General features: G+C 50.0%; 2 protein-coding genes across 2 annotated transcripts; both read right to left on the reverse strand.

Annotated features, from left to right (window-relative positions):
• Positions 1-3,521: 3,521 nt before the first annotated feature.
• On the reverse strand, positions 3,522-50,014 carry NUDT3 (nudix hydrolase 3; the record flags this gene model as incomplete). The annotated part of the gene is made up of 5 exons (XM_080710164.1): positions 49,906-50,014; positions 26,858-26,968; positions 8,750-8,794; positions 5,919-6,003; positions 3,522-3,700 (listed from the first exon to the last, which is right to left on the reverse strand). Exons 1-5 carry the CDS (start codon positions 50,002-50,004, stop codon positions 3,522-3,524), a joined length of 519 nt encoding a protein of 172 aa, XP_080566290.1. The 5' UTR covers positions 50,005-50,014.
• Positions 50,015-56,738: 6,724 nt separating this feature from the next.
• On the reverse strand, positions 56,739-64,502 carry LOC308273055 (small ribosomal subunit protein eS10). The gene is made up of 6 exons (XM_080710165.1): positions 64,482-64,502; positions 63,591-63,740; positions 63,211-63,382; positions 60,023-60,100; positions 57,060-57,115; positions 56,739-56,821 (listed from the first exon to the last, which is right to left on the reverse strand). The coding sequence occupies exons 2-6, from the start codon at positions 63,738-63,740 to the stop codon at positions 56,780-56,782; spliced, it is 498 nt and encodes a 165-aa protein (XP_080566291.1). The 5' UTR covers positions 64,482-64,502; the 3' UTR covers positions 56,739-56,779.
• Positions 64,503-70,654: the final 6,152 nt, after the last annotated feature.

The raw sequence follows: 70,654 nt of genomic DNA on the forward strand, positions 1-70,654 counted from the left end.
TGGGAGGCTGAGACAGGATCGCGCAGGTTCGAAGCCAGCCTCAGCTACTTAGGCTCTCAGCAACTTAGTGAGACCTTGTTTCCAAATAAAATACAAAACAGGTCTGGGAGTGTCGCCCAAAGGTAGAAAGCCTCTGGGTTCCATCCCCAGCACCACACACGAAAATAATAATAATAAAATTATATAGTTGTGGCAAAAATCAAGTTGTGGTTACTAAATGTTTTTTGTGAATCAAGGGAGTGGATATGGCTGAAGCTAACCTCTGATAGCTTTTTAAGATGAAGACGGGGATACCAACAAAGGTATAGAGCACTGGAGCACGCTGTCATCTCAGTATTGGGGAGGCTGAGACAGGAGGGTTGCAGGTTCAAGGCCAGCCTCAGCAACTTTGTGAGACTCTGCTTCAAAATAAAAAATAAAATCTGGCTGGGGGTGTAGCTCAGAGGCAGAACACCCCTGGGCTCAACCTCCAGTAACAATAACAACAAAACACAGAGTCCTGGATGCAGCGGAGAACCGCGAGCAGCAGCGTAAAGGCAGCCCGTGGGGACAGGAGCCCACGCAGTGCCTGTTGAGGACACAGAGCAGGAGCCTCCAGTGAGACTGTGCAGAGATGCAAGAAGGGGGCGCGGCTCTGTGCACGACCTTCGGGGGCCAGCCTGTCGGCTTCCCACGGCGGACTCCTGACATTTCCTCGCCACCGCGCAACGCAACCTGTGGACCTTGCTGTCCCACCCATAGGACAGACGTCCCGCAGGACCGCCACCCTCCGTGGCCTCCAGATCTTCCGATCCCACCAGACAGCTGAGCCCTGGCTCAGCAGCCAGGCCAGCTGGGTGCTGGGCACTTGTGAAAACAAGACATGGCCAGTCACCAACTGATCCATCGGGCTGCCGGCTCAAGGAGAGCCAAGTCTCCCGTGCCAGGGGCTGCAGTGTTTCTTTCTCTTTCTTTTTTGGTGGTGCTGGGGACTGAACCCAGGGGCATTCTACCTCTGAGCCACATATACTTCCAATTATTATTTTGAAACTGGGTCTTGCTAAATTGCTGAGGCTGGCCTTGAACCTGCGACCCTCCTGTCTCAGCCTCCCAAGTGCTAGGATTACAGGCGTGTGCCACCACGCTTGGCCTTGAACTTGTGGTTCCTCCGCTTCAACCTCCTGCGTAGTAAGGATTACAGGCACACCCTGACGCCCAGTATGGGTTGTGCTATGGCTGGCTCCTCTTCCTGCTCCCTCTCAAACACACAGAATTAAGTCTTGGTTAAAAAAGACCATGTTCTCAATGGCTGCAACTTATTTTAATTAAAAAGCCCAGTCTCTTTTTCTGTCCCGAGCGTGGTGGGCCCTGCTGGATGCTGCAGCAGCAGATTCTGGGACATGCGAATTGTCCAGGAGCCAGCTCCATGCTGGCCTGTTCTCATCAGGCCCAAGCGAGCCAGCAGGAGAATTCATGCCAACCAATGTCAACAAAATATTCCGACGCAGGACAGTTCTGTACTTTGTATTTTGGGTTTCTTTGGCGAGCTAAAGGTTGGTGCAAGCATGGGTCTAATGCCATCTTTGGCAGGTCTCCAGCTCCATCAGGAGGACCGGCCGCAGTGCTGCCGGCGCATGGAGGGCGGGTGCAGCCTGGCTCAGTGGCACAGGTCGGCAGGGCTTGGAAGGCGCCGGCTGGTCAGCGCAGCTGCTCCAGCCCCCACACCGCGGGGCCCGGGCATCTCCTGAGGACGACTTCTTGGCCCAGCCGGCTTTCTTGACCCAGAGGCGCCAACAGCAATGAAACCTAGATTCTGGAGTGGGATGTGGTTACACAGCCCAGTCAAACGCCTCAGATCACTGAGATATGCAGAGCACTCGTTCCGGGGGCACCGACTCCGTCCTGCCCAGCACTTTGAGTCCACACTGTAGAGGTGTGATTTATCTGAAGGATGTCCTGATCGACTCAGTGCTTACTTCAGTCTCCTCTACTAATGTGGACAGAACTCGAGACTGTGCAGGCCAGGTGACAAGCAGTGGCGTGTCTACGCAGGGTGGGACAGCTAAGGGGCGGGCACTGGCCTCACTCCTGACGGACGCCCCTTCCCAGGGCGCCGACGGTCTCCAGGGAAACCGCAGGCACCACTACTTTTTGGCTGTGTTTCAAGATCAGTAGAGAGAACGCTGGGTAGAGAGCAGAACTGCAGAGTCCACCAGGTGGTCTGTGAAAACAACGAGCGCTAGGGACGCGGTCTCCGGACGCGTCTCCTTCAGTGGGAGAGAAGAGCAGAAGCTTCTCAAAACTCGACTGCTTATTAGCATCTAAACAAAGGGACTACGGCTTGCATTTCACATCTCGGCATCATCTGATGAGGAGAGTAGCGCTCCCCTGTCCCGAGCCAGGGACCAACCGGTGCCCCCATCCCATACCCTCCCAACTGACGACACAGCTGGCAGCAAAGCCAGCAAGAAGCCTGCGCCTGCAGCCTCCAGTGCCGACCTGACTTCGGCTGGGAGCGCTGCTCACCGCAGGGCCACGGGGCCCAGCGGGCGGGCTCCACGTTACAGATGGCTCCGCACCAACTGCCCAGTGCACTTCTCAGGACCTTAACCCCTGCCCGGCGTGGCCACGACTATGGGACGAGGCCCGCCAGCTCAGGCAGGGGGGGCGTGGAGAGGGCTCCACAGCAGTAGGACAGAAACGGTGCTCCATGCGCCCGTCTTCGAGACAGCAATCCCGAGAACCTAGTTCAAACTCTGCTGTGAACAGTAGAGCAGACTTCAGTTTCTGTCCACGTGTCTCTGGGTTTGGGCCGAGGCCATTTGCTCCTGGTTTGGTAGTAAGAGAGAGAAGAGCTTCCTTTCCACTTCTTTCCTCAGTGGAAACACACCTTAAAGAGAAGGTCAGGAGTCCTGGCGCACTGGGAAGGCCGCACACCCCTCCTGCACCCTCGGCGCGCGGCGGTCCGCGACTGCGAACGGAGACGGGGCAATCTTGCCTAGCCTCAGCCTCAAACAGCAAAGTGTAAGTTAGTCGCGAGTGCCACCACAGCAGATTCAAAAAGAAAACAAAGAACCTAGAAAAGCGGGCCGCTGATTCTCCTGTCTGAGTCGTTTATTTCCATACTGTGTGTCCAGTATGCAACGTGGATACACGTCCCTGCAGTGAAAGTGACCGACCACTGGACTCGAGAGCGCTACAGGACAAATGCTTGAAAAGTTTCATCTCACATTGGTACATTTTAATAAAAAATTAAAAATCAAAGAAAATGCCTGGCGGGGCAGAAGAGAAACAGGAACACTTCAGAAGCCGAGGCGGCAAGAGTGTGTGCCTCCCTCCCAGGGCTGCAGGTGTGAGGAGGAAGAGACACCATGCACAGAGTACTGCCGTGACACAGCCAGCCCCCCGAGAGCGCGCCCAGCACTCACAGCGACAGCAACACCACGCACCTCGCTCCGGGCCCAGCGCGCCTCACTGGAAAGCGAGGCCCAGGAGGGAGGCCCGCGCCGCAGCCTGGTGCGACCCACCGCTTCCGGGCGCCGTCATCTGATGCCCGGCGTGGAGCTCTGAGCAGCAACCGAGTACGTGGTGGCCACGAGCGGGGTGCCGTTGTTGGCGGAGTAGCCTTGCCGCAGTGTTTCAAAGTACGATGCCTGCACGGGCTTGTGGCGCTGCAGCGCTTCCACGGCGTCTTCTATCTTAAACCACTCCCTCTTCCTTCCTGGGGGCAGAGAGGGGGGCAGCAGGACGGGGTGAGGGCGCGGGAAGCTTGAGCTGTTTTTGCTTTTGGTACTGCGGATGGAACCCAGGTGTTCTACCTCAAGGGATACCCCCACCGGTTGGCTTTGTTTCTTATTTGGAAACAGGGGCGCACTAAGTTGTGGAGGGCCTCACTAATTGGCTGTGGCTGACTTCAAACCTATGATCCTCCTGTTTCAGCCTTTCAAGTACTGGAGTTACAAGCGTGTGCCACCATGCCCGGCTGACACCAGAACTCTGAGGAAAAGTAGAAGACAGTCAAGTAATGATTCTCTGCTGGATGTGGTGGCACAAGCCTGTCATGCCAGTACTCAGGAGGCTGAGACAGGAGGATCGCAGGGTGGGGGCCAGCTTCAGCAGCTTGGTGAGACTGTTTCAAAACAAAACCAAAAAAGGGCTGGGGTGTAGCTTGGTGGGTTCAATCCTCAGTATTACTGCAAGAAAAAAAAAGAAGTAATGATTCTCACTGCTCATGAAATGCACATTTTATACATTTTCCCTTATTTTCTTAGAAAAGTAAATGCAAGCACATTTTATATGCTCCAAATGTCATTCAAATGCTTAATGTAGAAAAAGAAACAGGTGGGGAGCGGGAACCTGAGACAGAGTGCCTGCTGCATGTCGCCCTGCAGAGGACTGCTGCTCCCCCGCCCCCACACTCCTGGCCATGCCCTCCAGCTGAAACGGACTCAAGCATCACTGCCAAAAAGCCAGGACACCTGTGGTTTACAGCCAGCCTCAGCTACTTAGGCCTCCACAACATAGTAAGAACCCAGGTTCAAAATAAAGAATAAACTGGGTGTGGTGGCGCACGCTTGTAATCCCAGCATTTGGGAGGCCGAGACCTGGAGGATCGCGGTTCACAGACAGCCTCAGCTACTTAGTGAGGTCCTCTGCAACTCAGTGAGACCCGGTTTCAAAATAAAGAATAAAACATAGGGCAGGGAGTGTAGCTCGGAGGTAGAATGCCCCTGGGTTCCACCCCCAGACCCGCAAAAAATAAAAAAAATTAAAAAAAAAGAATAAAAAATAAGGCTGGATATAGCTCAAAGGTAGAATGCCCCTGGATTCCATCTCCAGTGCCCGGGGGTGGGGGGAACCCAGCATAAGAAAGAAGCCAGATGTGGCCGCACAGGCTACAATTCAAGCTACTTGGGGCACTGGGGAACCTAGCAAGACCCATTTCACAGTAAAAAAAAACCAAGAATCTCAACACACGACTAACTTTGCAGGGCTGCTTCTTTTTGTTTCCCCCCAAATAAAAATAAAATAGGGCTAGGGGTGTAGCTCAGAGGTAGAATGCCTCTGGGTTCCACCCTCAGCATCAAAACAAACAAACATTACTTTCTCAAGTTCAAAATGCATCCATGCGCTGTGATTTGCCAGGGTCAAACCCAGAGGAGCTCCACCACTGAGCTACATCCAAGCCCTTTTGACTTGAGACAAGGTCGTGTTAAACTGCTATCTGCGCCGGGCGTGGTGGCGCACGCCTGTAATCCCCGCGCTTGGGAGGCGGAGACAGGAGGATCGCGCAGGTTCGAAGCCAGCCGCGCGCGCTGGCTTAGGAGACCCTGTTTCCAAATAAAAATGTAAAAATAGGTCTGGGAGTGTAGCCCAGAGGTAGAAGGGCTTCCAGGAACCCCAGTACCACCCCAAAAGTAAATTGCTATCTGCTGGCCTCCAGCTTGTGATTCTTCTGCCTCGGCCTCCAAGTCACTGGGCCTATAGGCACGCACCATGAGCTTTTTAAAAAACATTCCCTTCGCCGGGTGTGGTGGCGCACGCTTGTAATCCCAGCGCTTGGGAGGCTGAGACAGGAGGATCGCGGTTGGAGGACAGCCTCATCTACTTATACTGCACAGCACTTCTAAATAAGCCAGGAGCTGGGTGTGGTGGCACACACTTGTAATCCCAGCATTTGGGAGGCTGAGATGGAAGGGCTGCAGGTTCATGCCCGTAAATGAAGCCCTTTGCAGCTCAGTGAGACCCTGTTTCAAAATAAAGAATAAAAAAATAGGGCAGGGATGTAGCCTGGAGGTAGAATGCCCTGGGTTCCACCCCCAGGACACGCCCACCCACCCACACACGCGCGCACGCGTGCTCTGCGTTCCTGTTCTGTGCAGCTCCCCGTGCAGGGCGGGCCCGTGTGGCGGCTACGTGGAGACGGTGGCAGGACTCACCAATGCTAACGGAGTCTTCCCAGTCCTCCAGCACTTCTGTGACAATGAGCACGTAGACGTACGTCCTGTGCTTCCTCTCCTGGTTCTGCAGGGCGAAAGAGGACACAGAGAGAGGTTCTCCTTGGACTGCAGATTAAAGAAACACGTTCTTTTTTCGGTACTGGACAGTAAATCCAGAGGCAGTCTGCCTCTGACCCAGACTTATTTGTATTCTGAAACAGGGTCTTGCTAGGTTGATGAGACTCGCTAGTTGCTGAGGCTGTTCTGGAACCTGTGACCCTCCTGTCTCAGCCTCCCAAGTCCTGGGATGACAGGTGTGGGCCACCACGCCTGGCAAGACCCCTTCTTGTGCACGTGTCCAGAGAACTCAGACATAGTTTCCCTTTACCTCTTCCTGTACTACAATCATGGCCTATTTAAAATAAGCGACACCTGAATTTGAGGGTGAGCCCTGCCCAGGCTTTTAGAGCTACAATTGTCCTGCCAGCCTCCCCAGTACCGCGATTACAGGGCAGGACCATGAAATGTAAGGAGATACAGCAGACAGAGAAGAGGCTGCAACGGCGGGGCACCAGAGAGCTCCGTGCTTCCTGGCCCATCAAATCCGCAGGCTGAGCGCGGCCGCCCCAGCTGCCCTCCCCTCCCCTCCAGCTCCTTCAGTCTCCCCTTGGCCTGTCTTTGTGTCCCCCTCCTTTGGTATCATTAGGGACTGAAGCCAGGGGCCTTCTACTCCAAGCTACACCTCCAGCCCTTTGTATTGTTTATTTTACTTACTTATTTTGCAGTGCTACAGATTGAACCCAGGGGCATTCTACCTCTGAGCTACATTCTCAACCCTATTATAGGGTCTTATTTAGTGAGGAGGGCCTCACTAAATAGCCAAGGCTGGCCACAAATATTCAATCCTCCGGTCTCAACCTCCCAAGTACTGGGCTTACAAGTGTAAGCCACCATATCCAAAATGATTTTTTTTTTTTTAATAGTACTGGGGATAGAACCCAAGGGCATCTACACTCCCAGCCCTATTTTTTATTCTTTATTTTTTTTGGAAACAGGGTCTCATTGATTTGAAGATGGTCTCACTAAGTAGCTGAGGCTGCCCTCAAACTGCAATCCTCCTATCTCAGCTTCAAAAAAGCTGGGATTACAAGCAATGCGCCTCTATGCCAGGCTCCCAATTTGATTTTTTATTTTGAAATATGGTCTTGCTAGATTGGCGGGGGCCATGCTAAATTGCTGAGGCTGGTCTCAAACCTGTAATCTTCCCATCTCAGCCTTCCCAGTAGTGAGATTACAAGGCCTGGACCACTATACCTGTCTTTTTGTGTCTGTGTGAGGGTCTGGGGATGGAACCCAGGGGCATTCAACCTCGAAGCTATACTCCCTAGTCCTGTTTTTTTATTCTTTATTTTGACACAGGGTCTCACTGAGTTGCAGAGGGCTTCACTAAGTAGTAGCTGAGGCTGTCCTCGAACTGCAATCCTCCTGTCTCAGCCTCCTGAATGCTAAAATTATAAGTGTACACCACCACACCTGGCCTAAACCTGTCTTCTTTACGTTTATCTAGCCTTTCTCTCACCTTGGGAGAAAAGAAAGAAAAAAAAGGCATGGGCCAGACATGGCGGCACACGCCTGTAATATGAGGACTTGGAAGGCGGAGACAGGAGGATCTCAGGTTCGAGGACAGCCCCAGCAAGTAGTGAGATTCTCAGCAACCTAGTAAAAAACCTGTTTCCAAATAAAAATAAAATAAGGCTGGGTGTGTAGCTTCAAGACAGAATGCCTCCTGTGTATTCAAAGGTCTGGGGATCAGCTCAGAGGTAGAATGTCCCTAGCTTCAATTCCCAGTGCAAAAGAAGAGAGAAAGAAAGGGAGCGAGGGTGGCAGGCACAGGATACTTACAAATAATCCTAGTTTTTGGAAGAAGAGACTATATGCCACACACCCCTAGCTCTATTTTATTTTTATTTTCAAATAGGTTCTAAGTTGTGGAGGACCTAAGTAGCTGAGGCTGGCCGCCAGCCTATGATTCTCCAGTCTCAGCCTCCCAGGTACTGGGATTAGAAATGCGCGTGGAGACTAAGGTAGGGGTGTGTGTGTGTGTGTGTGTGTGTGTGTGTGTGTGTGTAATTCTACCTCCAAGCTAAACCTCCAGCCTTATTTTATTTGAAGCAAGGTCTTGCTAAATTACCAAAAGTGTCACTAAGTTGCTTTGAATCTGTGATCCTCCTGTCTCGGCTTCCCAAGAAGTTGGATTTTAAGTATGAGCCACCACAGGAAAGATTAGAAGCATTCAAAAGAAAATGGCATTCCCTCCCTCCTTTTGGTACTTAAGAATGAGCCCAGGGACAGTCGACCTCTGAGTTAAACCCCCAAGTTCTTTTGTATTTTTTGTTTTGTCTCACAGCTGGGCATGGTGGCACATGCTTGTAATCCCAGCATTTGGGAGGACTGTGGTTCGAAGACAGCCTCGGCTACTTAGTGAGGCCCTCTGCAACTCAATGAGACCCTGTTTGAAAATAAAGAATAAAAAATAGGGCTGGGGGTGTAGCTTGGAGGTAGAATGCCCTGGGTCCCATCCCCAGTACCTCAAAACAACAACAAAGAAGGGTGTCCCTAGGCTGCTGCAAGTCTCACTACACGGGGTGGCTGTCCTTGAACCTGCGATCTCCTGTCTCAGCCTCAAACACTGGGATAAAAGGCATGTGACAGCAGGTCCGGCTTGCTGTGCGTTCTTTTAACAATTCAATGAAACACAGATGGCATTCTTCATAGATTAGGGATGTGTGTTTCATATACACCATCTGTATCAAAGATGTTAACAGACTCACCTCAAAAATTCCAACCAATCTTCCCAATGTACCTTTCACTCCAGCCTGAAAAGGGAAGGAGAGAAATTAGCACAGTGACACTGCTGGCCTTGTGGTCTCATCCTGAGCCTTTCTGAGCAGTCCTCAGGACACAGCTCGGGCAGACTCCAGGTCTGTGCCGTCACATCTAGACTGGTCACAGGAGGGCACTCTGGGGTCAGGAGAGTCCCTCTCCCTACTGGAAAGCTGGCCGACAGCCTCTCAACCTAGCGAGACTCTGTTTTGAAGTAACAAATATAAAGGGCTCAGAAGTAAAATGTCCCTGGGTTTAGTTGCCGGCACCACACACAAGAACAAACAAAAAACCCGGAAAAGCCAGCCAGAGTGAGATGACTGACCAAGGCCTGGGAAACTGCATGCCAAACAGATTTTGAGTTAAGGATGCTTCGTTCATTAATTCACTCAATGTGCATGTGATGCCCAATCAGAGCCAGAAACAGCGCAGTGCCAAAGGCACAGTGGCCAGCAGGCAAAGAGGCAAGGCTGCGGGGCAGCTTCAGCCGCCCTGCGAGCATGTGTGTGCATGTGCACGTGCACGCGCAAGCACACACACACACACACACACATGCACACACACGGCAGCCTCAGCTGCCCTCTCTTGCTGCATGTGCACCATGTGCAAGAAGAACGTGACATACATGCACACGGGCACAGTAATCCTCCAAGTGTGAGCATTAGGAGAGAAAGGCCAAGAGGTGTGATGGGCAGAGAGGGCCAGGAGCATGGCAACTTCAGTGGCTGTGTATTTATTGCTTATTTAACTTATATTTTTGCTACTGGGAATGGAACCCAATTCTATTTTCAAATAGGGTCTAGGTCGCAAAAGGCCTCACTAAGTAGCTGAGGCTGTCCGCGAACCATGATCCTCCTGTCTCAGCCTCCCAAGTACAAGCGTGTGCCACCACACCCAACTCTTTTTTTTTTTTTTTTTTTTACAGAAAACAAAAGTTTAGAAAAGAAAACAATCTGAGTTGGGCATGGTAATCCCAGTACTTGAGAGGCTGAGACAGGAGACTCAGTTTCAAGATCAGCCTCAGCAATTTGGCAAGATTCTCATCAAAGCTGGGCGTGGTGGTATGCACTTGTCATCCCAGCTTTTGGGAGTCTGGAGGATCACGGTTTGTGGACAGCCTCAGCTACTAAGTGAGGCCTCCGCAACTCAGTGAGACCCTGTTTCAATTTAAAGAAAAAAAATGGGCAGGGGGTATAGCTTGGAGGTCAAATGCCTCTGGGTTCCATCCCCAGACCCGCAAAAAATAAAAAATAAAAAATAAAAAGAAAGAGCCGGGTGCAGTGGCGCACGCTTGCAATCCCCGCACTTGGGAGACAGAGACAGGAGGATCGCGCAGGTTCGAAACCAGCCGCGCGCGCTGGCTTAGGAAACCCTGTTTCCAAATTTTAAAAAAATGTAAAAACAGGTCTGGGAGTGTAGCCCGGAGGAGGTCCAGGAACCCCAGTACACCAAAATAAATAAATAAATAAATATAATAATAATAATAATAATAATAATAATAATAGGGCTGGAAGCCAGATGTGGTGGCACATGCTTGTAATCCCAGCATTCAGGAGGTATAAACTGGAGGACTGTGGTTCACGGACAGCCTCATCTACTTAGTGAGACCCTTTGCAACTCACTGAGACCCTGTTTCAAACAATAAAAACAATAAAAAATAGGACTGGGGGGGTGTATAAAACAGGATGTAGCTGGAGTGAAGCTTAGAGGAAGAATGCCTCTTGGTTCAATCCCCAGTACTATACACACACAAAGAAAACAATAAAAACAAGTTTAAAAAATTAAAAAAGCCGGGCGTGGTGGCGCACGCTTGTAATCCCAGCATTCAGGAGGCTGAGACCGGAGGATCGCGGTTCGCGGACAACCTCAGCTACTTAGTGAGGCTCTCTGCAACTCAGTGAGACCCGATTTCAAAATAAAGAATAAAAAATAGGGTAGGGGGTGTAGCTTGGAGGTCGAATGCCCCTGGGTTCCACCCCCAGACCCACAAAAAATAAAAAAAATAAAAAAATAAAAAATAAATAAAAAAATTAGAAGGGCTAGGGGCATAGCTTGGATGTAGAATGCCCTTGGGTTCAATCCCCAGTATAAGAAGGGGGGCCGGGCCTGGTGGGCACGCTTGTAATCTCAGCATGTGGGAGGCAGAGACGGATCGTGGTTCGTGGACAGCCTCAGCTAACTTTGTGAGGCCCTCTGTAACTTAGTGAGACCCTATTTCCAAATAAAGAATAGAAAATAGGGCAGGAGGTGTAGCTTGAAGGTCAAATGCCCCTGGGTTCCACCCCCAAACCCACAAAAAAAAAAAAAAAAAAAAAAGAAAGAAAGAAAGAGAGAGAAAGGGGGCACAGGTAGGCAGGTTGGTTTGTTGATTTCAGGGCTGTGTAGTTCAGTGGCAGGGTGCTTGTCCAGCACGCCTGAGGCCCAGGGTTCCATCCCCAGCACTGTAAAATTAACAAGAGTGATAGCAACAATCAGATCTGCATGCTGAGGCGGCGGTGCAGACGCTGACCTGGCCCACCCTCCTGCCCACCACTGCCCGCACCAGGGCCCTCACCTCCCCTCTCAGCCACCTGAGAGTGGGCTATCATCTCCCCTGGCTCCTGCATGCGGGCCAGGACAGGGGTCAGGGTCACATCTGACAGATGTGTGCCTCAGACCTCCAGGTAAGACTGGATTCAAGGTGTGCGCATCTTTGCTCCAGTGAGGGTATCTTATAGACCTATTTTCCTCAGATCTCGTGAAAAGGTAAGATTCCAATCTTCATGTCAAAAGCCCCCAATCCGGAGGTGTCTTTATTTAAAAACAGCAGTGAAGTCGGCGTGGTGGTGCACATTTGTAATCCCAGTACTTGGGAGGCTAGGACAGAGAGACAAGGAAGATCACAGGCTCACAGCCAGCCTCAGCTACTTAGTGAGGCTCTCTGCAAATTGATGAGACTCTGTTTCAAAGTAAAGAATCAAAAACAGGGCTGGGGTGAAGCTCAGAGGTAGAATGCACCTGGGTTCAATACTCAGTACTGCAAAAACTAATAAATAAATAATTGGGCTGGGGTTGTAGTTTGGAGGTAGAAAAGTCTTTGGGTTTAATCCCTAGTGTGTGTGTGTGTGTGTGTGTGTGTGTGTGTGTACACTAATAATCAGAGTCCTTAAATTTACTTGTAGCAGCAGCAAGTCCTGCCAGGCAGCCTGTTTGTGAATTCACTTAGGATGAACATGTGCGGCGCCGCAGCTGGCTGGAGGGCTGCGCTTAGGACGAGGTGCTGTCTAGCGTGCCGGGGTCATGCCTCCTCCCGACTGCAACCCTTCTGTGGGATGTGGGCCGGAGGGAAGCAAACACAACTCTCCTGAAAGGCTCTTCTGGACTCCACTCCTCGGCAGAAGGCAACTGGCGCCTACCCAGTAACCACCGCTCTTCAGGGCTCCAACAAAAGCGGCTTCAAATACGGCGCTGGGCTCACTAACAGAGCAGATGCTCATCTCCACGCTTCGCCCCTGAACCAACTATTCATCAGTGGTGGCCTTCAGCTGTTTGTGATAACACAGATAAACTGCTAAAAAAAATCCTATTTTCCTTTAATCATTTAAAAAAATGATTGAAAGATAATTTAGGGGTAGTTATTGACACTAAAAGTGTGCTAACAGTATGGTACCTTCAAATCAGACTCTCTTAGTTAAGTGTAAAACATTAATTCTCTGACTAAAGTGTGATTCTTTGTTAAAAGTCACTCCTGACCATGGCACACACTTGTAATCCCAATATGTGGGAGGCTGGGACAGGAGGATTGCAGGTTTGTAGCCAGCCTGGGCAACTTAGCGAGACCCTGTTTCAAAATAAAAAAGGACAGGGGTGTAGCTCAGAGGTAGGATACCCCCGAGTTTAATTCTCAGAAACATACAAATAGGGATTGGGGGTATAGCTCAGTAGGTAGAATATCCTGGGCTCAAACCCCAGTACAAAAAAAAAAAAAAAAAAAAAAAGACAGTCCCTAAACACACACCCTCCGTGACCCAGCAGAACCATGGGAGTAGCCAAGAGCAGAGAGCTAGAATCATGGGAGTAGCCAGAAGCAGAGAGCTAGAATCATGGGAGTAGCCAGGAGCAGAGAGCTGCCACTCCTAGTCACCTGGGCAGCCAGGACTTCCTGGGAGCACAACGGCCGGCCGCACAAGCCCGGGGCCTGGTCCTCCCCCAGGCCAGGCTGGGCCAAGGTCCCTCTTAACCCTGAGCTATAATGGAGAAGGCCTGTCCCTTCCAGAGACGACTCCCGCAGGCTGGGCAGAGTTTCTCCTGGCCACTCACGGGAATGACCCCCACGTATCCGCACTAACACACATGCATTTTCTCTGCTCATCTTCTTTTTGCAGTAATGGGGCTGGAACAGGGGCATTCCACCTCCGAGCTACACCTCCAGCCCTAGTGTTGATTACTTTGAAACGGAGTCTCACTGAGTTGCGGAGGGCCTCACTGAGTAGCTGAGGCTGTCCACAAACCGTGACCCCCCGTCTCAGCCTCCCGAATGCTGGGATTACAAGCGTGCCCACCACGGCCGGCTTCTCTGCGCATCTTGAACAGAATTGTTTCTTCTAACAATGAGCTTCTGACTTCTTTTGTCATATTTTTGTGTAACTGATTTCCAAGGAGGGTATAATACAGAAGATTCCTCATACAAAAATGTCCATGTAAGAAAAACAGGCTTTCTTGAACATTTTACGACAGAGCCACAGATCCCATTCAACTCTTTAAAACCCAAGTGTGTACACACACACACACACACACACACACACACACACACACGGGAATTTAGTGCATGTCCTGTCTCGGCCTCCCGAATGCTGGGATTACAAGTGTGTGCCACCATGCCTGAAAGATTCACAGCAATTTATATCTAGACTATTTCTCACTTGAATATTTCTGTTAAACATATTCCAAAAGTTAAAATCCTTCATTTGCTCTTTTTTTATTTTTTATTTTTATTTTTTGGTGGCACTGGGATTCCTGAAAGCCCTTGTACCTCCGGGCTACACTCCCAGACCTATTTTATTTTGGGAAACAGGTCTCTTAAGCTAGCCCGGCTGGCTTCGAACCTGCGCGATCCTCCTGCCTCCGCCTCCCAAGCCCGGGGATTACAAGCATGCGCCACCACACCTGGCTTCATTTGCTCTTAATTACTTCGATCTTCTAAGTGGTTGGAATATATCAGTTTATAGTTCAAAGTAAACATCTGAACATGGCCCCTTCACCTAGTCAGTGCGCATCTTACTTGTTTTCATTATTAGCCTTCCAGTACTACGGTTATGACTGCCTGTCTTTGCTTTTTTATTTGAGGTACTGGGGATGGAACCCAGGGGCATTCTACCTCTGATCCCCACCCCCGGCCCTATTTTTTATCCTTTATTTTTAAACAGGGCCTCACTAAATTGTGGACAGCCTCACTAAGTAGTGGAGGCTGTCCGTGAACCAGATCCTCTGTCTCAGCCTCCCATATGCTGGGATCACTGGCCTACACCACCATGCCTGGCTTGTTGGTGCCTTTTTAATTCTCATGAATATTGCTTTAACATTTAAAAAAAATTTAAATCTTCGCTTTTAAAAAGAAAGTTTGCTGCCGGGCGTGGTGGCACAGGCTTGTAATCCCAGCACTTAGGAGGCTGAGACAGGCGGATTGCACAAGTTCAAAGCCAGCCTCAGGTACTTAGTGAGGCTCTCAGCAACTTAGTGAGACCCTGTTTCCAAATAAAGTATAAGACAGGTCTGGGAGTGTAGCTTGGAGGTAGAAAAGCCCTTGGGTTCCACCCCAGTACCACCAAAAAATATAAATGCATACATATAAAAAAAGAAAGTTTGCAAATCCCTTGCCTATATTGAAGGATGGGGAGGGCTGACAGGCGCTCCAGCTGCGTACTCCCCAGCAGCCCAAGCTCCCACCTCCAGCGCTATGACGGTTAAACTGGTATAGACAACTGCATGCAGTTAGGGTGTGGTGCGTGGACGTGTGCGCGTACCCTGGCTCTCCCTGCGTGGCCAACTGCCATGCCCTTCCCTGCAGCCTGGTCTGCACCATTACCCCTCTTCTAGTCCCTCAAACTGGGTCTGCTAAGGTTGAAATGAGTGAAAACATTAATATATAATGTATATAATATATAAATATATACATTCATATTTAGCCAGGCGTGGCAGGTCACACCTGTAATCCTAGTACCTAAGAGGCTGAGACAGGAGGATCACAGGCTCAAGGTTCAAGGCCAGCTGCAACAATTCAGAGACAACACAACTTAGTGTTTCAAAATTAAAAATAGACAAGGGCTGGCACACTTGTAATCCCAGCATTCAGGAGGCAGAGACTGGAGAATCTGCGGACAGCCTCAGATACTTAGGCCCTTCGCAACTTAGTGAGACCCTGTTTCAAACATAAAAAGGACTAAAAAAATAGGGCTGGGGCTGTAGCTCGGAGGTACAGTGCCCCTGGGTTCCATCCACAGTACCACAAAAATAAACAAATAAATAAATAAACAAGGGTTAGGAGTATAGCTCAGAGGCAGGATTCCCCTGGTTTTAATCCCTAGTAATACACAAAAATACTATTCATATTCAAAAGTTTTGCTACTACACGATGTATATTTTGTGATTAAAGTTCTAGATTAAAAAAAAAAAAGCTGGGTGTCGTGGCGCACGCTTGTAATCCCTGCGCTTGGGAGGCTTGTTACGGTTTGAGAGAATGTGGTGGTGGGGAAACTGTTCCCGGGGACCCCGGCTAGGGTCCCGGACACACTTTCCCTCAAGCCACAACAAAACCCAAAACAACCCAAAACAGAAAACTACCGCGGGTTCTTGTCCTCAGCTAAGAACATGCATAGCTTGGACAATTGCTGAAGATTTAAAGAAGTTTATTAAAAGATAGAAATACAGAGGATAGGTACAGCGCCATACCAGACTGGCATGATGAGGTGACTCGAATGAACACACCAAAGGGATCGCACGTGGACTCGACCTTTTATACCCATGACCTCCATCTTGTTTATGTAATTCTGACGTAGCGTAGTGGATGTCCCTGTAAGGTACCTCCCCCAACAAGGTGTAGCAAGGTGTCTCCTTTCACGAAGGTCGACCCCTCCTACCATCGCAGCTAGCTTATCTAGTCATGTAGATCTGTCTTCAGATAAAGGCCTAGTTCTCTGCTTCATAGGAGAGGAGAATCACCTTTAGCTAGGTTAATTTACATTGGAATAGTTGCCTGCTTTTAGGCAGAAACCAAGTCCTTGCACAGATTTGCCCCTCACCCAAATTTTTTAAAGATATTAATAATCATAGCTTTCTCAAATCTTCCTAGGCCATTCCCAATACTGGTACAAGGCTGAGACAGGAGGATCGCGCAGGTTCGAAGCCAGCCTCAGCTACTTACTGAGGCTCTCAGCAACTTAGTGAGACCCTGTTTCCAAATAAAATAGAAAATAGGTCTGGGAGTGTAGCCTGGAGGTAGAAAAGCCCCCGGGTTCCACCTCTAGTACCACCAAACAAACAAACAAAAAACCTTCCTTCATCTTTTGCTGTTGTTATTGTGGTACTGGAGACTGAACCCAGAGACTTCTACCTCTGACCGTACCCCGTCCTAATTCATTCATTTATTTTTATTCCTATTTTTTGCAGGATTGGGTATGGAACCCAGGGGCATTCTACCTCCGAGCCACACTTCTAACCCTATTTATTATTCTTTATTTTGAAACAGGGTCTAAGTTGCAGAGGGCCGAAGTAGCTGAGGCTGGCCATGAACCAAGATCTTCCTGTCTCAGCCTCCAGAATGCGGGGATTACAAGCGTGCGCCACCACAGCCGGCTCCTGTTTCTGGTTTCGAAACACCTCCAGGTGGCCGAGTCTCCAGATTACAAGAGAGCAGCCCCGTGCCCTGCCTGCTGCCCTCCTTCCATTTAAAGCTTCTTGAGGAGGTAAGCAAAGGTGAAGATTCAACGCAGCCAAACAGGCTTTGCTTTTCCCCACTCCAAAGACAACTTTTCATGAGCTGAAATAATAAAAAGATCGTGAAAAAAGAGTTTCATATCTGGTCCCCAAGGAATCACAGACTTTAAATGTCTGCCCTTGTATAGAGACACGGAGTGCTGCCCTGCTGGAGGTAGTTCTGAGATGCCTCCTGCAGGCTTCTGGTGGCGACTCTACACCTCGGTGCATCGCCCTTCAGCAGGGACAGGGAACGCACGGTCGAGGGACGAGGGACGGGGTAAAATACAGATTTTATTTATTTATTTATTTATTTATTTATTTTGGTGGTACTGGGGGTGGAACCTGGAGGCTTTCTACCTCCGGGCTATACTCCGAGACCCATTTTTATATTTTATTTGGAAACAGGGTCTCACTAAGTTGCTGAGAGCCTCACTCAGTAGCTAAGGCTGGCTTCGAACCTGCGCGATCCTCCTGTCTCAGCCTCCCAAGCGCGGGGATTACAAGCGTGCGCCACCACGCCTGGCTTTTAAGATACAGATTTTAAAATAAACTTTCCTGATGGCATTTTTCTGTTCTTGTCTGAAAATACACATGGACTCAAGAAGGGCTATAATAAGCTTTGACAGATTGCTGCGAGGCGATCAGGAGAACGGGGGAGAGTCAAAGCTGCTCTGAGCTTCCTCTCCCTTCTTGCAGCACTGGGGTTGAACGTGGGCCGGTGGCGAGAGTACTGAGGAGATAGAAAGGAAATAGACAGATAGGGAAGAGGCCTTGGGAGAAAAAAACTAATTTCCTGAGGAGCAGGGGCCAAGGTTCAGAGATAAGAAGGACCAAAGCTTCACAAAGCCATCCTGGGTTTGTTTACTAATCAACAAACCCAGGAGCGATCACCAAGCAAGTCTGACACTTCACTGAAAGGAGATTCTTCAAAGGACTTGCAAATACCCTACGCAAATTCCGAGAGCTGCTTCCCAGAATTCCTGGGATCCCAAACTCACCACAACCCAAAGAGGACATGCAGACATCTGGCAAAGCCCTAGCACAGCCACCAAATGGGTTTTTCCCCTCTCAGGGACCCCTTCCCCTTTTGGGGAGCTTCTCTTTCGCTCCCTCCCTCTCTCTCTCCCTCTCTCCCTCTCCCTCTCCTCTCCCTCTCTCTCTCGCTCTCTCTCGCTCTCTCGCTCTCTCTCTCTCTCTCTCTCTCTCTCTCTCTCTCTCTCGCTCTCTCGCTCTCTCGCTCTCTCGCTCGCAGGTCGTGCTAGCCTTGAGAGAAGGTGGGGCCACCACCAGGCTGCACACACAGCCCAGGATGCTGGTTTTCTCTTGTCCTGTCCTCAGATATTCTGTCCTGTGCTAATGCTCTTGGTCTAGCTGAGGCTCCTCGAAGGAACACTACACACGAGGTATCCCTCGATTGGCTGGCCCATGTCTTTCTACACTGCCTGGACTATAAATGTTTGGCCTAATTCTGGGAGGGGTCACTCTAATAGGATTTTTATTACAAGCAGCTAAAAACGAAGACCAAATAACAAAGGAGAATATCTTAGCCCTTTCTAAAAATATTACTGAAGAGCTGGCCTGGGCCTGGAGGCACACGCTTGTAACCCCAGCATTCAGGAGGCTGAGACCAAGGATCGCGGTTCGTGGACAGCCTTAGCTACTTAGCAAGACCCTCTGCAACTTAGTGAGACCCAATTTCAAAATAAAGAATAAAAAATAGGGCAGGGGGTGTAGCTCAGAGGTAGAATGCCCCTGGGTCCTATCCTCAGACCCACAAAAGAACAAAAAAAAAAAAAAATTAAATATTAGTGAGCAGGGCGTGGTGGTGCACACTTGTAATCCCAATACTTGAGAGGCTGAGACAGGAGGATCACAGTTTTGTGGCCAGCCTCAGCTACTTAGCGATGCCCTCCACAACTTAGTGAGACCTTGTTTCAAAATAAAGAATAAGAGCCGGGCGTGGTGGCGCACGCTTGTAATCCCAGCACTTGGGAGGCTGAGACAGGAGGATCACACAAGTTTGAAGCCAGCCTCAGCTACTGAGTTAGGCTCTCAGCAAATTAGTGAGACCCTGTTTCCAAATAAAGTATAAAATAAGTCTGGGAGTATAGCCCAGAAATAGAAAAGTCTCTGTATTCCACCCCAGAACCAAAAAATAAAAAATAAATAAGCCAGGCATGGTGGCACACAAGGGTAATGAGGATCACAATTCGCGGCCAGCCTCGGCTACTTAGTGAGGCCTTCTGCAACTTAATGAAACCCTGTTTCAAAATAAAGAATAAAAACTGGGAAGGAGGTATAGCTCGAATACCCCTGGGTTCCATCCCCAGATCCACAAAAGGAAAAAAAAAAAAAGAGGCTGGGCATGGAGGCACATGCTTGTAATCCCCGTGCTTGGGAGGCCGAGACAGGAGGATCGCGCAGGTTCGAAGCCAGCCTCAGCTACTTAATGAGGCTCTCAGCAACTTAGTGAGACCCTTTCCAAATAAAGCATAAAATAGGTCTGGGAATATAGCCTGGAGGTAGAAAGCCTCTGGGTTCCACCCCCAGTACCACCAAAAAATAAAAAAATAAATAATAAATAATAAAAATGGTGTGAGGGTGTAGCTTAAAGGTAGAATGCCCCCTGGTTCAATCCTCAGTAACACACACACACACACACACACACACACACACACACACACACACACACACAGAGATATATATATATAGGGTCCCTGGATTCAATCCCCAATACCACAAAAATAAATAAATAAATAAATAAATAAGAGCAACCCAATCTGGAAACACATAAAAGAACTAGTTTTTGTTTTTGTGCTGGGGATGGGACCCAGGGGCATTCTACCTCAGAGCTCACTCCCAGCCCTATTGTTTATTCTTTATTTTGAAACAAGGTCTCACTAAGTAGAGGAGGCTGGCCATGACCCTCAGGATCCTCCTGTCTCAGCCTCCCGAGTACTGAAATACAAGTGTGCGCCACCACTCCTGGCTTAAGAACTAGGTTTTGTTTATTTGTTGAATGACTGATTGATTGTGTGTGTGTGTGTATGTGTTACTGCGGGTGGAACCCAGGGGTCTTCTACCTCCGGGCTATACTCCCAGACCTATTTTATATTTTATTTGGAAACAGGGTCTCACTAAGTTGCCGAAAGCCTAAGTAGCTGAGGTTGGCCTCGAACCTGTGTGATCCTCTAGTCTCAGCCTCCCAAACACGGGGATTACAAGTGTGCACCACCATAACTGGCGGTCTTGATTATTTTAAAGAAATCACAACATTTTGAAAGTAAATAAATTTTTCAGTAGTGATGTTTGTGTTTCTCTTCAAGGATAACAACATCCCTATGACCACGCTGATTTGACGTCTGAATCTCTGATGGATACAATGATCTCCAATCTATGTTGATGAAGCCACTGAACCGTTTCTGTCTTTATGATATACTTCTCTAGTTTCTGTTTGCCCACCATTTATCTGAAACTTTATTCTAACAGGTCATAAACATTCTCTACCCTCTCGATAATTCTGGGACAAAGTATGGGGTTAACAGTATAATGCGCCTTTGTGTGCAGGAGACAAGACACATCCTGTTTAGGCAGGGTTCTTTAGGGCTGAGAACGGCGCTCCCGATTCAGGGCACTAACAGCAGGAAAGACACTGACACAAAAGCAGCAGTTAGCCACCTAGCTGCAACTGCCCCTGGTCTGCGTCCTTCCCTCAGGATGCCGCAGGAGAGCGGCGGCACTCCCAGGGGCCCAGACGGCAGCCATCTGCTTTTCCACATCCCAGCTACTGTGCAACCCCGGGACGGTTCAGCCACAACACTGAAAGCTGAACAGCAACAGCGGCAGCAGGGGAGGTCAGCTCCTGGGACAGACTCCACAGCCGAATGTGCTCCGGAAGAGCAGGACCAGACGATACCAGCCACAGCTCCGACCTCGGCAGCAGGTCTCTGGGAAAGGTCTCCCAACTTCTTCCTTCCTCTTTACTCTTTTAGAAACATAGCTGAAGCCGGGCGTGGTGGCGCACGCTTGTAATTCCCGCGCTTGGGAGGCGGAGACAGGAGGATTGCGCAGGTTCGAAGCCAGCCGCGCACGTTGGCTTAGGAGACCCTGTTTCCAAATAAAAAAATGTAAAAATAGGTCTGGGAGTGTAGCCCAGAGGTAGAAGGGCTTCCAGGAACCCCAGTACCACCAATAAAGAAAGAAAGAAAGAAAGAAAGAAAGAAAGGAAGAAAGAAAGAAAGAAAGAAAGAAAGAAAGAAAGAGCTGAACTGCAGACCTTGCTTGCAGCAGCCTGCCAGAATCTACAACCGCATGGCAACGCTGCGAGCCTCACTTCCGTCTCAGCACCTTGGAAACTACAGAAGCCACCTGGATTCAAATCAAAATGAGGCCGCACAGGTCCCCTGGCCGGCTCCACTGGCTTATGTGAGTAGCAGAAGGGCCTGGGGAGGTAGTGTGGACCCACACCCGCTCGTCTTGTGAGGTTCCAACCCTGTGTCAGAGTAAAGAAAAGCTCAGCACGACTTCACCCCTCCACTCCCCTAGCATGCTGTACTAGCTGCTCCCGCAATCAAAACTAGCTTCAAATTTTAATTTCCTATTTGTTTGTATTCTCTGTGAGATGTTAAACTCACTGACAGCAAAACCTCAGTGTGGGTATGTGTTTGTTGATGATACTGAGGATTAAACTTAAGGATACTCTACCACTGAATTCCACCCCCCAGACCTTTTTATTTTTGAGACAGGGTCTCCCGAGGTTGTCCAGGTTGAGTCTGACCCTCCTCCACCAGCCGTCTAGGCCCAGGACTGCAGGTGTGCCCGCTCCAGCAGGGAGCTGGTATTGACCTCTGTACTCCCAGCATGTGGCCTGGCTTTGCACTGAGCACAAGGTGCCCAGTCATCAGGAAGCAGGTGAGAGGGAGAGGCTGGTTCTACACTGGACTCGGTCAGCGCCCCTCTCCATAGGTTCAGGTCTGATGATTACGCCACACTGACTGGTTACAGCAGACAACTCCCTCATGGCCACCAAGCACGTTCCCTGGAGGGGAGACCGGGCAAGTGCACCTCAGTTTCTGCAGGTCAGCAGAGCTGAGCTCACTACAGCAGTTATTACTCTGGCTCAGTCAAGACTCTTAACTGCAAGCTGTAGAATCCAACCTGCTTGGCTTAAAGGAGGGATCCATTAAGTGACAAGATACAGCTTACAGGATGGCTGGGAGAGCTGCAGGAAGACAGCAGGCCGAGGCGACAACTCCCCAAGCACACGGCAGGCCTGTGCTGCCAAGGGAGCTGCTGCCCTGGGGCAGATCAGGAAGTTGCCAAATAAAAGCCACCAGCCAAATTAGGAAGTTGACGCTATAGCTGCCAATTCCAGAACCCTGTCTCCTCTGTCGAAATGTGTGCCACCAAGATGGACGGGCCTGCTGCCCTGAGCCTGCCTTGCCGGTCTCTTTGCTGTAAAGTGCTCCTGTGCAAGGACCGCATACTGAGCAAACCCGAGTCTCATCAGAGAGGCTTCATTGCAATGTGTTACAAGAGTCTAGGAAAAGCAACTTTTAGCCTTCTAGTGTCCACATGTCCATAGGGACTGCAAAGGATGTGGAGCTAGCCGATGGGACTCAGCCTTAAAGAGCAGTCCTCACCACAACCCCAGCTCGAGGAGAGCTCAGAGTACTTGCTGTACAAATCCAATACCTGGATGCAGTGGGCTCTCAAAACCACCTGGGAACCCTACTCAAGATCAGATTCTGCCGAGCATGGTGGCACACACCTGTCACCCCAGCACTTGAGAGGCTGAGACAGAAGTACAGGTTCGAAGACAGCATCAGCAAATAGTGGGACTCAACAACCTACTGAGACCCTTTTTCTTTTCTCTCTCTCGCTCTCTCTCTCTCCTCTTCTCTTCCCTTCCCTTCTCTTTTCTTTTCTCTTTCTTTGCAGTACTGGGAATGGAACCCAGGGGCATTCTACCTCTGAGCTACACGCCCAGCCCTATTTTTTATTCTTTATTTTGAAACAGGGTCTGAGTTGCAAAGGCCCTCACTAAGTAGCTGAGACTGGCCATGAACTGGGATCCTCCTGTCTCAGCCCAAATGCAGGGATTACAAGTGTGCGCCACCATGCCTGGCTTTTAACTCTTTGAAACAAGGTCTCACTAAATTTCGAAGGGCCTAAGTAGCTGAGGCTGGCTGTGAACTGGGATCCTCTTGTCTCAGCCTCCCAAGTACTAGGATTACAAGCTGGCTCTGATTTTATTTCTTATTTGGAAGCAGGGTCTCAGTAGGTCGACACAAGTCTCACTACTTGCTGAGGCTGTCCTCGAACCTGCATTCTTTTGATCTCAGCCTCCCTCGATTACAAGCCTGTACCACCATGCCTGGCAAGGAACTAGTTTAAGCATGGACATGTGAAACAACTTTGGAACACCAAACATTAAGAGCCTGCTAGGGGCACTTCTAGGGAAGGTCCCCATTTTCCTCCCAAATAAAAAGAGATTTATGAGCCGGGCGTGGTGGCACACGCCTGTAATCCCAGCATTCAGGAGGCTGAGACCAGCTACTTATGAGGCCCTCCACAACTTAATGAGACCCGGTTTCAAAACAAAGAATAAAAAATAGGGCATGGAGTGTAGCTCAGAGATAGAATGCCCCTGGGTTCCATCTCCAGACCTGCAAAAAAAAAAGCCGGGCGTGGTGGTACACGCTTGTAATCCCAGCATTCAGGAGGCTGAGACCAAAGGATCATGGTTCATAGATAGCCTCAGCTACTTAGTGAGGCCCTCTGCAACTCAGTGAGACCCAGTTTCAAAATAATGAATAAAAAATAGGGCGGAGGGTATAGCTCGGAGGTCGAATGCCCCTAGGTTCCATCACCAGACCCACAAAAAAAAAAAAAAAAAAAAGAGAAAGCCGGGCGTGGTGGCGCACGCTTGTAATCCCCGCACTTGGGAGGCGGAGACAGGAGGATCGCGCAGGTTCGAAGCCAGCCGCGCTGGCGTAAGAGACCCTGTTTCAAAAATATAAAATAGGTCTGGGAGTGTAGCCCGGAGGTAGAAGGGCTTCCAGGAACCCCAGTACCACAAAAAAAAAAAAAAAAAAAAAGAGAGAGAGAGAGAGAGAGAGAGAGAGAGACTGACTTATGAGGCAAAACTCTATGTCCTGTGTGTTTGCAGCGTGTGAGCACAAAATGCCGGAGCCATGCTGTAACACAAGGAGACAAGCCCAAGAACAAATGGCGCACCATGGACAGCCCGGTGGGAAGACAACAAACGCCTGGACTCTCACACTGCTGAGCCGAGACTTCTTGTTATGTGACATAATAAACTTGTAACTGAGTAGTAAGCACGGCATATTACTTTCAGCCGCATACAACTTGTGTGTGTGTGTGTGTGTGTGTGTGTGTGTGTGTGTGTGTGTGTGAGAGAGAGAGAGAGACAGAGAGACAGAGATAGATAGATAGATAGATATACTGGGAATGGAACCCAGAGGCATTCTAACTCCAAGCTACCCCTCCAGCCCTATTTTTTATTCTTAATTTTGAAATAGGGTCTCACTGAGTTGCAAAGAGCCTCACTAAGGAGTAGCTGAGGCTGTGCTTGAACCACGATCCTCCTGTCTCAGCCTCCAAATGCTGGAATTTCAAGCATGCGTCACCATGCCCGGCTTGTATACATCTTAACTGAGCGATATATAATTTATAAAGGATATACATTAGCCAGGTATAGTGGTGAAGGCCTGTAATCCCAGTACTTGGAAGGCTGAGAAAGGAGGATTGTAGGTTCAAGGCCAGGCTCAGAAACTTCCACAATTTACCAAGATCCTGTTTCAAAATAAACACACACACACACACACACACACACACACACACACACGATATTCATGAAGCTGGGTGTGGGTGTGGTGTGCATGCTGGTGGTAATCCCAGTACTTGGGAGGCTAAGGCAGGAGGATTATAGGTTTGAGAGCAGAGAAATAGCAAACCTCAGCAACCCAGTGAGACCCTGTTTCAAAATAAAAGTGACTGGGGAGGTAGCTCAGAGTTACAATGCCCGTGGGTTCCCTCCCTAGCATGGCACAGCCAGTCGATGGCCATGAACACTCATGCTCTCATGGGGACCTCACACTCCAGCTACTCCTCCTCCCAGGATGGCGTGAACAGAAAGGTATTCAATGAGGGGCCACGGTCAGGGAGGCCCTTTCTGAAGCCAGAAGCCAAGACTCCCTCCAAACTCTCCCCGTGCCCCTGAGTGAGTTCGGTTCCAGCAGGCCAGCCCCTGGCGTCCACCATGAGGGCGCCCTCTCACATGCGGCCTGTACCCTGGTTACTTCCTTGCCAGGAGCTTCTTCACCATCCACCTTGCTCCAGCCACTGCCTCATCCATCCCAGAAGCGTGTGTTAGTTATTTTCTGTTCACCTTAGAGTGTGTGAGGCCCAGGAGGGAGGGTTTTGTAGGAAAACACGATCTTTGCTTGTGGGGATTACAGTCTATATTGAGCAGACGCGTAATAAACGAGAGGCGTAGCCGAGGAGTCCATGGCAAGGAAAGCACCCCGGGATATTCCAAGGGCAAGACGGGTCTGAGAGGACTGCACCAAGAGCCACAGCCAGATACCCAGGGGTGTGTGTGTGCGTGTGTGTGTGTGTGAGAGAGAGAGAGAGAGAGAGAGAGAGAGACACACACACACACACACACACACACACACACACACACAGACTGGGGATTGAACCCAGACCGAGAGATATACCCCCAGCCTTAGTTTTTGTTCTTTATTTTGAAACAGGGTCTCATTAAGTTGCAGAGGGCCTAAGTAGGTGAAGCTGGCTGCAAACCTGTGATCCTCCTGCTCAGCCTCCCAAGTAATGAAATTACAAGCATGCCTAGCAAAATGTAGAATTTAGACTTGTTCTAAGTTTTATTTTTCTACCTCTGAGCTACACCCTGAGCCCTATTTTTTACTATTTATTTATTTATTTATTGGTGGTACTGGGGTTCCTGGAAGCCGTTCTACCTCCAGGCTACACTCACAGACCTTTTTTTTTTTTTTTTTAAATATTTGGAGCCGGGCGTGGTGGCGCACGCTTGTAATCCCAGCATTCGGGAGGCTGAGACCTGGAGGATCGCGGTTCGCGGACAGCCTCAGCTACTTAGTGAGGCCCTCTGCAACTCAGTGAGACCCGGTTTCAAAATAAAGAATAAAAAAAAATAGGGCAGGGGGTGTAGCCCGGAGGTCAAATGCCCCTGGGTTCCATCCCCAGACCCGCAAAAAAAAAAAAAAAAAAATTGGAAACAGGGTCTCTTAAGCCAGCACAGCTGGCTTCGAACCTGCACGATCCTCCTGTCTCCACCTCCCAAGTGTGGGGATTACAAGCGTGCGCCACCACGCCCAGCCATTTTACTCTTTATTTTGAAAGGGTCTCATGAAATTGTAGAGGGCCTCACTAAATAGTTGAGACTGGCCGCGAACCTGCAGTCCTCCTGTCTCAGCCCCCCAAATGCTGGGATTACAAGCATGCGCCACCAGGCCTGGCTTCTAAGTGGTATTTTATAGGTCCCAAGAATCAGTCTTAAATTCCCCTCTGGAACAAGGAAACGAATCTAAAACACTCCCTGCACGTGTGTGCCAGGGCGAGTGCATGGGCACTAAGGCTTCCTGGTCAAGTTCTGCGTCCTGGAGGCGGGAGCAGGGAGGGTAGGGCTGGGCAGCGGAGTGCTTCCTCGCGGGTCTGAACAGCAGCTTCCCTGCTGTAGCTCTTGAAACACGGCACCAAGGGCCACAACTGTGCTTCTGTCTATTCTGAGGTGTCTCAGGCAGACACGGACAGGGCCCAGGGACACATACGTGTGCTGACATCACAAGGCTAAGCACAACAGGCAGCGAGCGCATGGGCATCACCAAGGACACCTGGACCCCACCAGGGCTCACACAAGGCACCTGGCGCGTCCCCACGTCCTGCCAACACTCCTGAATCAAGGGGGCCCCGGCTGCGCTGCGCGCTCTCTGTGGTTGAGGGCGCTTACTGGATGAGCGCTGACACATCAGAGAACCATCCAGACAGGACGGTCGCAGTGGAGAGGACAGCCGCGCCCTTATCCTCCTGCATACCTCCTCGCAGACTTCGCGGACTGCCGCCATGCTCGGCTCCTCCTCCGGCTCCATGCCTCCCCCGGGGACAATCCATCGGTCCGGGTGGCGACTACTGCTCACCAGCAGCACCTGAAGTCACAGAGGTCACACAGGGGTGGTTAGAAATGTGAAAGGACATGGTGCAGATTCAGAACCTAATCATGTCGCTAAGACCCATCCGCTGTTCACCCCTCTCCAAATCAAGGGGGTCTCCATTCCGTTTCAAAGAGGATGCTCTGCCTAGTGGAAGGGCATCTGCTTCTCCTCCTTAGCCCCTTCTCTGGAGCCCAGGCCTGGACCAGAAGGCAGAGCCCACCTGTAAACCTGGGCTGAAGCCTGAGGCAGGCAGCAGGAAGTCATGGAAGCCGAGATGCAACACAACCCAGCTGGGGTTTCAGAAAGGGCCTAGACACAGTTTCTGTAGTTACTCAAGGCGAGAAATGACAAGGCAGGGAGTTGTAAGGGAGTGGTTGGTGTGCAGACCTCCAGGACGAAGCGACGGCCAGGCCAGGCTATGGGAGTGGGCCTCCCTGGACGTGCCTGCTCAGTGGAGGAACAGCCCTCCCAGGAGACCTGGAAAGGGTCTGGAGCGGGAAGCCATTCTCTGAACGCACGAGTCTGAGGGCTGAGAGATGTCTACTGAGTATTTCTAGGGGGAGATCATACGCATGCGGGAGCAACGCAAAGAAGGAAGAAAGGGCCGCATCTGCTCCACGGGGCTTTAGAATCTTGGACAGGGCGAGCTGACGGCAGAGGGGTGTGTGCCTCTACAAAGCCTGTCCAGTTAGCAGAGCTGCCCCATTCCCTCGATGTATTCAGGATACCGTGGGTTAAAGTTCGGTAACATTTTCCCAAAAGAAATTAGATCATCAGGTAGTCTTGGTAGCGCATACCTATAATCCCAGTACTTGGGGGGCTGGGACAGTAGGATTGTGGTTTAAAGCCAGGCTCAGCAATTTAGCAAAGCCCTCAGCAAAACCATGTTTCAAGATCAAAAACTAAAACATGGCCGGAGGTTTAGCTGGAAGGTAGAATGCCCTTGGATTCAATCCCCAGTACCACAAGACAAACAAGCTCTACAACCTAGATGCATTACTAATTCCCAGAGACGGTCACACAGGGATACACCTAACACGACCTCCTGTCCAGCCACAGAACGCGCGAGCACTCAGCAGTGGCTCAGCACAGCCATTACTGTCAGAGCGCTGCTGGTGCCAGGTGGCACAAGGACCCTACTGATCTGTGATACGCCCTGCAAAGCGCTCCTACAGATGCTCTTTTTGTCACGATGTGTCCCTTCCTACAATAAGACCAACATAAGAGTCAATAATTATCCGCACTTGCTTGGATTCCAAATAAACAGAAGTCTATTTTTTCAGATTTTTTGGAGGGCAGTACTGGGGGTTGACCCCAGGGACATTCCACCTTTGTGCTACACACTCAGCCCCTCACCCCTATAATTTTTTTAATTCTGAGTCGGGCGTGGTGGCGCATGCTTATAATCCCAGCATTTGGGAGGCTGAGACAGGAAGGAGGATCACGATTTGCGGATAGCCTCAGCTAAGTAGCTGAGTCCTTTGCAACTCAGCCAGACTCTGTTTCAAAACAAAGAATAAAAAATGGGGCAGGAGGTATAGCTCAGAGGTAGAATGCCCCTGGGTTCCATCCCCAGTACCACACACACAAAAATTTATTCTGAAACAGGGTTTTGCTAAATGGCTGAGGATGGCTTCAAACCTCTGATCCCTGTCCCTGCCTCCCAAGTACTAGGATTACAGGCATGTGACCAGCTCTGACATAGGGTTTTATTTTTTTACTTTTGTTCCTGGGGATTGGACCCAGAGGCATTCTTCTACCTCCAAGCTATATCCCAGTATCCCAGTCCAATTTTCTTTCTTTCTTCCTTCCTTTTTTTTTTTTTTTTTTTTTGGTGGTACTGAGGGTGGAACCCAGGGGCTTTTCTACCTCCGGGCTATACTCCCAGACCTATTTTATATTTTATTTGGTAACAGGGTCTCGCTAAGTTGCTGAGAGCCTCACTAAGGAGCTGAGGCTGGCTTCGAACCTGTGCGCCTTCCAGGCGCGGGGATGACAAGCGTGCGCCACCACGCCCGGCTGACAGTGTTCTAAAGACAGCTGCCATAGCTGCCTCTCCTGTGGGATGACCCTACAGTGTTTAACAGATGAGTGAACTGGATATGAGGTGAGGCACTGTGATGACGATAAATCAACAAATCACCACAGGGCCAAGCAGGAGGAGTTTAAGTTCCTAGAGTTTTAAAAGCTATATTAAACATTTAAAACTATTTTTTAACTATACAGAGGCTAAAAAACAAAAACCAACTAACAGGCAGCACCACTGGATGTAAGCGATCAGTTTGCCAGCGCCTCGTAAATACTGCTGGCCTCCCCGGATGTTTCGGGCTGTTTATTTAAGAGGGAAGCTCTCTGCCCAGAGAAGAGAAGTGCCATACTGTGCAGTGCAGAGACGCCCTGCAGCTCCCACCTTGGAGCGGCGGGGCTTTTTTTATTTTTTGGTGGTACTGGGGGTGGAATCCAGAGACTTTCTACCTCTGGGCTACACTCCCAGACCTATTTTATATTTTATTTGGAAACAGGGTCTCACTAAGTTGCTGAGAGCCTCACTAAGGAGCTGAGGCTGGCTTTGAACCTGCGCAATCCTCCTGTCTCAGCCTCCCAAGCGCGGGGATTAAAAGCGTACGCCACTGCGACAGGCACGACAGGGCTTTTTTTTTTGTGTGTGTGTGTGGTACTGGGGTTCCTGGAAGCCCTTCTACCTCCGGGCTACACTCCCAGACCTATTTTTTAATTATTATTTTTATTTGGAAACAGGGTCTCCTAAGCCAGCGCGCGCGATCCTCCTGTCTCCGCCTCCCAAGTGTGGGGATGACAAGCGTGCCCACCGCGCCTGGCTCGGCAGGGCATTTTAAGGCAGTCGCAGATGCAGATCACTCCCAGGTTCCACGGTTGAGGCTGAGCCCAGGGCGTGGCCACGCAGTGGGAAGGGCCTGCCTGACCCAAGTGGCGCACAGTGGCCGGCTCTGCACAGTACAACTGGGCACAGAGGAGGTGTGTTGCTCTAAAACCATTTATGGCTTAGATATTTTAGGACAAGCATTTGAGACCTTTATAACTGGCCAAGAAGAATGCCAAGAATTATTTCCTAGGAAATTTCTGAAAGCCAAATGGAGTGAGCGAAATACTTCGAATACTCGTTTCCTAAGGTTATTAAAACAAACGAAGCAATAGATTCCTGACCTCCACAAACTGCATTACTTCCCCCGCACTGGCTGAGCTACAGGAACGCGCTGTGAAGTCCCTGCTTGTTCTGCCAAGCCCTGTTCTCAACATCCTCCAAAATAAAGGCTCAGGCAGCAGACATTCACTATAAGCCGGGCATGGTGGCGCACGCTTGTAATCCCCACGCTTGGGAGGCTGAGACAAGAGGATCGCACGGGTTCGAAGCCAGCCTCAGCTACTTAGTGAGGCTCTCAGCAACTTAGTGAGACCCTCTTTCAAAATAAAATATAAAAAAGGTCTGGGAGTATAGCCCGGAGGTAGAAAGCCTCTGGGTTCCACCCCCAGTACCACCAAAAAAAAGAAGAAGAAGAAGAAGAAGAAGAAGAAGAAGAAGAAGAAGACGACGACGACGACGACGACGACATTCACTATAAACCCAAAGGCAGATGGAGGTCCCCAAGCAGCATCTATGCACTGATCACATTTCAACCTCATTTAAGATGTCAAACTTGAAACCAAGGGTGTATATTGTCGGCTTTTCAGAACAGTCAAAGATGTGCTGTTACCGTCTGCACCTGACCCCCATCACCCAAAGAGATCCAAAGAAAACGTGTCTTCTAGACTTGCGCTTTCTCAGGTTCAGAGTGAGGTGGTCCACAGAATCTCTCAAACCTTCCGGCACTAACATTCTGCCCTGCTGAATGCACACGGCGCACTGAGGGCAACTGCAGCTCCCATTTGCTTCACACTTATGCAGCACTGGCCGGCGGCTGCTCGGCACTGCGCAGCCCCAGCCCTTGCATCTTTACCTGTGGGCACCGGGTGAGCCCAGGGGCTCCCAACTCTAAACACACACAGTCCCTTTCCTTAACTGAACAGGGTCTTGCTACGTTGCTGGGGTGGTCTTGAACATGCAGCCCTTTCTCCGTCTCTCAAGCACTGGGATTACAGGTGTGCTCCACCACGCCCAGAAGCCCCACCACTATTTATAAAATTTTATTTTTTCAGAGGCTGTGTTGGCAACACCCTTATAATTCCTGTAATTGGGAGGCTGAGATAAGAAGATCACAAGTTCCCAGCCAGCCTCAGCGACTTAGTGAAGCCCTCTGCAACACAGTGAGATCCTGTTTCAAAACAAAGAATAAAAAATAGGGCTGAGGGTGTAGCTCAGAGGCAGAATGCCCTGGGTTTATTCTCAAGTGCCACACACAAAAAAACCTTTTTTTCCCAGTGGGGTATGGTGGCACTTAATTTAGGAAGAATCTATTTCAAAGTAAAAAATAAAAAGGGCTGGAGTGTGTGGTACAGAGGCAGAACATCCCCTGGGTTCCATCCCCATAACACACACATACCCCCACATATTCAAAAGGTCCAAAAAGATACAGCAAACTAAGACGTGGTGCTGTGTACCTGTAACCGCAGTACTGGGGAGGCTGAGACAAGAGAATCATGGGCTCAAGGCCAGCCTCAGCAAGTAGTACAACTCTCATCTCTGTTTCAAAATAAAAACAAAAGACAGGGCTCGAGGTGTAACTCAGAGGCAGAACCCCCGGGGTTCAGTACCTAGCACCCCACTACACACACACAGTGAAAAGCCAGTCTCCTTCCTGCCTCTGCCCTCAGAGCACTTCTTTTGACAACTTCTTGGGATAGTATAGCACATAAATATAAATAAATATTAGCCAGGCGTGATGGCGCACGCTTGTCATCCCAGCATTTGGGAGGCTGAGACCGGAGGATTGCAGTTTGTGGACAGCCTCAGCTACTCAGTGAGGCCCTCTGCAACTCAGTGAGAGCCTGTTTCAAAATTAAGAATAGCCGGGCACACACTTGTAATCCCTACGCTTGGGAGGTGGAGACAGGAGGATCGTGGAGGTTTGAAGCCAGCCGCGCTGGCTTAAGAGACCCTGTTTCCAAATAAAAAAATATAAAAAAATAGGTCTGGGAGTGAATAGAAGGGCTTCCAGGAACCCCAGTACCACAAAAAAAAAAAAAAAAAAACCACACAAAAAAAACACACAAAAAAAAAAAAAACAATAAAAAAATTGGGCAGAGGGTATAGCTCAAATGCCCCTGGGTTCTGTCCCCAGTGCCCCTCAAAATAAATAAATATTTTCTTTCTTATTTTTATTTTATATGTGTGTGTGTGTGTGTGTGTGTGTGTTTTTTTGGGGGGGGAGGTACTAGAGGTGAAATCCAGAGGCTTTCTACCTCTGGGCTATACTCCCAGCCCTATTTTATATTTTATTTGGAAAAAGGGTCTCACTAAGTTGCTGAGAGCCTCATTAAATAGCTGAGGCCGGCTTCGAACCTGCGTGATCCTCTTGTCTCAACCTCCCAAAGTCAGGGAGCTGGGCATGGTAGCACACACTTGTAATCCCACACTTGGGAGGCCTAGACAGGAGATCACACAGGTTCAAGCCAGCCTCAGCTGGTTTAAGAGACCCTGTTTCCAAATAAAATATTTTAAAAAATTGGTCTGAGAGTATAGCCCGGAGGTAGAAGGCCCCTGGGTTCCATCCCCCCCAAAAAAGAAGAAGGAGCCTCACTATGTTGCCTAGGCTTGTCTCAACTCCGGGCTCGGGCGAACCTCCAGCATCAGCTTCTCCAGCAGTTGGAACACAGGCGTGAGCCCGAGCCATGGCATCCAGCTTTCTATAAATTGTACTAGTATTGGGAAGAGGTTTTAAAACTTATTAATGTATCAGTATTGGGAAAGAAGTCCAATTTTAAAAATATATCTTTTATACTAAAGAAAGCCAGGGCTAGCTAGCAGAGACTTGTAATTTCCATTTGTAAAAGAGGAAGGCTGAGGCCAGGAAAGAAGGTTTCTTTACAATTCTAAAACAATTTCACACATCTTGGGGGATAAGACAAAAGGTAGAAGCCTGTGTTTGGAGACAGGACTGCTCCCCCCTCCTGCCCCAAATCCGGCTGCAGAGAGAGCAGAAGCAGAGCCGGGGCTGGAGATGAGGGGTAGCATTATCTCCAGATCAAAGGACGTGCTGCGGCCTTGGTCAACATAAGACACTTAGTAAACTGGAGTTCTATGGCATTTTCATTTGAATTGCCCCCCTGTGCCCCGCTCCAGCACAGGGCTGTAACTATATATTTCTCTATATGTAACTCTATATTTCTATCTTTTTAACAAACTTCTTTAAATCTTCAGCAGCTGTCCAAGCGATGAATATTTATTCTTAGCTTAGGACAAGAATCCACAGTTTTTCTGTTTGTCTGATTGTGTGGTGGGGGGGGGGAATAACTTCTCCCCACACACACACCACGCACATTTCACCCGCAACATATTTAGACTGTTTTTTTTTTTTTTTTTTTTGTACCCAGAACTGAACCCGGGGAGAAGGGCATTCTACCTCTGAACTATACTCCCAGCAATTTGTATTTTTTATTTTTAAACAGTCTTGCTAGGTGACTGAGGATGTCCTCAAACCTGCAATCCTCCTATCTCTGCCTCACAAGTACTGGGATTACAAGTGTGGGTGGTGCTCAGCTTGTTTTTTATTTTTAGGAAGCACATTTTGTTGCAACTGAAGTGTAATTCATATGCTCTGAAAAGAACAGATTGTGGGCAAAATTCCACGAGTGTGACTAATGTACCCAACTAAACCCACACACCTATAAAAATACACACTTCCACCTCCCTGACCGTTCCTTGTGCTTCTTTCCTGCCAACGTCCTCAGCCCAGAGGTAATCTCTACTGGATTGACACCACTACAGATTACTTTAAGCTGTTTTGAACCTTCATATAAATGAAATCATACGGTAACTATTGGGGATTTTATTAAATGGCTGTACCAAATTTTATTTAACTAATCCTTTCAATGGACATTCTGGACATTTCTGATCTTCTGCTATTAAAACAAAGTTGCCGGGCGTGGTGGTGCACACTTGTAATCCCAGTACTTGGGAAGCCGAGACAGGAGGATTGCACAGGTTTGAAGCCAGCCTCAGCTTCTTAGTGAGGTTCTCAGCAACTTAGTAAGACTCTGTTTCAAAATAAAATATAAAATAGGTGGTGTGTGTGTGGGGGGGTAGCCTGGAGGTAGAGGCCCCTGGGTTCCATCCCCAGGACCACACACACACAAAAACAAAAACCCCAAAAAACCAAAGTTATGCCAGGCATGGTGGCACAGGCCTGTACTTCCTGTACTTGAGAGATTGAAACAGGTAGATCAAGGTTCTAGACCAGTCTGAGCAACTTAGTGAGACCTTGTTTTAAAATTAAAAATAATAGGACTGGGGGTATAGTTCAGAGGTAGAACACCCTTGGGTTCAATCCCCAATACCTAGTAAAGGAAAACAAAGCCAAAGTTACCATAGGCAGGCTTCCTCCTAAGTTTCCAGGCTCCCTGGCTTGGAGGTAGAACCCCCCAGGGCAGCTCAGGCCTTGGCCACACAGCCATGTTCAGACCTGAGATGGCCGAATGCTACGGAGTCCACTCACGCAACTCCAATTCTCACAATGACCCTGGGACTGGATGACGTCACTGGACACGTGTCTCCTTCACCCTGGAAGACGCCACTGTGCCCTTCCCACCGTGCCACGCGATGGCACTGGACACTACCGCACTCTTCCCGCGGACCGTTGCATCACAGCAGGCCTAAGAGCACTCATCTGCACGAGGAGCAGACATGTTTGTAGCTTCCATTCGACAGAGCATGGATTCTAATAGTTTAAACTGGCATAGCATGCTCAGAATACTCAAACGATCAAGTACCACACTCAAACCAGCAAGGACCAAGCCTCCTCGCCACTGTTCTGGGTGGCCACACGCTGGCAGGCGCGCAGTGAGCCCGAAGCCCGTGTTAATGCTAGCAGCCGTACCCAGGTTCACTGTGCCAGGCCTCCTGAGCCACAGCTGGACTCCGGAAAGACCAGAATTACTTGGGTCCTTGTGCAAATTAACTTTGTAATTACTTCAACAGTTACTGTCATTTAGTAATGTCCACCAGAAGAAGGTAGCAATGCAAAAGAGATCCCCCAAGGCAGCAAACAAGGAAAGAAAACGAAAGAAAAAGGGCAGGCTGCGCACCCGTCCGCAGCACTGGAAAATAAGGGCATTTGTGCGCCAGCCTGTGAAGGGGCCGAGGAAGCAGGCCTGTCGCTGCCCGGGAAGCAGCAAACTCAGCAGTTGTGGGAGATTAGGGAGTCTTGGCAGTGGGAGAAGAGGGCCCAGAATAGATGCATTAAACACACTAGGTGACAGTTCTGATCAGCACGTATTTTTAGAAATCATACACTTAATAACTTTCACATGCCCTGTTCAAAGTTAACCCAGTAATCAGTCTTTACAAATGCCAGAAGAGTTCAGCCTACCCCTGCAATCACAACAGAAACTAGCATGATCAAAAAACTCAGCACTAGCCAGGGGTGGTGGCGCACACTTGTAATCCCAGCATGCGGGAGGCTGAGACCGCAGTTCGCGGACAGCCTCAGCTACTTAGTGAGGCCCTCTGCAACTCAGTGAGACCCAGCTTCAAAATAAATAAAAATAGGGCAGGGGCTGTAGCTCGGAGGTCAAATGCCCCGGGTTCCCGTCCCCAGACCCGTATATAAATAAATTAATTAATTTAAAATAAAAGCAGTTGTAGAAGGGAAGCAATAGACTGAACTGCTCTTGGGAATACTAAAAGTGATACAGGAAACTGGATGAGGTGGCGCAAGCATGTCATCCCAGTACTTGGTAGGCTGAGATCGGAGGATCGCAGGTTCAAGGACAGCCTCAGCAATCTCAGTGAGACCCTGTTTCAAAATAAAGAACAAAAAATAGGCCCACCATTCAGGAGGCTGAGGCTGGAGGATCGCGGTTCGCGGACAGCCTCACCTACTTAGTGAGGCCCTTGGCAACTCAGTGAGACCCGGTTTCAAAATAAAGAATAGCTGGTCGTGGTGGGGCACGCTTGTAATCCCCGCGCTTGGAAGGCGGAGACAGGAGGATCGCGCTAGTTCAGAGCCAGCCTTGCTGGCTTAAGAGACCCTGTTTCCAAATAAAAAATATAAAATAGGTCTGAGTGTAGCCCAGAGGTAGAAGGGCTTCCAGGAACCCCAGTACCACCAAAAATAAATAAATTAATTAATTAATTAATATAAAATAATAAAAAATAGGGCAGAAGGTGTAGCTCGGATATCGAATGCCCCTGGGTTCCATCCTCAGACCCGCAAAAAAATAATAAAAAAAATTTAAAAAAAGAATAAAAATAGGGCTGGGAGTGTATCTCATTAGGTTGCTGAGTCTCAGAGATTGCTGAGGCTGACCAGGCGTGGTGGCTCATGCTTGTCATCCCAGCATTTGGGAGGCTGAGACAGGAGGATTGGGGTTAACAGACAGCCTCAGCTACTTAGTAAGGCCCTTTGCAACTCAGTGGTACCCTGTTTCAAAATAGGGCCTGGGGTGTAGTTTGGAGAGGTAGAATGCCCCTGGGTTCCATTCCCAGTAACACACACACACACACACACACACACAAAAAAAAAAAAAAAAAAAAAAAAGATTGCTGAGGCTGTCCTTGAAACTGCGATCCTCCGATCTCAGCCTACCAAGTACTGGGATGACAGGCTTGTGCCACCTCATCCAGTTTCCTGTATCACTTTTAGTATTCCCAAGAGCAGTTCAGTCTATTGCTTCCCTTCTACAACTGCTTTTATTTTCATTTATTTTTTATATATTTTTATTTATTTTTTTGCGGGTCTGGGGATGGAACCCAGGGGCATTCAAACTCCAAGCTATACTCCCTGCCCTATTATTTATTCATTTATTTATTTATTTTTGCAGGTTTGGGGATGGAACCCAGGGGCATTTGACCTCCAAGCTACACCCCCAGCCCTATTTTTTATTCTTTATTTTGAAACAGGGTCTAAATTGCAGAGGGCCTCACTAAGTAGCTAAGGCTGTCTGAGAACCCGATCCTTCAATTTTAGCCTCCCGAATCCGAATGCTGGGATTACAAGCGTGCCCACCACGCCCAGCTTGCTTTTATTCTTTTTTTTTTTTTTTTTTTTTTTTTTTGTGGTACTGGGGTTCCTGGAAGCCCTTTTACCTCCGGGCTACACTCCCAGACCTATTTTTACATTTTTACTTGGAAACAGGGTCTCCTAAGCCAGCGCGCGCGGCTGGCTTCGAACCTGCACGATCCTCCTGTCTCTGCCTCCCAAGCGCGGGGATGACAAGCGTGCGCCACCACGCCCGGCTGCTTTTATTCTTAGTAAGTAGATTTTTAAGATATTAAGTGCTAAGCCAGGCGTGGTGGTGCACGCTTGCAACTGCAGCATTTGGAAGGCTGAGACCAGAGGATCGCGGTTCATGGAGAGCGCCTCAGCTGCTACTTAGTGAAGTGCTTTGCAACTCAGTGAGACTTTCTTTCTTTCTTCCTTTCCTTCTTTCTCCTCTTTTTTGTGGGTCTGGGGATGGAACCCAGGGGCATTTGACCTCCGAGCTACATCCCCTGCCGTTTTTTATTCTTTATTTTGAAACAGGGTCTCACTAAATTGTGGAGGGCCTCACTAAGTAGCTGAGGCTGTCTGCGAACCATGATTGTCCGGTCTCATCCGCCCAAATGCTGGGATTACGTGCGTGCGCCACCACGCCCGGCTGAAACCCTGCTTCAAAATAAAGAATAAATCGGGTGTGGTGGCGCACGCATGCAATTCCAGCATTCGGGTGGCTGAGACAGGAGGATCATGGTTTGAGAACAGCCTCAGCTACTTAGGCCCTATGCAACTTAGTGAGACCCTGTTTCAAAATAAAGAATAAAAAATAGGACGGGGGTGTAGCTGGGAGGTTAAATGACTCTGGGTTCCATCCTCAGACCTGCAAAAAAATAAACAGGGCTGGGGGTGTTGTTTGGAGGTAGAATACCCCTGAATTACATCCCAAGTAAAAAACAAAAACACCAAAAAATAAAATATTAATTCCTAATGATAGGTCTAATTCTAAGCCATGGAAAACTAATACAACAAATCTTGCCCAGCCTTTAAAGCTCAAGGTATCTGCGTGTCTTCTGCCCAACCTTTACTTGGAAGTAAAGCTTTTCCCTCCCCTGTGAGTCAGGAGCCCTTCAGCCAGGCCTAAGTCTTGATCATTTTTGTAGTACTGTATTCTATAGTGTATAGTAAGTACAACAATGGATACTCATTAAGAGAAATCAGTGAAATACTAGTCCATTCAGGGCACAGTGTTGTCAATGAGTTCCAGACTTAAAATTCTCCAGGTCAAGTTTTTTCTTTTTTAATAAATAAGGTACTGGAATGTCTTGAAACTCTGACACATGCTATAACATGGATAAACTTACCGACATTCTGCTAAGTGAAATAAGCCAGTGACAGAAAGACAGAACCATCTCCGCTTATCTAGAGTGGTCCAATCAGAGCAACAGAAGGAGCAGCAGCTGGAGGCTGGGACGGTGAAGGATGAGGACGCACTGGCTAATAGAGTCTCAGTGTGGGAAGATGAAAAGCTCTGCAGATGGAAGGGGAAGGGTTACGGAGCAATATGAGTGTACTTAATGCCCCAGAACTATACGCTTAAAGAGACTTAAAATGGCAAATTTTGTTATGTGCATTTTACCAAAATCTTAAAAAATAGCTGGAATGCTGGCACATACCCAAATCCCATGACTTGGGAGACTGAGGCAGGAGAATCCCAGGTTTGAGTTCAGCCTGGGCAACTTAGAAAGACCCTGTGTCTCAAAATAAAATACAAAGGGTCAGGATGTAGCTTGCTAGCAGAGTGCCCCTGGGTTCCATCCCCAGTACCCCCCCACACACAAAACCCCACACCTTCCATAGGGAAGGTCTGTTTTGAGTGCTGCTTTCTCTGGAGGTTTTCCAAACTGCTTTTCTCTCCCCCACTTCTCCCTTCCATGTGGCTAGGGATGGCCAGGGCTCCTGACAAGTTGAAAAGGGACCCAAATCCTGGAGGGATGACTAACCTGGCAAGGAAAGGGGCCAGGAGACCTCACAGGCAAATCGGCTCAGTAGCTTACAGCTCCCTGGCTCCAGGGCTTGTTTATCTGGCCCTCATCAAGTCTCTTCACCCAAGCAAGGAATGAAAAAAGAAAAACCAAACCACAGCCTGAATCCTGGACAGCAATTTCCAACTGGAGGCTCAAGTACTCCCAGGCCTGACAGCTGGGGAGCGTGTGGAAGGCCTGCCCAGCACTCAAGTACGCTTGGGTTTGTGCCACAGCAAAACAACAGAAACGCCTAGGCTTAAGCAGCAATGGAGAAAAAGAGTAGCTTAATCTGCTGTTCCTATTCAACAGAGAGTTCCTTTTCTTAAAGTGGACATGTAGCTTCCTCAAATCTCAACTCCCCTGGCAGCCTAGGGGATTTTGATTGTTTATTTATTATTATTATTATTATTATTATTATTATTATTATTATTATTATTATGGTGGTACTGGGGTTCCTGGAAACCCTTCTACCTCTGGGCTACACTCCCAGCCCTATTTTTATATTTTTTATTTGGAAACAGGGTCTCTTAAGCCAGCACGGCTGGCTTCAAAACTGCGCGATCCTCCTGTCTCTGCCTCCGAAGTGCGGGGGATTACAAGCGTGCGCGCCCAGCGTGATTTTGATTGTTTTAAAAGTTCTTTATTGCCGGGCGTGGTGGCGCACGCTTGTAATCCCAGCATTCTTGTAATCCCAGCATTCGGGAGGCTGAGACCTGGAGGATCGTGGTTCGAGGACAGCCTCAGCTACTTAGTGCGGCCCTCTGCAACTCAGTGAGACCCGGTTTCAAAATAAATAATAAAATATAGGGCAGGGGGTGTAGCTCGGAGGTCAAATGCCCCTGGGTTCCATCCCCAGACCTGCAAAAAAAAAAAAGTTCTTTATTATTTATTGTGTACTTAAAATAAGACTATCGGATGAACACAAGGTATAGATGAAATGCTAGTAATAGAAATATGTCAAGAACATAAATTTCTTTCAAAATGTTCTGCAAGTTGTATTCAACTAATCAAAATAAAAAGCTGGGTATAGTGGCACTCGCTTGTGATCCCAGCATTTGGGAAGCTGAGCCAGAAGGATCACGGTTCGAAGACATCCTCAGCTACTTAGGCCCTTTGCAACTCAGGAAGACCCTGTTTCAAAATGAATAATAAAAAATAGGGCTAGGGATGTCACTTGGGGGCAGAATGCCCCTGGGTTCCATCCCCAGTAGAGCAAAAAATAAATAAAAAGTATCTGCACCTTAAGGTGTGTGTGTGTGTGTGTGTGTGTGTGTTACTGAGGATGGGAACCCAAGGGCTTTTCTACCTCCAGGCTTATACTCCCAGACCTTTTTTTTTTTTTTTTTTTTTTTTTGGTGGTACTGGGGTTCCTGGCAACCCTGGAAACTCTTCTCCGGGCTACACTCCCAGACCTATTTTTTATATTTTTATATTTTTATTTGGAAACAGGGTCTCTTAAGCCAGCACGGCTGGCTTCAAACCTGCGCGATCCTCCTGTCTTTGCCTCCCAAGCGCTGGGATTACAAGCGTGCGCCATCACACCCGGCCCAGACCTATTTTTTATATTTTATTTGGAAACAGGGTCTCACTAAGTTGCTGAGAGCCTAAGTAGCTGAGGCTGGCTTTAAACCTGTGCAATCCTCCTGTCTCAGCCTCCCAAGCGCTGGGATTACAAATGTCCGCCACCACGCCCGGCTTCCACCTTAAATTTTTATATATGGGAATTAACTTACTCATACTTTCAATATCATTTACTACAGGACACCTACTAAAAAAAAAATCCTGAAATTTTTATCATTAAGAAACAAATTTTTAGCTGGACGTGGTGTCTCATGCTTGTAATCCCAGCATTTGGGAGGCTGAGACCAGAGGATCGCGGTTCGTGGCCAGCCTCAGCTACTTAGTGAGGCCCTCTGCAACTCAGTGAGACCCTGTTTCAAAATAAAGAATAAAGCCAGGCGTGGTGGTGCACGCTTGTAATCCCCGCGCTCCTAATCCCCGGGCTCCGGAGGCAGAGACAGGAGGATCGTGCAGGTTTGAAGCCAGCCGTGCTGGCTTAAGAGACCCTGTTTCCAAATAAAAAATATAAAATAAGTCTGGGAGTGTAGCCCAGAGGTAGAAGGGTTTCCAGGAACCCCAGTACCACAGAAATAAATAAAGAAATAAATAAAGAAAGAAAGAAATAAATAAATAAAGAAAGAAAGAAAGAAAGAAAGAAAGAAGAAGGAAGAGAGGAGGGAGGGGCAGAGAATGTAGACTGGAGGTCAAATGCCCCTGGGTTCCATTCCCAGACCCCACACACACACACAAAAGGAAAGAAACAAATTTTAGAGCGGGGCGTGGTGGGCATGCTTGGAATCCCAGCACTCCGGAGGCTGAGACAGGAGGATCCAGGTTCAAGGACAGCCTCAGCTACTTAGTGAGGCCCTCTGCAACTCAGTGAGACCCTGTTTCAAAATAAAGTAGGGTTGGGAGTGTAGCTAAGAGGTAGAATGTCCCTGGGTTCAATCCTCGGTGCCAAAAAAAATTTTTTTTGGTAGCACATACCTGTAATCCCAATACTTGGGAAACTAAAATAGAAGGATCTAAGTTTCAAGGCCAGCCTTAGCAACTTAGTGTGACCTATTTCAAAATAAAGAATAAGCCAGCATGGTGGTGCTTGTTTGTAATCCCAGCACTTGGGAGGCTGAGACAGGAGGACTGCGCAGGTTAAAATATAAAATAGGTCTAGGAGTGTAGGCCAGAGGTAGAAAGCCCCTGGGTTCCATCTCAGTACCACAAATAAAATAAAATTAAAATTAAAAATAAGTCATGTATATGCATGCCTGTAATCCTCGTACTTGAGAGACTGAGACCGGAGGATCACATGTTGGCAGCCAGTCTCGGCAACGTGGAGAGGCCCTCTGCTAATTAGACCACGTTTCAAAATAAAAAATAAACTTGGGTATGCTTGTAATCCCAGTACTTGGGAGGCTAAGAGAGGAGGAGCACAGGTTCACAGCCAGCCTCAGCTACTTAGTGAGGCCCTCCACAACTTAGTGAGACCCCGTTTCAGAATAAAGAATAAAAAGTAGGGCTGGAAGCTGAGCGTGGTGGCGCACGCTTGTCATCCCCGTGCTTGGGAGGCAGAGACAGGAGGATCGCACAGGTTCGAAGCCAGCCTCACTGGCTTAAGAGACCCTGTTTCCAAATAAAAAAATATAAAAAATAGGACTGGGAGTAAGGTAGCTTGGAAGTAGAATGCCCTTGGGTTCAATTCCCAGTTCTAAAAATAAAAAAAAATTTAAAAAGCCTTCAAAAGTACTTTTTGGGCCGGGCATGGTGGTGCACGCTTGTAATCCCAGCATTCGGGAGGCTGAGATTGGAGGATCACAGTTCACAGATAGCTGCAGCTTAGTGAGACCCTCTTTCAAAATAAAGAATAAAAAAATAGGACAGGGGGTATAGCTCAGAGGTTGAATGCCCCTGGGTTCCATCCCCAGACCTGTAAAAAAAAAGTACTTTTTGTAAGCCAGGTATAGTGGTGCATACATCCCAGTACTTGGAAGGCTGAGACAGGAGGATCACTGGTTCAAAGCTATCCTTACTTAGTGAGGCCCTCCACATTTAGTAAGATCCTGTTTCCAAATAAGAGGTAAAAAATTGGACTAGGAGTTTAGCTCAGAGGTAGAATGCTCCTGGGTTCAATTCCCAGTGCCACACAAAAAAAGTACTTTTTGTGATTCAAAAGCTGCCCAAAATATCCACATTTCTGATGAAACCGGCTTCCTCCCACTACACACACGCACAAGTGCCAAGCTTTGTGACTGGCTGCAGCTGACGGTCACAAGGCTGCCGCAGATGCTGCTGGAGTTGGTACAGATCATAGTCTATGGCCCCATCACAAACACATTCTACTCTTCTGGTTGTTTTAAATGCGGGTGCTAGCCAGGCCTGGTGCACAAGCTAGTAATCCCAGCACTGGGGCAGGTTTTTGTTGTTTTTTGGTGTATGAACTCAAGAATTCAGTTGAGGGTCAGGGATATAGCTTGGAGACAGGAATATGAAATCCTAAACTCAATCTCCACACATACACACAAAAAAAAGGTGTGGTGACTCACACCTGTAATACCAGTACTTGGGAGGCAGAGACATGAGGATCACAGATTCGTAGCCAGCTTTAGCTACTTGGTCAAACTCTGTTCTTTAATTCTCTTTCTCCACTGCTTTTCTCTCCTCTCTCTGCTTTTCCTTTAAACCCCATTGCCTACATAAATTTCTTGGCTATAAAAAAAAAACCCAGTGGTGGCCACACTTGTAATCCCAGCCGAGCACTGAGGAGGACACCAGAGGATCAGGGTTGCAGCCAGCCTCAGCTACTTAGTGAGGCCCTCCCCAACTTCATTAAGTTTCAAAATAAAGAATAAAAAAACAAAAAAGGGCGGGGATGTAGCTCAGAGGTCGAATGCCCCTGAGTTCCATCCCCAGACCCGCACACACAAAATACACATGTGAAAGTAATCCGTGTAGTCCAGTCAGTGGCACCGGCGGCCTGTGGTTCCAGCTAGTGGGAGGCCAAGACAAGAGGACCGCCTCAGCCCAGGAGCTGGAGACCAGCCTGGCCCCACAGCAGGACCCCATCTCAAAGAAGGGAGCAAAAAGCAGGGTAAGGATGGCTACTCCAAGATGGCATGGGGCAGGGGCAGAGGAGGCGCAAAGACTGCCCACAGCTCACAGTGGAAGCCAGAGAATGGAGGGGTCTACAGCACGAAGGACACCCACAGAGGGAGGGAGCCCTGTGCTGTGAGGACAGCCCAGAGAAAAGGAGCCAGACAGGCTCGTGGGGACCTTGGAATCTCAGCACCAGCAGGCTGGGGCAGGAGGAGCACAGGTTGTTAGGTGTTTTTTTTTGTTTTGTTTTGTTTTCAGTACTAGGGATGGAACCCAGAGGAATTCTATCTATGAGCTATACCTTTGGCCCTATTTTTATTCTTTATTTGGAAACTGGGCCTCACTAAGTAGCTGAGGCTGGCCGCAAACTGCCATCCTCCAGTCTCAGCCTCCCAAATGCTGGGATTACAAGCGTGCGCCACCACGCCCGGCCTTACCTTACCGTTCTTAAGACAGAGATAAGAGAGCCTGTTCCCTGGGAGTGACAGCTGGGGAAGGTGCAGGAGAGCTGGGGCGCAGGTGTGAAGCTGCTGAGGAGGCAGGCGGGGCAGGCACAGGCTGGCTAGAGCAGGGACCACAGAAACCAGCACACATCAGGACCCTCAAGAAACAGGCTGAAGCAGACTGCAGTGGCAATGCCTGTTACTTCAGTACTTGGGAGGCTGAGACAGCAGGATCGCAGATTTGAGGCCAACCTCAGCAACGCAGAGACCTCATTTCAAGATAAAACGTTTAAGAGGGACCCTGAGTTCAGGCCCAGAACGCCCTATGCACGTGCACAGCCTCAGGAAGGTTGGTTTTTTGTGTGTGTGATACTGGGATGGAACCCAGGGCATTCTACCTCTGAGCCACACCCCCAGCCCTATTTTTATTTATTTATTTTTTGTTTTGTTTTTTATTTTTTGGTGGTACTTGGGTGGAACCCAGGGGCTTTCTACCTCTGGGCTATACTCCCAGACCTATTTTATACTTTATTTAGAAACGGTCTCACTAAGTTGCTGAGAGCCTAAGTAGCTGAGGCTGGCTTTTTTTTTTTTTTGGTGGTACTGGGGTTCCTGGAAGCCCTCCTTCCTCCGGGCTACACTCCCAGACCTATTTTATATTTTTGAAACAGGGTCTCTTACGCCAGCACGGCTGGCTTCGAACCTGCGCGATCCTCCTGTCTCCGCCTCCCAAGCGCGGGGATTACAAGCATGCGCCACCACGCCCGGCTCTTGAGGCTGGCTTTGAACCTGTGTGAACCTCCTGTCTCAGCCTCCCAAGTGCTGGGATTACAAGAGCACGCCACCATGCCTGGCTTTTTTTAATTGTTTATTTTGAAACCGGGTCTCAATACACTGCAGAGGGCCTCACTAAGTAGCTGAGGCTGACTGCACAACTGGGATTCCAAGTGTGTGCCACAACGCCCAGCCCCCAGGTAGGTTTTAAGAAGCAAAGAGCAGAGAAGTCCAGCCACGTGGCTGAATCAATGCATCCCTCCGGACCTTAGAGCAACGTAATGCTGGACAACAACCCAGACGTGCTACCAAGTGACTCCCTCTGAGAGGCCCTTCGTCATGGTGATAGCCACGGGGACTGCCACGCACCTGCCTCCCCTCTCCAGAGCCGTGGGAAAGCGTGGCTGCAGGGATGTCCCTCCACCTGCTCCGCTGGGCATTTCTAGACAAACACTCAGGCAGCAGCGCCTGTGCCCACTGCGGACCTTGAGTGGCAATTATCTCTCCTTGCCGAGATATGTAAGGCTCCTAGAGGACAATCTCACAAACAAAAGGTGTTAGGTTGAAGTTATCTTTTAGGTTCATCTTTTTTATTTTTATTTTTGTAGGTCTGCCGGCTTTCATCCTTCCTTTTTAATTTTTTTGGTGGTACTGGGGATGGAACCCAGGAGCATTCTACCTCTGAGATATACCCCTATCCCTACTCTTTTTATTTTGAAACAGGGTGTCACTGAGTTGCAAAGAGCCTCGCTAAGTAGCTGAGGCTGACTGTGAACCTGGATCAGTCTGTCTCAGTCTCCCATATGCAGGGATTACAAGCATGTGACACCATGCGCCACACCAGCTCTTTTTAAAAACAGTTTTAAAGTACAAAGAAATCTAATTAACACGATTCTGTTAGTAATACCCCCACCCTGGTTAAAACAGACCCTTTAGAACCTGGGTGCTGCCGGGCATGGTGGCGCACGCTTGTAATCCCAGTACTTGGAAGGCTAAGACAGGAGGATCGAAGGTTCAGCCAGCCTCAGCTATTTAAGTAAGGCCCTCTGAAACTTAGTGAGACCCTGTTTCAAAAAGAAAGAATAAAAAATAGGACTGGGGTGTAGGTCAGAAGTAGAATGCCCCTGGGTTCCATCCCCAGGAACACACACACACACACACACACACACACACACACACAGAACAGAACCTGGGTGCAGTAGTGCACACTTAAGAGTCTCAGCTACTCAACAGATCTCTTGAGTTCCAGATCAGTCTGAGTTCTACCTCAGGATAGTAAAAAGACCTTTAGGACAGCTTTACCTTTCCCAAACGCTGTAACCTCATCTGTCTTATATTCGGTATCACTGGCTTTTTGTGTGTGTAAAGGTACTGGGGACTGAACCCAGAGGCATTCTACCTCTGAGCTACACCCCCCAGTCCTATCTTAGAGAGAGAGTGTGTGTGTGTGTGTGTATGAGTTTGTGTGCATGCGGATGTGCATTTTACTCTGTGTGTGTGTGTGTGTGTGTGTGTGTGTGTGTGTGTGTGTGTGAGTATGTGTGCATGTGGATGTGCATTTTACTGGAGACTGAATCCAGGGGCATTATACCTCTGAGCCATATGCCTTGCCCTATTTTATTCTTTATTTTGAAACAGGATCTCACTAAGTTGCAGAGGGCCTCACTAAGTAGCTGAGGCTGGCCACAGACCTGAGATCCTCCTGTCTCAGCCTCCCAAGTACTGGGATTACAGGCGTACACCACCACGCTAGCTTTATTTTTATTTTGAAACAGTCTCACTAGGTTGATTAGTCTCACTACTTACTGAGGCTGTCCTCAAACCTTCAATCCTCCTGTCTCAGCCTCCCAAGTATTGAAATTAAAGCTAGATATATCATCTCTTTATTTTTTTGGTGTCCTGGGGGTGGAACTCATGGGCATTCTATCACTGAGCTATATCCCCAGCTCTATTTTCTTCTATTTTTTTTTTGGGGGGGGGGAACTGGGGGTGGAACCCAGGGGCTATTCTACCTCTGGGTTATACTCCCAGACCTATTTTATACTTTATTTGGAAACAGGGTCTAAGTTGCTGAGAGCCTCACTAAGTAGCTGAGGCTGGCTTGGAACCAGTGTGAATCTCCTGTCTCAGCCTCCCAAGTGTGGGGATTACAAGCGTGTGCCACCACACCCAGCTTTTTCTAGATTTAAGATTCCCTCTTTCTCCGGGCATGGTGGCATATACTTGTAATCTTAGTACTTGGGAAGCTGAGACTGGAGTATCGCTGGTTCAAGGAGAGTCTCACCGCACACTGAGACTCTCATCAACCTAATAAGACCTGTTTCCAACTAAAAATAAAAATAAGGCTGGAGTGTAGCTCAGAGGTAGAATGCTTCTGTGTCCAATCCGCAGTGCTACACACACACAAAAAAAGATTCCTTCTTTTACCAGGTATGGTGTCACAAGCTTGTAATCCCAGTACTTGAGAGGCTGACAGGAAGATCGCAGGTTCAAGGCCAGCTTCAGCAACTTACCGAGACAGTTTCTAAATAAAATAAAATATGGCTGGGGATGTAACCCAAAAGTACAATGCCCTGGGTTCCATTCCCAGCACCATAAAAAAAAAAAAAAAAAAAGCTATCTTTCTTAACTCAAATTGCACTGGTTTACACCATAGCATATTGAGCTGCATAATTACAGTGGAGTAATGAGAGTTTATAAACTGAATTTATAAACCAAGGCCCTGTTTATCCTTCGGTTACTACTGTACGACACTAATCATGCTCTGTGAACTATTCTATCTTGATTAAAGCCATTAGTGCCCATTAAAAAATAAAACTGGGTCGAATGTCCTGTTAAGTTTGAATTTCACTTCCCCACACTGTGTGGCAGCTAATACTTCCAACCTCTGGAGTGTTACTTAGAAACATAAAAGTTCTCATGGAATTAACAAGTTACTTCCCTTCCAACACAATTGTATAAATCTGAGAGGTGAACAGTGCCCTAGAGATTATTTTGTGTTCCAAAATTCTTCCAAATTAAGAGACCCCATCTAAAACTACTTTGGGCAAAAAGGGATGGTTTTCTTTAAATCGCATATAACAAAGAGCTGCACCCATAGTAGGTTATTTAAAACATACTTGTTGCCGGGCGTGGTGGTGCACGCTTGTAATCCCCGCGCTTGGGAGGCTGAGACAGGAGGATCACACAGGTTCAAAGCCAGCCTCAGCTACTTAGTGAGGCTCTCAGCAACTTAGTGAGAGACCCTGTTTCCAAATAAAATATAAAAAAGGTCTGGGAGTATAGCCCGGAGGTAGAAAGCTTCTGGGTTCCACCCCCAGGACCACCAAAATAAATAAATAAATAAAACATACTTGTTTAATGGAACTGAACAAGTCTAAAATGGGCCCACTTCATTAACTGTACTGTTCTTCACAGGCTCCAGCTGTAACAGCCTTCACGTAATCAGGCAGCAGCCCTAATGTCGGCTGCTGATGTCAGTATATAATAAACTGTCTAACGGAAACCAGAAAACCAAGTCTTCGTTAGTTAGCTTACGATCTCTAAAGGATTCCCAACTTAACCAAAATACTCACGTGTTTTTAATTTCTAGCGTGATCTTTCAGGACAAAAATTCTCGCATCATTCATAAGCCTAAATTATACACCCTTCTACTTCTAATCGGGGTGCTCGCACAGGCTTAACCTGGCAGTAGAGCAAGACAGGTTATTATGCTAATTCATTTCCCCCGTTAACCGCCTAGGATCCCAGCTGATTTCCCCTAATACGATAGGCTACCGAAGAGGACAAAGCGTCTGGACCAGCAACCACCACCGGTCATTTCATTTTAGCACACGCCTTACGACAGGCCCCGGCTTCGGTCCCTGGCAATGCGTCTCTTCGCGGGCGTCCACGATGCGCACTCCCCCCGGCCGCCGAGGGCCCAGCCGGCCCTCCACAGCGGCCCGCCGCGCTCGTTCCCTAGTCCCTGCAGTGCCCGCTCCCGCTGGACGCCTGGACGGCGAGCCCTGGCAGCGGGCCTCTCATCACGGCTTCCCTAACTAACGGACCGAGTTCCTTCCCCATCTCGACGCGAGGCGCCGCGCGGCGACGCCGGACTGCAGCCGGCCGGGCTCCGCCGTCCTCCCCTGCCCCGCCGTCCTCCCTCCCCTGCCCCGCCGTCCTCCCTCCCCTGCCCCGCCGTCCTCCCTCCCCTGCCCCGCCGTCCTCCCTCCCCGCGCCCCGCCGTCCTCCCTCCCCTGCCCCGCCGTCCTCCCTCCCCTGCCCCGCCGTCCTCCTCTGCCCCGCCGTCCTCCCGGTGCCCCGCCGTCCTCCCTCCCCTGCCTCGCCGTCCTCCCTCCCCGTGCCCCGCCGTCCTCCCTCCCCTGCCCCGCCGTCCTCCCTCCCCTGCCCCGCCGTCCTCCCTCCCCTGCCCCGCCGTCCTCCCTCCCCTGCCCCGCCGTCCTCCCTCCCCGTGCCCCGCCGTCCTCCCTCCCCTGCCCCGCCGTCCTCCCTCCCCTGCCCCGCCGTCCTCCCTCCCGTGCCCCGCCGTCCTCCCTCCCCTGCCCCGCCGTCCTCCCTCCCCGTGCCCCGCCGTCCTCCCTCCCCTGCCCCGCCGTCCTCCCTCCCCGCGCCCCGCTCACTGCCATCTCCCCGCGCGGCGGGCCGCCTCCCGCGGGCATGTCGCCAACTTCCCCAGCAGCTGCTCCCTGCGGATTCTCAAGCCCCGCGCCTTCCTGGATGCCCTCCGCCGCCAGGGACGCCGTGGGCAGCCCAGATTTCTTTTTCCTAGGTCCCTGGGAGCCGAGGAAACCGCCTCGAGAGCCTTAGCCCCCTCGCCCCTGCGGTCCCGGAGGTCTCCCCGGGGGCGGGCAGGGAGGGAGCCCTGCGGCCGGCTAGCGAGACGACCCAACCGAGACAGCGCCAACGCCGAGGGCCCCCCGCCGGCCCACCTCCTCCTCGCTCTCGCTGCGGAAGCACAGGCACGCGGCGCGCTTCTTGTAGCCGTCGCCGTCGTAGGTGCGCGTCTGGTTCGACTTGAGCTTCATCATGGCCCGCCCGGGCGGGCGCGCGGGAGGGAGCCGCGTCCGCTACCCCGCGCCGCCGCCGGCCCGCCGAGGCCGCCTCATTCCCCCCGGCCCCGGCCCCGGCCCCGCGCCGCCGCCCCGGCCGCCGCCCGCGACGACGACGACCGCGCCGCCATCTTGGGCGCGCTGTGCGTCAGCGGCGTGGGGCGCGCCGGGCGCGCGCACGCAGGCGGCGTCGGGGGCGCGCGCCCGCCCAGGCCGCGCGCACGCGGGTCCGCAGGGCCGGGCCGCCACGCGGGCCGCGTAGGGCCGGGCGGCGGGCGCGCCGCGCCGAGGAAAGGGGGATCGCAGGTTCGAGGCCAGCCTCCGCAAGTTAGCGAGGCCCTCAGCGGTTTAGTGAGCGCCTGCTCCGATTTTTTTCTTTTTTTCCGGTACTGGGGATGGAGCCCAGGGGCATTCTACCTCTGAGCAACACTCCCAGCCCTATTTTTTACTATTTTATTTTTTAATTATTTGCAGTACTGAGGATAGAATCCAGGGGCATTTTACCTCTGAACTACACCCCAGAGCCTGTTTTTTATTGCTTAATTTGATTTTTTGTTTTGTTTTGTTTTTGCAGGTCTAGGGATGGACCCAGGGGCATTCAACCTCTGAGCTATACCTCCTGCCCTATTTTTGATTCTTTATTTTGAAACCGGGTCTCACTGAGTTGCAGAGGGCCTCCCTAAGTAGCTGAGGCTGGCCGCGAACCGAGTTCCTCCGGTCTCAGCCTCCCGAATGCTGGGATGACAAGCGTGCCCACCAGGCCCAGCTCTGTTCCAAAATTACAAAAAAAAAAAAAAAAAGCCGGGCGTGGTGGCAGCTAGTCATTCCCGCGCTTGGGAGGTGGAGACAGGGGGATCCCGCAGGTTCGGAGCCAGCCTCAGCTACTACTTAGTGAGGCCCTCTAGAATTCAGTGAGACCCTGTTTCAAAATAAAGAATAAAAAATAGCCAGGCGTGGTGCCGCACGTTTGTAATCCCAGCGCTTGGGAGGCAGAGACAGGAGGATCGCACGGGTTCGAAGCCAGCCCCAGCTACTCAGTGAGGCTTCCAGCAACTTAGTGAGACCCTGTTTCCAAATAAAATATAAAAAAGGTCTGGGAGTATAGCCCGGAGGTAGAAAGCCTCTGGGTTCCACCCCCAGTACCACTAAAAAAAAAAGAATAAAAAATAGGGCTGGGGGGTGTAGCTTGGAGGTAGAATGCCCCTGGGTTCCATCCCCAGTGCTGCAAAAATAAATAAAATAAAAATATGGCTAGGGATATAACTCAGAGTTAGAATACACCTGGGTTCACCAGGCATGGTGGCACACGTTTGTAATCCCAGTACTTGGGAGGCTGAGACAGGAGGATCCGGGTTCACAGCCAGCCTCAGCTACTTAGGTCCTCCACAACTTAGACCCTGTTTCAAAATCAAAAGAATAAGCTGGGCGTGGTGGCACACGCTTGTAATCCCAGCATTTGGGAGGCTGAGACGGGAGGATCACAGTTCGCAGCCAGCCTCAGCTACTTAGGCCCTCTGCAACTCAGTGAGACCGTGTTTCAAAATAAAGAATACAAGCCGGACGTGGTGGTGCACTCTTGTAATCCCAGCATTCGGGAGACTGAGACTGGAGGATCGCGGTTCGCAGACAGCCTCAGCTACTGAGTGAGGCCCTTTGCAACTCAATGAGACCTGGTTTCAAAATAAAGAATAAAAATTAGGGCTGGGGGTGTAGCTCAGAGGTCAAATGCCCCTGGGTTCCATCCCCAGACCCGCAAATAAATAAAAATAAAAATAAATAAAGAATACAAAAAGAGGGTTGTGGGTATAGCCTGAAAGTAGAATGTCCCTGGGTTCCAATCGAGTACCGCAAAAATAAATAAATAAATAAATAAAATAAATTGGGTTGGGGGTATAACTCAAAGTTAGAATGACCCTGAGTTCCATCCCCAGAATCATAAAACAAACAAACAAACATTGCTCAGTACCTGCACGAACCTCTGAATCCATTTGGCCCCAGCTTCCATACATTGGGCCCATTTCGAGGCTTCCTTGGCCCCTCGGCTTGGGTCTCCTCTCCACTTACTATTTATCTGTTTTTAAAGTTGTCCTTTTCCTACAATGGCCTCTTTGATGTGTCAGTCGCCGGGCAGGGCTTACTTTGCAAGTACTGTTCTTTTGGCCCTGTGCCAGGCATTTATCGCGATTTCCAATAAAGCGCTTCTAAATGGGGCGGCCCCCCCTTTCTCTCTGGGCTGTAACTTTCTAAACAATCCCTTTCATCCCTCCCCCCATGCCCTCATTCTGTCCTTTCTCTCTCTAAAACCCAGCCACCGAATGATGGATGCCCCTTCCTTTCCCGCCAGGGGGCTGTGTGTTATTGTAACAATGGACGGAGTGGCTCACCCTGGCCGCTCGGGGCCGCAGCATGCTCCGGGCGCAGACCCAAACTCGGCCCACCATATTCTTCCGTGAAGAGGTAAGTATCTGTTAAACTTCCATCATTCCTGGTACTGTCCATGCCTGCCTCATATTACTGAGTTTTTAAGGAAAGTTTTATTTTTTGCAGAATGTGGTGGCGTGTGCCTCATTCACAGCACTTGGGAGGCTGCGACAGGCAGATCGCTGTCCACAAACAATCTCAACTACTTAGTGGGGCCCTTTGGAACTCAGTGTAACCCTGTTTCAAAATAAAAAATAAAAAATAGGGCTGGGGGTTTAGCTCAGAGGTAGAATGACCCTGGGTTCCATCCCCAGTACCACCAAAAAAAAGAAGAAAATAAAAAAGTTAAAAGTAGCGCTACGGAGCTAGGCATGGTGGCGCAGGCTAGTGATCCCAGGACTTGGGAGGCTGAGACAGGAGGATCACAGTTCAAGGGCAGCCTCAGCTACTTCGTGAGGCCCTCTGCAACTTAGTGAGACCCTGTTTCAAAATAAAGAATAAAGCCGGGCGTGGTGGCGCACGCTTGTAATCCCCATGCTTAGGAAGAGGAGACAGGAGGATCGTGCAGGTTCGAAGCCAGAAGCGCTGGCTTAAGAGACCCTGTTTCCAAATAAAAAAGTATAAAAATAGGTCTGGGAGTGTAGACCAGAGGTAGAAGGGCTTCCAGGAACCCCAGTACCACCAAAAAATAAATAAAAAAAAATAAAGAATAAAGCCGGGCATGGTGGCACACGCTTGTAATCACAGCATTTGGGCAGATGAGACAGAAGGATCATGGTTCATGGACAGCCTCAGCTACTTAGTGAGGCCCTCTGCAACTCAGTGAGACCCTATTTCAAAATAAAGAATTTAAAAAAATAGGATTGGGGCCGGGCGTGGTGGTGCACACTTGTAATCCCAGCGCCTGGGAGGCTGAGACAGGAGGATCGTACAGGTTCGAAGCCCACCTCAGCTACTTAGTGAGGCTCTCAGCAACTTAGTGAGACCCTGTTTTCAAATAAAGTATAACATAGGTCTGGGAGTATAGCCCAGAGGTAGAAAGCCCCTGGGTTCCACCCCCACCACCAAAATAAAAAAGGGCTGGGAATGTACCTTGGAGGTCGAATGCCCCTGGGTTTCATCCCCAGTACACACACACACACACACACACACACACACACACACACACACACACAAATAGGGCTGAGCTGGGCGTGGTGGCACACGCTTGTAATCCCAGCATTCAAGAGGCTGAGACAGGAAGATCGCGGTTCACGGACAGCCTCAGCTACTTAGTGAGGCCCTCTGCAACTCAGTGAGACCCGGTTTCAAAACAAAGAATAAAAAATAGGGCAGGGGCTGTAGCTCAGAGGTTGAATGCCCCTGGGTGCCATCCCCAGACCCACACACACACACACACACACACAAAAAAAAAATAGGGCTAAGGATGTACCTTGGAGGTAGAATGCCCCTGGGTACCACCAAAGGGGGGGGGGGTCCTAGGGTGTAGTTTGGAGGTAGAATGCCCCAGGGTTCCATCCCCAGTAGCACCAAAAAAAAAAAAAAAAAAGGTCTTGCTAGATTGCTGAGGCTAGTCTCATACCTGCAATCATCCTGTCTCAGCCTCCCACTTGTAATCCTAGCATTTGGGAGGCTGAGACAGGGGAATCACGGTTTGCGGACAGCTTCAGCCATTTAGTGAGGCCTTCACAACTCAGTGAGAACCTGTTTCAAAAATTTAAAAAAGATTAAAAAAATAGGGCTGGGAGTGTAGCTCGGAGGTAGGATATCCCTGGGTCCCATCCCCAGTACCAAAAAAAAGTAGATGAAGAATATATCTGGAACTAATTTAAATCACAAGAGAAGTTGGCAAAGAGCCAAAAATATTTGAAAAATAGTGGCAGCTTAGAGCCAAAAAATTACCAAGGCTGTAGAGGAAACCCATCTGCTCCCTGGCTGTGCTGGGAGACAGGAAGGCCAGGAGCTACTAACATTTCACAGTGGAATCCAGGTTAAACAATCACAAGGCGTGTGAACGCGGGCAAGCCATTTGACATTCTCGAGCCAGAAGCAAAATTGGATAAAAGCAATCCTTGGCAGGGCAGCCAAGGCTGTGCTGAGCACTGCTTCCCCAAACCTGCCTTTCTGCCAAAGCAAGCTTCTGTTCACTGGTGGCTGACTCCAAAGCTCACCTCCAAGAGCTGTCTTACATGTAGTGGGCAGTTGCCACAGCGCCACCTAGTGGCCAGCACTACAACTGCACACCAAGACACTGGTTACCAGCATAAATCCACCTGTGGTTTTGTGGTACTAGGTATTGATTGAACCCAGGGGCATTTTACCCACAGCCTTTTATTCCGAAACAGGGTCTGAGCCAGGTGTTGTGGCACACACTTGTAATTCCAGCATTTGGAAGGCTGAGACAGGAGGTTTGAGGCCAGCCTTAGCTACTTAGTTGAGGCCCTTGGCAACTCAGTGAGACCGTTTCAAAATAAAGAATAAAAAATATAGGGCTGGGGGTGTAGTTCAGAGGTAGAATGTCCCTGGGTTTCATCCCCAGCACTGCAAAGAAAGAAAAGAAAAAAACAGGGTCTTGGGCCGGGCATGGTGGCACACGCTTGTAATTCCCACGCTTGGGAGGCTGCAACAGGAGGATCATGCAGGTTTGAAGCCAGTGGGTGAGAGACCATTTCCAAATAAAAAATATAAAACAGGTGTGGGAGTGTAGCCGGAGGTAGAAGGCCCCTGGGTTCCATCCCCAGTACCACCAAAAAACAACAACAAAAAATACCAGGGTCTTGTAGAGCTACCTGGGTTTTGCTGCACGGCTGAGGCTGGTCTTGAGCCTGCAGTCCTGTCCCAGCCTCCCAAATCCTGGGGTTACAGGCGTGTGCCACCTTACCCAGCGGTACTGTTACTTAACACTGTCATCTGCACGGGTGGCTAGCAGCACTCCATGAGTAACTTACAGATGCCCGAAGTAAGAAAGGTGTGCATCTGTCCCTGGTCTGTCTGCAAACCCCTGCCTCGGTGTCCAGTGGCAACCCTCCCACCCGCCCCACAGTGGTACTTAGCAGAGCTGTGGGTTCCCGGCAGGCCAAGGCTGTCCTGTCGTCCAGCAGTGGGTGGGCAGGCCTGAGCTCTGGTCCCGAACGTCCCAAGCGCACCCTGTGGCTTCTACTCCACTCACCCGTCAAAGCCCCTGAGAAGCGGGGACGGAGCTCAGGGGCACGATGGCTGTGGAGCAGTCCCCAGACCATACATACAACGCCCACCCCTGGCCCAAGATGGCACTCTTCATCACACCCAGGGAGCCGACACTGCTACCCATCCCCTCCTGTCCTCGAACCCCCTCCCAAGGAGGCCTGGGGTGAGGGCTCGTTTCCAGTCCTGGAAATAAACCGCAGGGGCCTGAAGATGGATATTGGGCAATGACTTCAAAATCTGCTGTTCCAGAACTGAGGGTCAAGTCCAGAGCCTCAGGCCAGGGAAGCATAAGAGCTGAGCTCCACCACCAGCAGCCACCTTCTTTTGCAAAACTGGGGATGGAACCCAGGGGCATTCTACCTTTGAGCTATACCCACAGTCTTTTTTTTTTTTTTTTTTTTTGCGGGTCTGGGGATGGAACCCAGGGGCATTTGACCTCTGAGCTACACCCCCTGCCCTATTTTTTATTCTTTATTTTGAAACGGTCTCACTGAGTTGCCAAGGGCCTCAACTAAGTAGCTGAGGCTGTCCATGAACCATGATCCTTCTGTCTCATCTGCCCAAATGCTGTGATTACAAGCGTGGGCCACCACACCCGGCTCCCACAGTCCTTTTAATTCATTTTTTTGGTGGTACTGGAGATGAATCCCAGGGACATTCTACCTCCAAGCCTTATTTTGAAACAAGGTCTCAGTGAATTGCAAAGGGCCTCATTAAGTAGCCGAGGCTGTCCTCCAACCACAATCCTCTGGTCTCAGCCTCCAGAATACTGAGATTATAAACATGTGCCACCACGCCCGGCTCACCAGCCAGTTGTGTGTTGATTCGTACAGACCATGAGCCTGTAAGGCTGGGATTAGTAAACTGCGGGCCTCAACACCGCTCAGCCCTAGAGACCAGCACTTCCCACAGCTGGTCCGAGGCAGGGCGCCGGGGCAAGGCTGCACGGAGGTGCTGGGCAGGGCAGGTGGCACCCCACAGCTCCAGCAGCACGAGGGCGTCAGCCTGCACCTGCACGAGGCCCTGCCGCTTCCCTTATGCCTGACCCTTAAACCATTCCCATTCAAGCTGCAAAATACAAAATAGCCACACGGATCAAGTTTTTAGAGCTACAAGTTTATTTAGCACGAAGCAATCCCCGCCGACTTCACTGAGGTGGCTGACCGCGTCCTCGACCAAACCCGCCTCTCTGCAAGAGAAAGCAGCATTAGCTATGGAGCGCCGTGCCGCCCGCAGTGGCCTGGCTAGCCTGCGGGCCTCACGCCACAGTGCCCCGCCAACCACACCTTCCAAGGCCGCGCGGCCAACTCCGCGCCCTTACCCATGTGCCCACGCGCCCCCACGGGACAGCTTGTTCCTACTACCCAGCAACTCAGACACCCTGCCCTGGACCAGCGTGCGAGTGACAAGCGGACAGGGATACTCACAAACTGGAATTCAGTGGCTGATCCAGCCCCAGCCTCGGCTTTCTTGTCAGCACCAGCTGCAAAGAGAAACCCCAATTCAGAGACACAGTAAGCCTTTTTTTTTGGGTGGTAGTGGGGATGGAACCCAGGGGCATTCTACCTCCAAGCTACACCCCCAGCCCTACTTTATTCTTTATATTTTGAAACACAGTCTCACTGAGTTGCAAAGGGCCGCTAAGTAGCTGAGGCTGTCTGTGAACCATGATCCTCCGGTCTCAGACTCCCGAATGCTGGGATTACAAGCGTGCGCCACCACGCCCAGCTGGCATTGTAAAATCTCATCTCCCGAGAACAAGGAAGAGAAGCCATACCACCCAACCATGGGAAAAGCAGATGCCTCCTGCTGGCAGGACCCATGTGCGGCCCACCCTCCAAGCCTAGTCCAGGGCGGCTTCCCCAGGAAGGCTGCCCTACCCAGAGGACTAACTCGAGCGTCACCACTCGTCCGCCCCTCGCGTGCAGACGGAGCACAGGGAGAAACCGAGACTGCAGCAAAACACAACCAAGTGTTGTGTCGTCCTACCGGAGGGCGGCCACCCCTCCAAGGAGAAGAGCGCAGAACACTTAACGCAAAGCAACGTGACACTACACTGACGCATACAGGGACTGTGTTAAAACACCTTCAGCGGAGTGGTGGCGCACACCTGTAATCCCGCGCTTGGAAAGTGGAGACGGGAGGATCAAGCAGGTTCGAAGCCAGCGTGCTGGCTTGAGACCCTGTTTCCAAATAAAATATAAAATGGGTCTGGGAGTGTAGCCCAGAGGTAGAAGGGTTCCTTCCCCAGTACCAGTAACAACAAAACACCTTTAGCCGAGAGTAGCAGTGCACGCTTGTAATCCCAGTATTCCGGAGACAGACAGGAGGATCCGGGTTCGTAGACAGCCCCAGCTACTTAGTGAGGCCGTTTGCAACTCAGTGAGACCCTGTTTCAAAATAAAGAATAAAAAATAGAGCTGGAGGAGGTGTTGTTCAGAGGTAGAATGCCCTGGGTTCCATCCCCAGTACCACTCAAAAACAAAAACTTTAAGCCAGGCATGGTGGCACACACTTGTAATCCCCGCGCTTGGAAGGTGGAGACAGGAGGATCGCGCAGGTTTGAAGCCAGCTGTGCTGGCTTAGGAGACCCTGTTTCCAAATAAATATAAAAAAAGTATAAAATAGGTCTGGGAGTGAGACAAAACTCAGGGGCATTCTACTTTAAACATATATCTTTAGCCATAGTGTTTTTAAAATTTATTTGGAAACAGGGTCTTGCTAAGTTGCTGACAGCGTAAGTCAAGAGGCTGGACTTAAACTAAACTGGCAATCCTTCTATCTCGGCCTCCCAAATGCTAGGATTACAAGCTTGTACGTCACTGCAGCCAGCCGCTATTTATTGCACTGGGGATGGAAGCCCTTCTACCTTTGGGCTACACTCCCAGACCCATTTTTACATTTTATTTGGAAATAGGGATTCACTAAGTTGCTGAAAGCCTCTTAGGCTGGTTTAGAACCCGCAGGACCCTCTCGTCTCAGCCTCCCAAGTACTGGGATTACAAGTGTGCCTACTGTGGCTCATCCTAACTTTTATTTCACACATGAATCAAAAGATGCCAAGACGGAGGAAGTTATGAAAACTCTTCGGCACTCAGGAGGCAGAGTCAGACGGATGGCAAGTTCGAGGACAGCATCAGCAAATAATGAGACTCTCATTAACCTAGTAAGACCTTGTTTCAAAATAAAAATAGAAGCCGGGCGTGGTGGGCACGCTTGTAACCCCAGCATTCAGGAGGCTGAGACGGGAGGATCGCGGTTCGCGGACAGCCTTAGCTACTTAGTGAGGCCCTCTGCAACTCAGTGAGACCCGGTTTCAAAATAAAGAAGAAAAAATAGGGCAGGGGGTGTAGCTCGGAGGCAGAATGATCCTGGGTTCCATTCCCAGACCCGCAATATAAATAAATAAATAAAATAGGGCTGGGGGAATATCTCAGAGGTAGACTATCCCTGGGTTCAATCCTTAGTACATACATTAAAAAAATCTCAACCTACCTTTGAATACTCAACCAAAAAGTGCTAACAACCCCGTTTACTTCTTCCTCTCAGCACCCAAGCCATCCGACATACACTTTATCTCCCAATACCGGGGACTGATCCTAGGGACATTCTACCACCGCATTACACCGTAACTCTATTTGAATAATTTGAAGTAGGACCTCACTAAGGTACTGAGGGCCTTGCTCTAAGTTGCCGAGACTGTCCTCGGACCCGAGATCCTCCTGCCTCAGCCTCCCAAGTACCACTCTGCCCTACTTCTGAGCTCCACTTCCTCAGCCCCATTACTTCTTTATTTTGGAACAGGGTCTCACGAAGTGGCCGAGGCTGGCTATGAACCTGAGATCCTCCCGCCTCAGTATCCCAAGTACTGGGATTCCAAGGTGCGCCACCGTGCCTGGCTTTGTTTTGTTTTGAAACAGGGCTTTACCAGGTCGCTAAGGGCCTTGCTCTTAATTGCCGAGGCTGCCCCACGCCCGTGGCTCTCCCGTTCGCCTCAGGCCGTTGCCACCACATGGGCTTCCACACACTCCCATCACTAAATGCTTCCTTGATGAGACCGCCTTCGCCTGCCAGGCAGACGTCTCTGCTCTAGCACACAGCACGAATCCATTCAGGAACAAGCACTGTGGCCCTGGGTCAGCACAGGCAATCCGCTCCTCAAAAGCGGGATCCTGCCGTAGGGAGAGCCAAGCAAGCCCGGCTCTCAGGGACCTTCCGACACAGATCGCACGGCCCAGCTGTGCCAGCTGTGCTCTGGTCACCTCGGAATCCCGAGGGCTGAGCCCCGTTCTACCAAACAGCCACAGCGGGAACCCAATAAGGATCCCAGCTCCACCCCGGGGGCCCAACGAGGACCCCGCAGCCCAGGCGCGGAAGCTCCGCTACTCACGGGGCACAGCGCTCCGTCTGTAGGTGTCTCTGTCGGCTTCTCCTCTCGTGAGTCTTGCAGGTCGCTCTCCTTCCAGGCCTGCACAAATACACACCGTCAACACAGGGCCCCGTGGGAAGTCGGTTTCCTCAAAACCAAGAATTCTGGCATTGCCCTCCTGCCCCCGCTGGGCAGCCACAGGATTATGTTGGGGTTAATGGGGACAGGAGTTCCCTATACCCAGAATTTTCGGCCATAACCTTTTCCCACAGGAAGTATCACTAATGACATCTCAGCTAAAATGACCTAAAAACACTGTTGCCGTCGTGGTACACACGCCTGTAATCCCAGCACTTGGGAGGCTGAGACAGGAGGATCACAAAGGTTCGAAGCCAGCCTCAGCTACTTAGTGAGGCTCTCAGCAACTCAGTGAGGCCCTGTTTCCAAATAAAATATAAAATAGGTCTGGGAGCATAGCCCAGAGATAGAAAGTCCCTGGGTTCCACCCCCAGTACCACCAAAAAAATAAAAAATAGGGCTGGGGGTGTAGCTCAGAGAGGTAAAATGTCCCCACAAAAGCCCACTGTTTTTCTCCTATTGAGTTTCTCAACATAAAGCTGTTCATACTACTTTACGTAGCAAATCCAAAAACGCAGCAATTTCTACAAACATCTGAGTAGCAAAAATGTGAACGTGGCCCCTACTTCCAAGTAGAAATGTAGTATATAAAAAAGAGGCACATGCCGGGCGTGGTGGCGCACGCTTGTCATCCCCGCGCTTGGGAGGCGGAGACAGGAGGATCGCGCAGGTTCGAAGCCAGCCGCGCTGGCGTAAGAGACCCTGTTTCAAAAATATAAAATAGGTCTGGGAGTGTAGCCCGGAGGTAGAAGGGCTTCCAGGAACCCCAGTACCACCAAAAAAATAAATAAATAAAATAAAAAAATAAAAAAAAGGCACGTAAATTGAAAGCCCCAACTCCAACAGCAGTCATGTGATCTAGAGCCACCAAGACGTCATCGCTTCTCTTGGGCCTCTGCACACAGCTTAGAGGTGCAACAGACACGAGTTACAGTTTTACTTTTTGGTACTGGGAATCAAACCCAGAGGCATTCTACCTCCAAGCTACACCCTCAGCCCGATTTTATTTATTTGTAAGCAGGGTCTCACTAGGTTGATTACGAGCCTCACATAAACCTGCGACCCTCCCATGTCAGCCTCCCAAGTACTGGGGTCACAAGTGTACGCCACCACGCCTGGCAAGGGACATATTTTAAAAGCTAAAATCTACCTATAAAAAAAAATATTCCGGCTGGGCGTGGTGGCGCACGCTTGTAATCCCTGCACTTGGGAGGCAGAGACAGGAGGATCGCGCAGGTTCGAAGCCAGCAGCGCACGCTGGCTTAGGAGACCCTGTTTCCAAATAAAAAAATGTAAAAATAGGTCTGGGAGTGTAGCCCGGAGGTAGAAGGGGCTTCCAGGAACCCCAGTACCCCCCCCCACACACACACAAATCCCCAAGCCAGGCATGGTGGCGCATGCTTGTAATCCCCGCACTTGGAAGGCTGAGACAGGAGGATTGCACAAGTTCAAAGCCAGCCTCAGGTACTTAGGCTTTCAGCAACTTAGTGAGACCCTGTTTCCAAATAAAATATAAAAAAGGTCTGGGAGTATAGCCCGGAGGTAGAAAGCCTCTGGGTTCCACCCTCAGTACAACCAAAAAAAAAAAAAAAAAAAAAAAAAAAAAAAAAAAAAAAATCCCTGCCGGATGTGGTAGTGTATGCTTGGAAGCCTAGTACTGGGGGGGGGGTGTTAAGCCAGGAGGATCGCAGGCCCACAGCCACCCTGGACTACTAATGGAGACCCTGCTCCAAAATAAAGAATAAAAACAGGGTTAGGGGTGTAGTTCAGAAATGGAATGCCCCTGGGTTCTATCCCCAGCACCATAAACACCCCCCCCAATAAAGAGCTGGGCATGGTGATAACGCAGTACCAGAGAGGCCGAGACAGAAGGATGAAAGCCAGCCGCAGCAGCTTAGGACTATTTTCCTTTTTTTGTGGTATTGTGAATTGAACTCGGGAGCACCTACCTCTGAGCTTACACCCTCAAACCTTTTTATTCCTAATTTTGAATCACCGTCTCACCGAATAGGTGAGGCTGGCCACAAATCTGTATCCTCCTGCCTCAGCCTCCTAAATACTGGGATCACAAGGCTGCGCCACCTATCCCAGCAGACAGTTTTCAAGTTTAAAAAAGTTTTTTTTAACAGGGTGGGGGGGGTGTGGCTTGGACATAGGATGTCCCTTGGGTTCAATCCTCAGAATCACACACACACAAAAATGCAATCTAGTGTTCTCTCTCCTCAGTTACCCTGGCACATTCCTGGAAGCCATCATTGGAATACAAACTATTTCTGCAGTAGAAAAACAAATGCTGGGTGTGGTGGCGCACGCTTGTAATCCAGTACTTGGGAGGCTGAGAAGAGCATCCCAGGTTGTCAGCCTCAGCTACCTAGGTCCTCTGCACCCAGCCTCTCAAAGGGTAAAAGCAAAGTTGGAGGTGTGTAACTCGGAGGTAGACTGTCCCTGGGCCCGATCCCCAGGGATGCAATAAATAACCGTAACTTCTGTGGTGAGCGGTAGTAAGTAAACACACCCAGAAGCTAGCTAGCTAAACAGACCAGCCATCAGCCCACACGCTCTCTGTGACAAGTGCTCTCACCTCGACAAAGCACAACTGCGCCACCGAAGACGGCGGGCGGGAGCGAGGCGGAGACTCAGCGCCTCTCTCAAAGGAGCACCCTCGCAGCTGGGCAGCGCTCTGCTTCACCCCTCTATTTACGATTTGTGCCCCCCTTTCCAAGAGTCTAGACTCTTCGCTTTGGTGACACTTTGGTGGGCCGACCTGCACTTCCCGGGGATGAGCACCTCACTTGACAAGGACGCAGTCCCGCGGGCTCCGCCATGTATCTGGGTGTGCGCACCCGCATGGGGAGGCGGCCTGGGTCCAGCTCAAAGGGCCTGCAGGCCACAGTCCCTCTAAAGCTGGCTTTTATGATGAACTAAGAACTCCCCATTCCCGCACACAGAAGAAACTAGTGTCACATACACCTGCCCCCCCCCCCCGTGCATGCACACAGCTGTACACATACACCTGCCCCCCCAGGAGCAGCCTCAGCAGCCCTTGGAGGCTATTTATCTGGACACTATACCTTTGGGCCGAGGCCTGCCAGTCTCTGGCCGGCTGCGACGCAGGGTGGCAGGCACGATCTCAGGAGGCAAGTGGAGGTAATCACGAAGATACTGGATGCCCTCGTTGGTGAGGTACCAGTAGAAATGTCTCCAGGCAAACTGTTCCTTCACGTAGCCACGAGACTTGAGAGACTGTAAAAAAAAAAAAAAAATCCCAAACACCCTAAGACAACTAAGCTGCGGCAGTGTACACTTGAGTAACAGTTCCAGCAACTCAGGAGGAATTGGCCTGGGGAACACACGATATCAAAAGAGATATCTGGCTTACTGCCTTGTAAGACAGCAAGCAGGGCAGGCTGCCCTCACCTCTTGCTGGACTCCCATCTCCGTGACCCCATACCTGCATGGCCTTCATGACGTGAAGGTTGGGCACGTTCTTGTCTGCCAGCTCCGGATGCTTGGGCATGTGGACATCCTTCTTGGCTACCATCACTCCCTCCTTAAAAAGGAGTTCATAGATGGCGATCCTGTTCTTCTTGGGCATCAACATCTGTAAGGAACAGCATGAAGAGTACCTGCGAGCCATGTGACTGAGGTCCAGTAATCGAGTTCATGACCCTCCAGCGATCACACAGTACCGCCCGGGGTCTAGAATTCAAACTCACAGAAGGGAGGACTACGAGATGCAAATCCAATCAGAAACCTGCTCTTCCCCCACGCCCAGCAAAGCAGGTAGGGAAAAAGGCCGCCAGGACGCTGGAGCGGGGCCGGGTGTACACTTGCTCGACTCCACAAACTCTCACAACAACATCGGTACAGGGGAGGGAGGCCGGGCCGCGGCACTGTGTTCCCGTGGTAATGGGCCCTCGGGGGCCGTACCTAGCGCGGAAGCGCGGCCCGGAAGTGGGAAGGCGCCGCGTCTCCACAGGCTGCGCCCCCAACCCGGGCTGGGGCCTCCACGCCGTCAACTGCTACACTCCTTCCCCAACCAGCGCGCCGGGCCGCCTGCAGCGGAGTCCTGCCCGCGGGAGAGCGCAGGCGGCCGCGGCCTGCCTTGCCTCGCCGGGCGGGTCCCCGCCAAACTCCCCTCCTCCGCCATCCCGGCACCAATCTTCCCTCTCAGCGTCCCCTATCTGCCGGCACTGAGCCCCAGCCGCTGTCGCTGCCTAGAAATGGCAACGCCGGGAGGGAGAGGGAAGTCTCCGAGCCCGAGCCTGGAGGGGCGCGGCCGCTATGGCGACAGGATGGCCCGGATGGGGGCCGATGGAACCCGAGCGCTAGAGGAACTCACGGCGGAGGCTTCAGGGTCCGAGGCCGAGGCTGGAAAGGAAGGGGCATGCGCGGCGCGGCGTCTCTTCCGGGCGGCGTGGCCCCGCCCCCGCCAGGACCCGCGCGCGGCCTGGGGTGGCCTCGGCGCTGCCTGAGCGCGCGGACCCGACCGCCCGTGTGCGCATGCGCGAGGACGCCGCGGGAGGAAGCCTGCGAGCCTGGGAGCCTGCGGTGCGGAGGAGTGGGTCCCCACGCTCCGCATTGTGCCTTTTTTCCTTCTTGTATAGTTTAAAATATGTAAATGATCAATTCCCTTTGAACGGGAAAAGAGATAACGCGCCCATAAAAAGTAACAATACCCAGCATTCGGGAGGCTGAGACCTGGAGGATCGCAGTTCGCGGACAGCCTCAGCTACTTAGTGAGGCCCTCTGCAACTCAGTGAGACCCGGTTTCAAAATAAAGAATAAAAAAAAATAGGGCAGGGGGTGTAGCTCGGAGGTCAAAAGCCCCTGGGTTCCATCCCCAGACCTGCAAAAAATAAATAAATAAAATAAATAAATAAATAAATAAAAAGTAACAATAACAGGCATGGTGGCACACCCTTGTAATCCCAGCATTAGGGAGGCTGAGATCACAGGTTCGCCAGCCAGCCTCAGCTACTTAGGCCCTTGGCAACTCAGTGAGACCCTGTTTCAAAATAAAGAAAAAAATAGGAGCCGGGCGTGGTCGCGCACACTTTTAATCCCAGTACTTGGGAGGCTGAGATAGGAAGATTGCACAGGTTCGAAGCCAGCCTCAGCTACTTAGTGAGGCTCTCAGCAACTTAGTGAGACCCTGTTTCCAACTAAAATAGAAAATAGGTCTGGGGCTGTAGCCCGAAGGTAGAAAGCCTCTGGGTTCCATCCTCAGCACCAACCGCCTCCCCACACACACACATACACATATGTAGCTGTGAGTGTAGCTCAAAGGTAGAATGCTCCTCTGGGTTCCACACCCAATATGGCAAAAAAAAATAAAAAAGGGGGGGGGGTTTAATAAAATCTGTCCTAGCCTGACTGAGGAAGCCCCGGGGGAGCTGCGCACTGCCCGGCCAGCACCATGCTGTGGCGGTTTCTCTCTGGGACTGTCAGGACAGGCCAACCACGGCACTGCTCTGGCCCTAAGCTGTGTGTTCCTTAACAGACTCGCTAGCCCACCTCTCTCCACTCACCCCTTCCTAAAGCCTGGTCCCTCCCCACTCTGCAGAAACAAACCTCCGCCATCTGACCCCGCCCTGGGAGTTTGCAGGAGGTGGGTCTGAAACATTCCCAGCCTGGCCCAGCCTCCCTGGCAGCCCTCCTCTGGCCTCTTTGCTCCTGTGTGGGCGGCTACTCTGCCCCAAGACATGACAGGTTATTATTCTCAGGACCAAGATGAAGGCCAGTCCAGGGAACACGCGTTGACAGCATCCTGGGCCGGCTGTGTGTCCCTGTCCTTGACAGGACAATCCACGGACCAGCGGCCCACAGGCTGCCGAGGGTGGGTTCAGCCCTCAGCTGCAAACCTGAGTCTTTCTCCTAATTCCCGACATTCTGTTTAACAGAAATCTTTCTTTTTCTTTTTTTTTATTCTTTTTTTTTTTTTTTTGGTGGTAATAGAATTTGAATTCAGGCGTATTCTACCTTGGAGCTACACCCCCAGCCCAATTTTTTTATGCTTTATTTTGAAACAGGGTCTCACTGAGTTGCAAAGGGCCTCATTAAGTAGCTGAGGCTGTCCGCAAACCGCGATCCTCCTGGCTCATCCTCCCAGATGTTGGGATTACAAGCTGCGCCACCACGCCCAACTCCGACCAATTATTTTTAATAGCATTTAATATCTTAAACCCATAGATTTAAGTCTATTTGATTGATTTAAATTTATTTCTATTCTTATCCTATTGAGCTCCAGTGGCCCAGTGGGTGCCTCCCCAGCCTGGCTCCTGATCCCTTTGACATGACCCTATTAGTCTTCTAGAGCTTCTTTGCTGCCTGCAGGTCAGGGGGAATCTAAAGTAGACTTGAAATAGTATTTCTCCAAGAGCCTGAAAAAAATGTATATATGGAAAGAGAGAGAGAGAGAGAGAGAGAGAGAGAGAGAGAGAGAGAGAGAGAGAGGTGTGTGTGTGAGTGCACTGGGGGGGTCCACCCAGAGGCGTTCTACCTCTAAGTTACATCCCCAGTCCTATTTTATTTTATTTTATTTTATTTTGAACACAGATCTCGCTAGGTTGGTGATCTCACTCCTTGCTGAGGCAGCCCTTGAACTTGCGAGTTCCTCCTCCCGAGCACTGGGATCACAGGCATGCACCATCGTGCACCATGCTCAACTTTCTTCTTCTTTTTTATATTGGTCAGGGCCTCGCTAAGTTGATGAGGGTCTTGTGAGTTGTTTTTCGTTTGTTTGTTGCGGTACTGGGGATGGAACCCAAGGACATTGTACCTCCAAGCTCCACCCCCAGCCCTATATTTATTCTTTATTTTGTTTCTTTTTTTTTGTGGGTCTGGGGGTGGAACCCAGGGGCATTCAACCTTCGAGCTACACCCCCTGACCTATGTTTTATTCTTTATGTTGATATTGGGTCTCACTAAGTTGCAAAGGGCCTCACTAAGTAGCTGAGGCTGTCCGCGAACCGCCATTCTCCGGTCTCAGCCTCCCGAATGCTGGGATTACAAGCGTGCGCCACCACGCCCGGCTCTCATTCTTTATTTTGAAACAGGGTCTTACTGAGTTGCAGAGGGTTTCACCAAGTAGCTGTCTGTGAACCGCGATCCTCCTGTCTCAGCTCCCCTAATGCTGGGATTACAAGTGTGCGCCACCGTTGCCCAGCTTGGTCAGGCAAGTTTTGAGGCTGTCCTTGAACCTGCGCTCCCCTACTCCTAAATCAGGTGTGCAGCCGGGCGTGGTGGGCACGCTTGTCATCCCCGCGCTTGGGAGGCAGAGACAGGAGGATTGCGCAGGTTCGAAGCCAGCCGCGCGCGCTGGCTTAGGAGACCCTGTTTCCAAATGAAACATGTAAAAATAGGTCTGGGAGTGTAGCCCGGAGGTAGAAGGGCTTCCAGGAACCCCAGTACCACCAGAAATCAATCAATCAATCAATCAATCAGGTGTGCACCACAGCCTGCGGGGAAAGGGTACTTCAAGGTTAGTTGCTCCCTGTCATTGGGTGGACTGGTAGACAGAACTAGAATATCTCTGCAATACTTTGAGCTCATCTGAGAGGAGGAAGGAAGGTGAGCTGGAGGCCAGAGACCATGAATCAGAAATGGCCATCTCTACTGCTTTTCTTCTGCGTTCCTCCCAATTCTGTTGCTAATTTTATCCCAGGCCTAGCAGCTTCCCCAGTGTGGGTTCTGACCCAACAGAACGCCTACATTCAAAAGCACATAGCAATCTGTGCACGGTGGTGCACACCTATCTTCCAACACTTAGGAAGCCAACACAGGAGGGCTGGAGGCTGGAGGCCAGCCTCAGCAATTAGCCAGACCCTGTTTAAAACAATAAAATATGCACCAGGCATGGTGGCGCACACTTGTCATCCCCGCGCTTGGGAGCAGAGACAGGAGGATCGCGCAGGTTCCAAGCCAGCCTCAGCTACTTAGTGAGACCCTGTTTCCAAATAAAAGATAGGTCTGGGAGTATAGCCCAGAGGTAGAAAGTCCCTGGGTTCCGCCCCCAGTACCACCAAAAAAAAAAAAAAAAAATATATATATATATATATATATATATGATCATGGTTCGTGGACAACCTCAACTACTATTTAAGCCCTTTGCAACTCAGGGAGATCCTGTTTCAAAATAAAGAATAAAAATAGGGCTGGGCTGGGTGTGGTGGCATACGCTTGTAATCTTGGCATATATAATATATATATGTATATATAATAAACCATGTGTGGCGGCGCAGGCTTGTAATCCTAGTACTTGATAGGCTGAGACAGGAGGATTGCGGAATCGAGGACAGCCTCAGCAGGTAATGAGACTCATCGACCTAGTGAAACTCTGTTTTGAAATAAAAATAAAATAGGTCTAGAGATGTGGCTCAAAGGTAAAATGCCCTTGGGTTCAATTCTCAGTACACAAAGTAAATAAATAAATAAATAAATAAATAAATAAATAAATAAAGATAAATAGCTGGGCATAGTGGTTTATGCGTGTAATTCCGACATTTGGGAGGCTGAGACAGGAGGATCATGGTTTGTGGACAACCTCAGCTACTATTTAGGCCCTTTGCAACTCAGGGAGACCCTGTTTCAAAATAAAGAATAAAAATAGGGCTGGGCTGGGTGTGGTGGCATACGCTTGTAATCTCGGCATTTGGGAGGCTGAGACCAGAGGATCTTGGTTTGCCGGCAGCCTCAGCTACTTAGTGAGGCTCTCTGAAACTTCGTGAAACCCTGTTTCAACATAAAGAATTAAAAAAATAGAACAGGAAGCCGGGCGGGTGGCGCACGCTTGTAATCCCATCATTTGGGAGGCTGAGACCAGAGGAACGCGGTTCACAGACAGCCTCAGCTACTTAGTGAGGCCCTAGGCCACTCATTGAGACCTAGTTTCAAAATAAAGAATAAAAAATAGGGCAGGGGGTGTAGCTTGGAGTTCAAATGGCCCTGGGTTCCATCCCCAGACTAAAAAAAAAAAAAAAAAATTAAACAATAGGGCTGGGGGTGTAGCTCAGTGGTAGAATGCCCCTGGGTTCAATCCCCAGCACTGCAAAATTAAATAAATAAATAAATAAATAAACAAATAAATAAATAAATAAAGCTGGCGGTCTAGCTCAGAAGTAAAACATCCCTGGGTACACACACACACACACACACACACACACTCACCCAAGTTCCCGGGGAAGGGAGACAGACTTGGCCCTCTGATAGGAGAAGGCACAGGCAAGGACCTGGATGGATGGAGGGTGCGTGCCCAGCAGGTGCCATCCTCAGCCCCCCAGGATTTCCCCCAGGCAGGCGCCTCCTCTGCGGGTTCTGGAGCACCAGGCTGGTGGGCCCAGCACGGCGGGGAGGAATAGCTCCATGTTCCCTCCCTACCTGGTCGCTCACAGGCCTCGGTGGGCTGCAGGGCAGATGGCTGGCCAGCCAGGCCGGGAGCCCTGCCAGGGAGGGCCAGATGGAGCCGCAGGAACGCGCGGAGCGCGCCTGGCAGGCCCAGAAATAGCATGCCCCAGGTGCGCGCGCTGGACACCCAGGAGGGAGAGAGAACCTGCCAGGGTTAGGGTCACCCTGTCCCACCTGGCCGCCCCTCCTGGGCCCAGGAGCGCGGCCCCGCCCGTGCCTCAGCTCTCCTTCTGGGCTGCTGGGTGCACCTGCCGGCCGCCATATGGCCGCGTCCCCAGCTCTAGGAGAGAGGACTTTTGCAAATGGGAGAGTGGGCAGAGCCACGCCTAAGCTGTCTGCGCTGCCTGCCTTTCTCCCTGCTAGGTGAAGCTTCACTCTCTGCCTCCGGTCAAATTCCACAGGCTGCCTCTTTTATTATTTATTTGGCTGTATTGGGGATTGAATCCAGGGGCATTCTACCTCCAAACGACACCCTAAACTCTATTTTATTCTTTGTTTTTTTCTTGCGGTACTGGAGGTGGAATCAACGGGCATTCTATCTCCAAGCTACACCCCCTAGCCCTGCTTTTATTTCCTAGTTAGAAATAGAGGCTCATAGCCGGGCGTGGTGGTGCACGCTTGTCATCCCAGCATTCGGGAGGCTGAGACCTGGAGGATCACAGTTCATGGCCAGCCTCAGCTACTTAGTGAGGCCCTCTGCAACTCAGTGAGACCCGGTTTCAAAACAAAGAATAAAAAATAGGGCTGAGGGTATGGCTTGGAGGTCGAATGCCCCTGAGTTCCACTCCCAGACCCACAAAAAAAAGAAAAAATAAAGAAAAAGAAATAGAGGCTCTTTTGGTTGCTGAGATCCTCGTAAGTTGCCAAGGCTGGCTTTGAATCTGCCGTTCTTCTCTCAGCCTCTCCAGTACTCGGATTACAATTGTGTACCACCATGCCCAGCTCAAGGAGGCTGCATTTTATTTTATTTTATTTTATTTTATTTTATTTTTCATTTGGGAGGTTGAGACAAGAGGATCAGGTTCAAGGCCAGCCTCAGCTACTTAGTGAGGCCCTCTGCAATTTAGTGAGACCCTGTTTCAAAATAAAGAATAAAAAATAGGGCTAGGG

Source organism: Muscardinus avellanarius (assembly GCF_963383645.1).
Source record: "Muscardinus avellanarius genome assembly, chromosome: 14".
In the NCBI taxonomy this organism is placed as follows: Eukaryota; Metazoa; Chordata; class Mammalia; order Rodentia; family Gliridae; genus Muscardinus; species Muscardinus avellanarius.

Coding starts and splice junctions, on each gene's coding strand:
- LOC308273055 (XM_080710165.1), bottom strand. CDS start 63,740: ATGTTGATGCCCAAGAAGAACAGGATCGCCATCTATGAACTCCTTTTT. Junction 57,116..60,022: donor CAGACGGAGCGCTGTGCCCC/GTGAGTAGCGGA, acceptor TTCTCTTTGCAG/CTGGTGCTGACAAGAAAGCC. Junction 56,822..57,059: donor CAGCCACTGAATTCCAGTTT/GTGAGTATCCCT, acceptor TTTCTCTTGCAG/AGAGGCGGGTTTGGTCGAGG.